Below are 72,089 nucleotides of genomic sequence, written 5' to 3'. Positions count from 1 at the left end.
AAAGATTTCATGCAAAATATATATTGAAATTGATGCTATTATTTGACTTTGTGTCTAGTATATGTAACACCTATAGATACAGATCAAGGGCATTATAGTCATTTTCTATGTTATTGATGGTGTGTGATTGAGTTGTCATTAATTAAGTGATAAATTGTGAAATTTAAGTGAGGGGCAGCCATGCATGGGATGATCATGCTCATGTGTCGATTGCCACATTAGTTGAAATAAATAAGCACCACGTCAGTTTGATTTTAAGTGAAGTACGACCATGTGTGGGTAAACACATGCCCATGTGTGACGTTACACACTAACAGTTTCAATAAGGCACGTTAGTTGAGTTTTAGAGATCTTTATCCCTATCCTAGGGTGCACACTTTTACAAAATAAGAAAAGAACGATTGAGATTGATATTTGATCATTTTTGTGGCAGTTTTAATGACTTTTTTCTAGTAAGGGAGGAAGTGACCGAGGTAGAGAGAAGTAAGGTAGCCCTAAATCTTCAAACAATTGGAAGAAAGGTAAGTAGGCCTTTATCTAATTCAATTTTTAAGCAATTTGTGGTGGACTAAGGAGCTTTACTTTGCCAAATCTTTACTGATGATAATAAGGATGATAGTTGAAAGTAAATCATGTTGAATTTTATAAGTTATTGTTATAACTGATAGGCCACTATTATATTTGTGATTCATTTTTGCTATTGGATTACTTGTTGAAAGTGTTATGGTTAGTGTTAAATAGTTTTGATCAGATGATGTTTATGATGATTTTAATGTTGGAATGCACTATCTTGATTTTAGATATAAGTCTTTGATTGTTTATATGTGTTAACATGATTTATGATTACATATGATTTTTGTAAGTTATTGAGTAATTTGATGACTTAGTCAGCATATTAGAGCTATGATTCTTGCCACTTGTTTGTTTAGTTGCGTGGAGTTATAGGTTAGTTGAATTGAAAATGTATAAAGACAACTAGGGTGCGATCCAAAACTATTCTTTTTTTTCTGGGTTTCACACATGGTTATGTAGTATAAGATACAATCCCTTTTTGCATGAAACCCACATTTCAGATTGAATTCTCTAGTGATTTGATGACTGTTAGATGCCACTGACTAATGAATGATTAACCAGGGCACAAAGTCAGCTTGTATATGTTGTAAGCACAATTATGTAAAGCGGTGAAAGGGCAAAAACAACCTCAAAAAGTGAATCAATCAAAGTGCAGTTAAGTTTGAAAAAGATTAAGTTTGGAAGTAGGCACACATATATCCCTTGAGGGACACATGCTTATGTGTGTTTAAAGATGATCATATGGAGATTTCATTGTAAATGAGGGTTGTGTATGATATTAATAAGATGAGTGCCTATGGTATAAAAGTAACATGCCTATCCCTATGGAATAAGAGTGACATGCCTTTGAGGGGATATCCATATCTCATGAATGAGGAAACACACACTTGTGTATCTTAAGAAGGATGCTCATGTATAAGGATAAGGTAAAGAAAAAAAAAATGAGAACTAGGCTAAAAGTTTATGGGTAATCTTGATGGTCAATATAGAGGTTTTTGGGTATGCAATAGTACCCAATATGCCCAAGAGATGAGATTATGTTAGGCATGAGTTATGATTAAGGTGAAAGCTTAAATGAGCTTGAGGTGATCTAAGGCTTGACAAGTATACATGCAAGATGCCATAGGTTGTTATGAGAGGGTACCATGAGTACAAACTCTCTACACCACTTGTAGTAGGATATGTCAATAGTAAGACGCTATACCTTTAATATGGTATTAGCTTGAATAGAGCCCAATTATAATGATGTTTGACAGTCTAATAGTGGCATAGGTTAATAGACTATATAATGAGTGCTTTTATAGCTAAGGTGTCAAATCTTTATATTCAATCTATTCCAATAAGCCTAGTATACAACTATAAGACAAAATTTCTAGATGATAGAGCTTTCACTTGGAGATGAGATGGTCACATGAGTCAGGAATTTGTGGAGTGATTTTTTAGTAACTAAGCGAGATATAGTTCAACCTAAAAGTTATGATATCTATAGCCTAGACATTTATGAGTTCAGTATTAGTTATAGATGTGAGATGTAGGACTTATCATCATCCTAATAAGGGTTCAAGGATAGACTCTTGATGATAAAGTACAATAAGGCAAGCGAAAGATATCATATGAATTATGTGAAAGTTAGTAGTAAAATCTCCTACTGACTAAGTGTTTTATCACTCATTTTCTTACTTTCATATGTGTACGCATAAATGATCATGATGACTGCGAGATAAACAACGGTCATCAAGCATAAAACAACTGAGGGTATTTCTTGCATTTTTAGTTTATGTATTAGAATTTTATATTGATGTATTTTGTTACACTCTATATGATGTTATGGGTAATGTTTTTATGATTTAGACATCCTTTAACATGTTTTCGCTTGATGATTATAATATAAGTGTATTTTGGTAATTTTGAAATGTTATAGGTTGTTTTAGTCATGTTTTTAAATGAATGCATGCTCAAATAATCTAAGTAGTAATTTTTCCTCTTAAGGATAGAATTTCTATAAGAGATGTTATAAGCTAGTATCAGAGCATGATTTTGGTACCCAAAACATGTCCTAGGAATGTGTGTAACTAACTTAAGTAAGAATGTAAACCTCTTATGCTATATTAACTACACTTGTAGCTGATCATTGTAAGTAAACTTTTATGTTACTTACTAAGTTTATGTTTGAGACACATGTGGGTTTTTCAAAAAATAAGGCAAACAAAAAGAACTGTTAGAAATAAAGAGGTAGAAAACCCATAAGGAATTCAAAATAAAAGGTCAGATCCCCTTGTTCTCTAAGTAGGCTTGAATACTGATGACATTAGAGAGTTGATTGAATATGTGACCCAAGTGATGCCTTGAGATTAAAGGTGTTTGTTAAGAGGATTTATGGTAAACTTATTCTTATGCCAACACTAAAGCCACAATCCGATAGTACCAATGCACAAAAAGGGCTTCCCCTAGACAAAAAGGCAAGAGGTCATTCCAATACAAAAGAAACAAGAAAGGTTAGAAGAGTAACAAGAAACGGAAGGGACCAGAGACTCTAGTTTGTCAGAGGTGTGACAAACACCATCGATGAGAATGTCTAACTGGATAGAAAGTATGTTTTAGGTGTCCCTAGCTAGGGCACATAGCCAAATTCTATCTCAAGGCTCCAACTTGAGTTAAACAACCAGTGGAGGGAACCATTGCTAGAGTATACATTATCACTCATAGACCCGTTAAGACCAGCCCATCTGCAGTGACTGATAAGATTTCTTACCTTAGTACCTCTATATATATTTTAATTGATTGTGGAACTACTTATTGTTTTGTAACTAAGAGTATAGTAAAAAGACTAGGGGTATAATCGATGAAAATGGCTCAAAAAGTCAATATAGATTTACCAACTGGTGGGCCAGTGATCAACAAGGAAATGTTTCTAGGACAGACCATTGAGGTTAAAGACAGACAATTATTGGTGGATCTGATAGTGCTTGAGGAGATATAAAGCTAAGGTTGACTATCGATATAAAAAAGTTTGGTTCAGTCTTGAAGATGGAAATCAAATTGACTTCACTTATGGGTGTATTAGAAATATGATGATCAATTCCATGAAGGCGAGAATAATGCTAAGTAAAGGGTACATAGGTTTTCTAGCTCATATGGTGAGTAAGGTGAAGTTAGGCTTGAGTATTGATGATACACTAGTAGTTTGAGAATTTCCAAATGTTTTCTTAAAAGAGTTACCAAAATTAGCTCCTAAGCAAGAGGTTAAGTTAAGTATTGAACTAGCATTAAACATAACACCTATACTAAAGGCATCTTACAAAATGGCCTTAGCGGAATTGCAAGAATTAAAGAAACAACTTTGAGAATTGCTTGTAATCAATAGGCCAAGTCATTCTCTCTAGGGAGCTCATATTGTATTTATCAAGATGAAAGATGGATCCATGAGAATCTACATTGATTACAAAGAGTTGAACAATGTGATAGTTACGAATAAATACCCATTACCTAGAATAGATGATTTATTCGATCAATTAAAAGAAGTAATGGTATTCTCAAATATTGATATAAGATTAGGTTACCATCAAGTAAAGGTGGTTGAGTAAGATATACCTAAGATGACTTTTTAGATGAGATATGGATATTATGAGTTTATGGTTATGCCATTCAGACTAACGAATGCCTCTATAATGTTTATGGATTTGATGAATAGACTGTTCTACGACTACTTAGCCAAGTTCATAATAGTGTTTATAGATAATATTTTGGTATATTCTAGAAGTTAAGAAGAGCATGAGAAACACTTGAGATTTACTTTAGAGAGGTTGAGGAAGAAAAAACTTGTATGCAAAGTTTTGGTTAGACAAAATTGCATTCTTAGCACATGTTTTATCAACAGAGGGTATATCAGTTAATCTGAGTAAGATAAAGGTAGTATTAGATTGGTAGAGATTGAAGACTGTAAAAAAGGTTTAAAGTTTTTTTGGGTTTAACTGATACTATAATGGAAGGGTTAACTAGGTTGGCAAGACTTCTCACAACTCTCATAATAGAAGTTTACTCAATTTCAATGGTTAGATGTTTGTAAGGGGAGTTTCCAAAAGTTAATGAAAAGGTTAACTTTTGGTCTAGTGTTGGCCTTATCGAAGGATGGGGTAAAGTATGATTTATATAGTGATGCCTCTTATAGTGGATTAGGAGTAATGTTAATACAACAAGACAAGGTGATAATATATGACTAAAAACAGTTAAAAGGTTTCAAGACTTAATAACTCACTCTTGATTTAGAGTGGTAGCAGTGCTGTTTACTTTCAAGATTTGGAGGCACTACCTATATGGGGTAAGATGTAATATTTACACTAATCACAAAAGTCTCAAATATTTCTTCACTTAAAAGGAGCTAAATATGAGATAAAGTAGATAGCATAAGTTAGTAAAGGACTATGATTGTAATATTAAGTATCATCTAGGCAAAACAAATGTAGTAGCAGATGCCTTCAGTAGAAAAGTGTTTATATCATTGTTGATGGTTTAAAAAGAGATTCACACATATTTGGACTAAGAGCAAATTGAGTTTGTAATTAGGGCTCTAGCTAGATTAGAGATCAATTTTACGTTGGTGAAAGAGATTAGAGTTGTTCAGTTAGTTAATGATTGGTGTATATAGAAAGATTAAAGAATTGAGGATAACCTCGAGATAGATTTTCAAATTGATGATGATGTTCTTAAGTTCAGAGGTTGGGTATGTGTTCCATCTGTAGATAAGATAAAATAAGATAGAAAATTCTTTCAGAGGCTCATAATTCTCTTTACATTGTCCATTCTAGAGGTGTAAAGACATATCATGATTTGAGGAGGAGTTTCTAGTAGCCAGGTATGAAGAAGGATGTGGGTGAGTATGTTGTCAAATGTCTCACCTGTTAACAAGTTAAGGTCGAACACCGGAAACTATTAAGATTTCTTTAACCTCTGAGTGGAAGTGGGAGTAGATTTTCATGAAATTCATTTTTAAGTTTCTGAAAGTACCAAATAGTTATAAGACCCTTTGGGTTATAGTAAACAAATTGACCAAGACAACGTATTTCTTACCTATTAAAGGTATCACCCTTATAGATCAGTTAGGAAAATTGTATGTGAAAGAGATTGTTAGATTATATGGAATGCCTAAGGCAATTGTATCAAATAGGGACATACAGTTTGTGTTAACCACCTAAAAGAGTCTACATAGATTATTGAACACAAATTCGACATTTAGTACAACATATCACCTAAAGACAAATGGTCAGACTGAGAAGACTAGTCAAGTGTTAGAGGATATGTTAAGAGCTTGTTGTTTGGATCATAAAGCTAGCTGGGTGGAAATATTACCCTTAGTTGAGTTTATTTACAATAATAGTTATTAAATGACAATTTAGATGATGCCCTATAAAGCACTTTATAGTACAAAGTGTTATTCTCCTCTATATTGGGATAAGTTGGGTGAGCAAGATACGTTAGTTTAGTCTCTTAGACTAGAATTGACTCAAATGATGATTGAAGATATTCGCTTGATAAGGCAAAAGATGAAACATGCCCAAGATCGATAGAAAAGCTATGTTGATATAGGACATAAATTTTAGAATTTAGTGTGGATGATAGAATTTTCATTAAAGTGACCCTTTACAAGCATTTAATGAGATTCGGGAGAGAAGGTAAGTTGGCTTTTAGATATATCGACCCTAGAGTAGAGTGGATCGATAAGGTAGCTTATAGGTTTGTGTTGCTAGTAAACATGAATTGTATTCATAATGTGTTACATGTTTCGTCACTGCATAAGTATATTGGTGATACTGTTGATGTGTTAAGGACTGAGAAAATTTAGTTGTTAGATGACTTGAGTTATGCAAAAAGACTAGTTTAGATTCTAGATAAAAAGATCACATAGTTTAAGAACAGACAAATTCTTATGGTTAAGGTACATTGGATGAACCATAAAGTTGAGAAAGCTATCTAGAAAATAAAGCAAGACATGAGAGAAAAGTATCTCGAGTTATTTCCAATGAATTTTAGGGACAAAATTCTAATAAAGAGGAGGAATTGTAATACCTATAGGTACGTTTCAAGGGTATTATAGTCATTTTCTATAATATTGTTGGTGTGTAATTAAGTTGTCATGAAGTAAATGATAAGTTATGAATTTTGAGTGAAGGGTAATTGTGTAAAAGATCACATAGCTTAAGAATAGACAAATTCCCATGGTTAAGGTACATTGGATGAACCATAAAGTTGAGAAAGCTATCCGAAAAATAAAGCAAGACATGAGAGAAAAGTATCTCGAGTTATTTCCAACGAATTTTAGGGATAAAATTCTAATAAAGAGAGGAATTGTAACACCTATAGGTATGTTTCAAGGGCATTATAGTCATTTTCTATAATATTGTTGGTGTGTAATTAAGTTGTCATAAAGTAAATGATAAGTTATGAATTTTGAATGAAGGCAATTGTGCATAAGTTGGTCATGCATGTATGTCAGTTGTTACACCAATAGGAATAGATTAACACCATATCAATTTGATTTTAAGTGAAACATGATCGTATGCGGGTGAACACAGGCTCGTGTGTGGTGTTATGCATTGGCAGTTTAAAAAGGCAAGTTAACTGAATTTTAGGCATCTTTATCCCTATCCTAGCATGTGCACTTTTACAAAAGAGAGAAAGAATGATTGAGATTGATACTCTACTGTTTTTGTGGTAGTTTTGACAATGTTTTTCTGAAAAGGAAGGAAGCGGCAAAAGTTAAAAAAAGTAAGGCAGCCCTAAATCTTCAAGAAATTGGAAGAAAAGTAAGTAGGCCTTTCTTTACTTTGGTTTTTGTGTGATTTATGGTGGATTAAAAAGCTTTCCTCTTCCAAATCTTAATTGATGGTAATAAGGATGACAACTGAAAGGAAATTATGTTGAATTTTATAAGTTAATGTTATAATTGATAAATGACTATTGTATTTGCGAACTGTTTATGCTACTGGATCTCTTGTTGAAAGTGTTATGTTTAGCCATGAGTAGTGTTAAATAATTTTGACCTGATGTTGTTTATGATGATTTTAGTGTTGGAAATGCACTATATTTTAGATTGAGTTCATATGGTATAGGACACATGCTCGTGTACATGAAACCTAGATTTTAGTTACATTCTTCGATGATTCAATGACTATTGAACGTCATTGGCTAATAAATACTTAACCAGGGCACAAATTTTGCGTTTATATGTTTTAATGACAATTGTGTAAGAGGGTCAAAAGGGAAGCATACACCCAAAAAGTGAACCAATTGAAGTAAAGTTAAGTTTTAAAAAGTTTTAAGTTTGGAAATAAGCACACACTTATCTTTAAAGGGACATATACCCGTGTGCATTTGAAAATAAACATTGGGAGATTTCATGGTGAACGAAGGTTGCATGTGACTTGAAGAAGATGAGCACCTATGTTCTAGAAGTAACACGACTATCCCCATTACACAAGAGTGACATGCCTTCGAGAGAATAGTTGTGTCTTATGCACGAGGAAGTACATGCTTGTATATTCTAAAAGGGATGTCTATGTATAAAGGTAGAGTAAAGAAAGAAAAAAAAGGAACTAGGCTAAAAGTTTATAGATTGTCCCAAGGGACACTATAGAGGTTACGGGTACACAGTAATACCTAATATGCCCAAAAGATGAGATTATGTTGGGGCATGAGTTATGATTATAGTGAAAGCTTAAATAAGCCCAAGATGATATGAGGCTCGATATGCATCCATGTTAGATGTCATAAGAGGGGCATCGTGAATACATACTTCTTACACCGTCTGTAGTAGGGCATGTTCACAGTAAGACACAACACTTATAGTAAGTAGGGCTAGATTTGAGTCGAACTGAGCTCGAGCTCAGTTCGACTTAATCATAATATAGCTCGAGCTCGAGCTTATTATGCTTGAGCTCGAACTCTGCTCGACTGGTTTTGAATTCGAATATTCGTTATTAAAACAACGTAGTTTTAATACATATTAATCAAAATGACGTCGTTTTGTATCAAAAATTTTAATTTACAAATTTTGACAATTAAGCTTGAGCTCAAGCTCGAACAGGCTCAGCTCGAATCCAACCTTAGTAGTAAGGTACTAGTTCATAGTAAATCCCAATTATGATAATGTTCGATTGTCTAATAGTGGTATAGGTTAATGGACTACACAATGAGTGCTCATATTGTCAAGGTGTCAAATCCCTATATTCATTACAGTCTTATCAACCTAGTATACAACTATAAGATGTAGCTTCTAAATGATAGAACTTTCACTTAGAGATTACATGGTCACATGAGTTAGGAATCTAAGGAGTGGTTATTTAATGACTATATGGGACATAGTTAGACCGAAGAGGTATGATATATGGCTTAGACATTTCTGAGTTTAGTATTAGTTACAAATATGAGATGTATGACCTATCATCATAAGTGAGGGTTTAAGGATATACTCTAGATGATAGAGTATAATGAGTTGGGTTAAGGGCATTATGAGGATTATGTAAAAGTTAGTAGTAGAATCTCCTACTTACTAAGTGTTTGATCACTTACTCTCTTACTTTCATGTGTACAGATATAAGTGATCATGATGACTACGGGACAAGTGATGATCAGCGGATATAAAGCAGTTTTGGCATTTTCAATTTATGTATCAGAATTTTATATTGATGTATTTTGCTACACTTTATATGATGTTATGGATAATGTTTTTTATGATTTGGACATCTTTTCAAGAAGTTTCTTGTAACACCCCCTTCAAATGTACTACCTTCCACAGGAAGAAATCATTAAATTGACTATCGAAACATGTATTTAATTCAAGACATATAATAAATTTCATAAAAAGTTTTAAATTAAACCTTATTTATTAAACTTTGCAAAATTTCTGAAATGCCTTTCATAACACAAATATCAAAAATGTGCAAAAGATATTCAATCTCAAAAGTGTAAATTGAAAACTATAATATGTGTAGGCAAATGGAATCATAAAATCATAATAAAATAAAACTAATAAAAAACTGAAATGATTGGAATGCCTTTATAACTCTAAGTTTGTTGACCACATTCGTGTTCTATAGTTGTCATGATCACCTACAACTATACACATGAAAATATGGGAATGAGTGATAAGAATACTCAGTAAGTAGATAACTCTATCATTAACTTTTATTGTATTTCCTTAAATACCTTTGATCTTGACCCATACTATATCATTCGTAGTTAGCATTAAACTCCATAAGGATGATAGTAGGTCATATTTGTCAACTTAGTGCTTAAACTATACTCTGAAGAATGTCTAAGGTACATATCTTAACTCTCGGATTGAACTATATTTCGTTCAGTTACTAAGGAACCACTTCTTGGATTTCTATTTGACATAACCGTACTTAACTTAACTTGGTGGAAGCTATAACTGAAACTATATACTAGGTCGATAAGGTTAGATCAAATACAAGGATTTGACAGTTTGGCCAAGTGAGTTATCTCTCTATTCCACAACAACAAAGCTATGTCTTAACTAGGATCTTTTGTGAGCTAGTACCCTATTGCAAGTATAATGTCCTATCGTAGACATGACCTACTGCGAGCAGTGTAAGGAATGTGTACTCATGGTGTGCCTTTGTAACAATCCTATGATGTCTAATATGCATACATCTCAAGCTTTGACTAAACTTGACTGATTCTTGCTTCCACCTTAAATGCATCTCATGCCTTACTATACTATCATTTCTGAGGCACATTAGGTACTAATACATACCTTGATCTATTTACTAGCTCTTAGGATGACCCATAGGCTTTTAGCCTAATTCCTTTTCTTTTTTCTTTATTTTGCCTTAAACATACAAGTGTGTGCCATTTAACACACAAGGTTGAGCCCCTTTATTGACTTACACATGACCTCTTCTTTGTGGCCTCTTTTCGTGTGGCATTTTCCTTATACATACTAGGTTGTGTCTTATGCACTCAAGCTTGTGCCCTTTCAAATCTTTATTGCACTTTCCTTTTTAACACTCTTCTCAATTGTGCCATTTTACAAAGGTATTCTAGTTATTTTACCCTCATGCATAGTTGTGCTAAAGCTATACAGCAGGAGTCCACGTGTCTTAGTTGACCACTCACTAATTAATAGCGTCTAAAGGAGGTTGGAACACCACTTGAATCCTCATACTCACACACACGAACGCGTGTCCCATACCACACGACCGTGTGTCAAGTTCAAAAAACGAAAGAACGGGTCTATAATCGGACTCTAGCTCAGTTTCTATGGATTTCTATTACCTCATCATCAATTCAACATTTTTTTAACCATTATATTTTGCATAAAACATTATCAATGATCCAATATTACTAATATCAACAACAATATAATGCAAACATATACATATTTCATTTATTTGCATTCATCATAATCAATAGATATAACCTATCCATAATTTTACTTTACTCAACAAATAAATCACCAATCATAACAAGAGATATTGATATTAACAACCTCTACATGGAACCACACATATATATACTTATGCATCTCAACCTAATCATGTAATATCTAAATACATGTATGCATAATAATCTCAATTTCAATATTAGTTATTCAATCCATAACTTAACATAACTGATAGGGGTTAGAATCGCTTATTTATTATACTTAAACTAACCATTAAAATGTAAGAGAGTGCTACTTACCTCAAATTTGTAGAAATTCGCATGCACAAGTAGACCTCTTTTGCTCTAGTTTTCTCTTCTCTATGTCACCAAAGAACAGTCACCAGAATTGTCACATGAAAGTTGGTTGATTATTTTTCAAATTCTCTTCCTCTCTAGATAGTGCTGACATTAGGTTAGGAATAAAAATCTCTAAAACATAGTCATCATGCCTTTTTAAAACCTGAAACCATATATAGCATGCATAAGCATGTATCCATGATACACAACCATGTGTCACTAAATTTGAAATTCATACAAAAATAATCTTATCTAACTAACATAGCAACAACACACAAACATGATCTCGCTATACACAACTTCATGTCATTGAGAATAGGGGAATGAGTGATAAGAACACTTAGTAAGTAGGATACTCTACTGTTAACTTTTATTGTATTTTCCAAAATGCCCTTGATTATAACTCATATTATCTCTGTTATTCGAATTTGGCATTAAACTCTATAAAGATGATGGTAGATCTTATCTTATCACTTGCACCTATCCACATGAAAATAGGAGAATGAGTGCTAAGAACACTCAATAAGTAGGATACTCTATTGTTAACTTTTACTTTATTCTCCAAAATGTCCTTGATCTCAACCCTTACTATCTTTATCATCCAGAGTTGACATTAAACTCTATAAGGATACTGGTGGGTCCTATCTATCAACTTTATGCTCAAATTGTACTTTAAAGCATCTTTAGGCTACATGTCTTTGTTATTGGGTCAAACTATGTCTTGTTCAGTTACTAAGGAACCTCTCTTTACATTCCTATCTGAGGTGACCATATTTAACTTGGTAGAAACATCTATATCTAAAAACTATAACTAAAAATGTATATTAAGCCAATCAGATCGGATTAAATATTGAGATTTGAAACCTTGACTAGGTGAGCTATCTTTCTGTTCCATTACATCAAAGTTATGTCTTAACTAGGCTATTCTATGAGGTAGTACCCTATTATAGGTATAATATCCTACTACGGATGTGCCCTACTATGGGAGGTATAGAGATTCTATATTCATGGTGCCTCCTCATAACAATCTTATAATGTTTAACATGTATGCATCTTAAGCCTTGACTAAACTCAACTTGTTCTTGCTTCCACCTTGAGTATATCTCATGCCTTACTATAATCTCATCTTTGAGGCATATTGGGTACTACTGTATACCAGAGATCTATGTACTAGCTCTCGGGATAATTCATAGGTTCTTAGCCTAATTCCCTTTCTTTTTCTTTTATTATGCCTTAAACACATAGGTGTGTGCCTCTTGACACACAAGGGTGTCTCCCTTTATTCACTTGGACTCGGTCTTTTCCTCATGGCCTCTCCCCGTGTGGCATTTTTCTCATACACACAAGGGTATGCCTTATGCATACTAGCACTTTCTTAACTATACCACTTTGCAAGGGTATTCTAGTCATTTCACCCTTATACATGGTCGTGCTAAAACTACACACAAGAAGTCCACTTGTCCTAGTTGACTACTCATTGGTTAGTGACATCCAGAGGTTGTTAAAAAAATGAAAACCCAATCTGAATCCTTGTACTCGTGTAGGCAGACGTGTATCCTATACCACATGACCATGTGTTGAGTCTAGAAAATGAAAGAACAAGTCTATAATCAAACTCTAGATAAATCTTTATAGATTTCTATTACCTTAACATCAATTCAACAGTTTTCTAACTATTATATTTTACTTAAGACATCATCAATGATCCAGTATTACCAATATCAATAATGATATAACACAAGCATATACATATTTCCTTGATTTGCATCCATCACAACTAATAGACATAACTCATCCATACTTTTACTTTACTCAACAGATAAATCACCAATCATAACCAGAAATATTGATAGTAACAACTTTTACATGGAACCATATGTATACATACTTATGTATCTTAACCTAATCATATAATATGTAAATACATGTAGGCATAATGATCTCAATTTCAATATCAATTATTCAATCCATAAATTAACACAATTGATAGGGGTTAGGATCCCTTATTTATTATGCTTAAACTAACTATTAAAATGCAAGAGAGCACTATTTACCTCAAGTTTGCATAAGTCCATACACAAAAATAAGCCCCATTCTCTCTAGTTTTCTTTTCTTCACATCACCTAAAAAGTGTCATCGGAACTATCACATGAAAGTTGGTTGATCAGATTTTAAATCCTCTCCCTTTCTTTTGATGTGTGTATGAAATACACATAAATAAGGTTTATAATAACATGTTTTTAAAGTGAATTTTAGTTTATTTTTTCAAATTCTTTAAATTTTATTTATTTTTGGTGGTTTTATCTTAATTTTCACTTTGAATTATATTTTTAGATGTTTTAGAGATATTCAAGCCCTTTTAGAACAAAAATAGAAGCTTAAAGAAGCAAATAAAAAGACTTTATATAAAGTTGGATGACAACATATAAAAAGAAAGTTACATTTTCTCCATTTCACTATCAGCAAAATACAACAGTCCAAAGGATTTTTAGAGAGAGAAAGCTTCAAAAAACAAGTAGAAGAGTTAAAATTCAAGATTAAAGAAAGAAGACCCAAGAAAATCAAAGATTTGAAGACTTTAGAGTTTTTCTTATCTCTTTTAACATCTTCTTTTACTAATTTAAAATGTCTCTCTCTTCAACTTTATCTTGTAGTTTGAATTTTATTATCTTATAATGAATCTATAAATTTTCAAATATTATGTAATGAGTTTTGATTATTAATCAATGATAATAAATGTTTGATTTAGTAATTGTGTTTTTAGCTTCTTGCTTGGTGTTGGAGCCCAATACCATGTTTGTTTGTAGATTGAAGTGTGATATTGAGAAATACATATTCAATTAGTTCATGCATTTTCTAAACCTAGGGTTTTATTTAGAGATAAATATAAATCCTTTTGTGGATAAATTGATTGTCATAGAAGTTAATGGGTTTTGATTAGTATAATATCAGGAAAGTAGATAAGTTTTTAATCTTAATACATCTAAGTAACATTGAGAGAGGAATTAGGTAAAATAGGATAATCAACCGTTAACAATTCATTTTACTATTGATTTTAATTAGAGTCATTACAGATTTTTGAGTAATTGATAGTGAAATCATAAACCCTAAGGTTCTTTATATTGGTATTTCATTTTTAATTTGTTAGATGTTTATTTCTTTTATTAATTTTAACTTGTTAGTTTACATTTCAATTAATTTTAAGTTAACTTCATTTATTTATCATTTTATTTCTTTAGCTAATTTAAATTACAAAACAAACTAGTACTCGACAACCATTCCTTGTAGGACCGACATCTTTTTATATTACTTTATTGACTTGTATACTTGTAAGCCATAGGCAACATCTCTAGATAGAGCGTGCGTTAGGTTAGGGACTAAAAATCCCTAAAACATAGCCATCATACCTTTTTTAAACCTAAAACTACATACAATACACATGAGCTTATATCTAAAATACATTGTCGTGTGTCACTGAATTTGAAATTCACGTGGAAACCATCTTATCTAACTGATATGGCAACGACACATGAGCATAGCCTCGTTATACATAATCTTGTGTCACAAAAAACTCATACTTTGACTTCAAAATCACATTAAATCATCCATATATCAATTAAACTCATGCATAAAGACTATTTTACCTTCAAGATGTACCTTTGCGTGTTACATTTCCGCTTAATGATTATAATATGAGAGTATTTGGTAATCTTAAAAAGTTGTATATTGGTTTAATCATGTTTTTAAATGAATGCATGATCAAGTAATCTAAGTAGTGATATCTTCCTCTGAAGGGTAGTACTTTTAGAGGGGGTGTTATAGTACATTTTTTATAAAGGATGTACATGTCTTTACAATCAAACTTTCTTAAGCACTACAAAGAAAAGATTAAGATATTGTCAATGCTATGAATTTGGTTGAAGTGCGTAAGCAAACTTTACAAGTGATGAGAAGTAGTGGATGGAAGTAGGTATGGATTCAAGCACAAGCTCAAGCGAGTCTGAATTGAGCTCAAATATGAAAGTTCAATACTTTTTAGCTTAAGTTTTAGAGGTGTTTGGTTTATTAAACTCGCGACCTAAAAAATTTGATATAAAACTATGTCGTTTTGATCAATATGTATTAAAACAATGTCATTTTACTAACGAGTCAAGCTCAAAACTTGATTCAAGCTTAGCTCTTTTGAAATGAGCCAAGCTCAAGCTTAATTCGATTTGAATCCAACTCTAGATAGAAGACTTTATTAAAGAAAGTTTGCTCTTTTTTTGTGTCAATTATGACATTGATATTTCAAATATAGATGATAAATATTTTATTCTAGGGTAATCATAACACAAAACTCAACGTATCACAAACATGCATCATTATCACATTAAAGTTTTTCATAGTGTCTTATATGTACAACTTCAAGAGTTGAATAATCATTTTAATAAGGTAAATATGAAGTTGCTTATTTATATGACATGTTTTTGTCGAAATCAAAATTTTGTTGTTTTTTGATAAATAAAAATTGATGCGCCTTGTTAAACCTTATACAAAAGATTTTTCTAACTTAAAACTCATTACACTTGATTCTTAATTTGATGTTTAAATTTTAAGTATATGTTCTATTGTCAAATTTAAGGGATTGGAGATCTTGCAAAATGATGGTTGAAACTAAAAAGGATAAAGTGTTTCCATTAGTTCATTGGTTGATTTTCAATAATGACTTTTGTGAAGAATTTTTTGCGAAATAGAATGAGTGATTTATGGTTGAACAACAACTTAGTTGTATATACAAAGAATGATGTATTTAATAGTATTGATAATGAAGTCATTATATAATACTTTCAAAAGATGAAATCCCCGTCGAAGACAGTTGTAAATGTGTTAGTTAATAAATGTTTTATTAATACATTAATATATGTTTGTTTTAATTTAAAAGTTATTCATGTTATTCTAACCTTGACCTCCCTTAAGTTTCATTTATGGGTTTGCCACTAAGCTTACTATCATTGAATTTAATAATCACTTAAATACAACAAACAAAGTTTCTCCACCACTAACACCTTAAGCAAAGGATATGGTAAGACCCAAACCAAGCTAACTCGGTTTTGAAAGCCTACTTCACTCAATTGCACTTGGCTCAAATTATTTTAGTTCGAACTTAATCTATGTTAAAGTTGGAAGGGTTAACTTGTTTTTTAAATCGATCTAAACTCAAGCTAGAAAGAGTACAACTGTAACACCCAATTCCATATATGTATCCCTACCTGAAATATACATTCTAAGAGACGTGTTAACTTAAGACATCATTAAAACACATGCATCAATCATTATAAATGCATGGTATTAAATATACTCCTACATATACCCTAAAGGTGGAATAATTCAATATTATCAATATCATGTAATGAAAACCCAATGTGTCTAAAATTTTCCATACATAAAAGCTAGTGCATAAATTATCCTAACACAAATACATAACAACAGAAGTCTAAAAAATGGAATGATTGAAATGCCCCTATCTTATGCAACATCCCAAGCGACCCGCTAGCTTTGTCACCGCTCTATTGCTCAATGATCCTACCTGCAAAATCGCAAGGAAACATAGTGAATGCATAGTGAATAAAAGACACTTAGTGAGTTAATTACCTCTTAGCTTTATGCATATAACAATTCAATGATAATGTAAGGTAGATCATTTTGTGTTCTATCTAATTGTGGTATTATAGATGTTTACACCAGCATTTCGAATACCTATCTAGTTATCTCGACACCTTGTGCCCTAAACTCAAATGTATCAAATGATGTATATCGATGTCTTAGAAGCTTCGTGAAAGTATGTGACATCCTCGATGTCACCTATATGGTGTACTCTATACATATGTTACTTAGGCTTCAAGTCAAACTGACACAAAGGGTTACGTCAATTAGGCCCAACCTTTTCACAACCACTAGTGCATTTCCATCAAGACAATGCAACAACACACAAACTCAATTATGAAAATTTCTATTTATTTGGCACAACAACAATTTGTCTCTCAATTTTAACCAATCAAATGACCTCCAAGTCTTACAAATTATATGTCATTGGAAAACGTATTCAAAGAGCTTTCTAAAAGTATATAATGTCGACCACAACTCAATCAATAAGGTATTCAAAACTAGCTTCAAATTTTGCTGACAAAAACTGAAAATTGCAAATAACACACACTGTGAACAGTAATCTGAGGTATACAACACACATTCAAGTCTTCATACTTTGGATTTCAAGGGAAACATAAAATGTAACCAAGGCATAAAGGAAAGTTCCACCAACCTCGGGGTCTTCCACCACCAATCTTCTACCAAGAATGATTAGATAAAGGAAATGAGATAAAAGCCAACAAAGCTTTCTTCAAATTTTCATTCAAAATATTAACCAACCATTTTACAAAGTATGACCACCTTTTATATAGGGAAGAAGTGGTGGCAAAATGAACTTTCCAATACAAAATCTATTAATTTTTTTATTCAAAAATCCTTTGAATTAAGCTAAGCCATGCATTCTAAACCAAGCTCATACGTAGTAATTAACTAAAGATAAAAGTGATTTGCTTCTTCCTTAACTTTAGAAATTATGTTTCCTATCTAAAACAACTAAATTTTAACTTAGTTCCAATGTAACTAAAACCTAATTTTTGGTTTCTCAAAATGATGCTTGGATGTTTAGGTCATTGATGGACTTCCAAAGTCACTTTTGGATCAATTGGAGCAAGCTATTCATTTGGACCCTGGGTGCATGCAATGAGACTATACCCAAAAGTGGTTTTGGGCCAAAATTGAATGTGCAATGCTTCTTTTGGCTTGGGATTTGCTAGAACTTTATTCTTCTTGGCTTTAAAGGTTGCATTGGAGACTTGAGGATGGCTTGGAACCCAAAAATGACAATGAAGTCATGTATACATCAGCCACACAAAAGGTCACATAAACTAGCCCTGATGTTTTCGCAACCATGTTGCATATAACTTGTGAGATGATCACGTTGCACATAACTTGTGGCATGATCACACTGCACATAGCTTATGGCATGATCACATTGCACATAACTTGGTGTTAAATCACGCCACACAGAGCTTAGTGATAAGTCACACTACACATAGCTAGGTGACAAGTCACACTGCACATAGCTTAGTGATTAGTCCACACTACACTAAGCTTGGTAGAGTAACCACACTGCACACTGCTTAGTGGTGAAAGTAAGATAACACATCGTTTTGATTTTCGACTTAGAATCGCTTTGATATGGGTTTATGTCATCGTCCACATAGTTAGACACATTTATGTCAATTCTCATTTCATACAACCTTTGTTAGTGCCTTATTCTTTATCCATCCTTTTATTCATCCTTCACAGGGCTATAATAGTCAATACCATTGTTGAATCCAACACTTACTAATGTTTCAAACATTCTTTTTCCATTTTCCTCCAATTATATTGTAACACCCATCTTCAAATACATATCTCTATTTTGAATATGATTTTAAAATACGTGTACAACTTAACTTCTTAATTTAAAAACTGTAAAAAATAGCATGACACCAAATATTTAACTTTAAAATCATGCAAAAAGGTGAAACTTGGAAAATAACCTTAAAAAACTCATAATCTAAAAATGCCTGAAAACTCAATCTAAATAGTTATTATGCATGATCACTCATAAAATTGCAACTAAAATGGAAAAATACATAAATATAAAGAAATCTACAAAAAGGTGATTTTGCCCCTTACCCTTATGCAGCTGCTTAACTTCCTCATATGTTCGGCTACTCACCTTTACTTATAAAACAATATAAAAGAACACAAAGTAAAGATACTCAGTAAACTGGTAATCTCTCAACACTAAAAGTAGTACATAAAGTTGGTAATATGATGTTCTATTAGTGAATCTTTGAGTGGTCACAACTTGATACCTTTGTGCCCTGACATAGGCCATCCGCATAGGTCACTAAGGCTAAAACTGATCTTGGCATATATAATGCCCTAGTGAAAGCGTATGACACCTTGTGTGTCTACTTTTTGTGGTACCTTGCGCACATGTTATATGACTTATTGGGTTAACTAACTGTGATATCATGGTCACATGGAAAAAATTGGTCATAATTCCTCCCTTACTATATATGCTAGCTATGGAATTGCTATCTAAAATCATTCTAAGATGACCCCTACCCCAAGTATGTAGATGATGCATTCTAGTGACCATGTGAGGAATTATCTAGAAAGCTATAATCTCTTACCATGACTAAACTAAACTGAGTGGCTAATGCATATTGGTGTCAAGTGCATGATGCATCTTATGGGTATCAAGCCTTATCACTTTCACATATATTGCCACTTTTGCACATAGTTGGTGGTTATCTAGATGTGTACCACTTTTCTTAACTTTCTTCACCTGAATTTGACTCAAATGGGGTATGTCTTGTCTTCCATATTGTCAAGCACTTCTTCTACCTCTAACTACCTTGTACTAAGATCTCTTATTCTTTCTTTCCTTTTTCTTTCTTTTTCTTGCACCTAGCCTAAGGGTAAAACGGTCTTTTAACTAACTATAGAGGTATATGCCTAAAGTGTACCTTTATGTTAATTTATTTAAGCATGATATCCATTTTTGGAAAGTCACACATAGGTGTGTGTCTCATACCACACGGTTGCGTATACTCTTCTTTAAAACCAGCACGCTAAAGATGGAATTTCCTATTTTGCTTAAAAGACACATAAACGTGTATAATGCCATATATGGTCGTGTGTCACGATTTAGGATTTAACTTACCATTTTCTACACTTTTGTGGCTATCTTTTGGTAATCCAACATACATGCAAGTGTACAAATATGCCTTTGAGAACCTTATATCAACTTTTCACATTCATAAATGCATAAACACAATCAACACATCAATCCCTAATCGTCGATATCATTCATCCTTTATATTAAATCTAAATTTCCATACTACAGAGTTAACACATGGCTTAATCATGTTTAAAGGTAGTCGTAGGCATTTTCTTTCAACCACAAACTCATCTAGGCATGCATAATCTCGAATCACATGATTACCACCATTAGAAAACAACTTTATCGTACTTGAATTGTTTACAAGATTCATGACTTCAAGATAATAAAGTTCATGCACAGTTAACACACAAACATTTATCATAATTCTTTTAAAATCATCAAGAGTCTACCAATCAACATCACAATTCATATGCCACTTTGAACCAATTTCTTAAATAACTAGGGGAGAACCAACTTACTTGTCTTCTAGTGTACAAATAGTTCTTCACGTGGCTTCAGTGATTTTAACTCCTCTTTAATGGTCAAGAATCTTCCTTTCTCTTCTCTCTCCTTATGTGGGGCTGGGGTTTATGAAAAAGTGATTAAAAATTAGGTTAAACACTCTTTTTATTTTGCCTTTTGAACGTGACACACAAACATGTGTTGTGTCACCCATCTATGAAAATCATCCAATTTTGCCATGATTTTGATCTTATCTCAAAATTTAAAATTTGTTAACGATGCATGGTCATGTATACCTATACACACGAGCATGCATCTCTCTAGAAAACATTAATAACTCAATTTAAAAGCAAGAGAAAAGACTAAAATGTTATTGGGCTTACTTGACGACATTACATATACATAGGGTTGCATCTTCCATACACGAGGATGTATGAATCTTACCTACATGGTTGCACAATTAGCTAATGCGAGCATGCAATCTAGGGTGACATACACGACTGTGTGTACTATACCAAATGAGCATGTATCCATTCCTAAGTCAACATACTTGTGGCTAATCCTAGCACGTGAATTATTTTTCTAATTATATATTGTTGTCTATCTACTTATACATGAGCGTGTAACATCTTTATCTATAGAGTATGAATTCATCCAAACAGTAGTTTCTAGCCACCAACACAGTTTCTACTTCTTTAAAACCACTCCAAATCATCAAGTATTTATATCCACATATCCTTAAATCATTATTCTCATCAAATATACTATACTCTATCCAAGACTTAACATTAACATGCAATCTATCAAAGTACCTTACCATACAATGTTGACTTATCACCAAATTCTACATTATTTGTATACATAAGCTAAATTGATATATAACTTTGCACAAATTTAACCTTTAAACTACATTAAAGCATCAAGATTTTAATGATGAATTAATCATGGCAGTAACAACTTTGTGATGTCATCAAAATGACTAATCGCCTTTCTCAACACACACATGATCAAGAACATGTTTCACCTAAATACAAAATACTTATTAAACACTCATTCCATATTAGAAATAACAAGAATTATCAACACATGACATCAATTTCTTCTCAATTCAACCAAATAATTCAATCAATTTAAAAAGACACCGCATTTACTTTTCTTCCATTGTCTTAGGAATTTTCACGTGGCAAGAATCTTTTCCCATGAACTTCTAATGGCTTTCTTAACTCTCTTGACTTTCTCAGTATTCTGGAAATAAGGTAAGAATAATGAGCCAAAACGCATCTAGATTTATTTTATTTTTATTTGTAACACGCGATACATGGGCGTGTAGACCATATATATAGGTGTGTATGTTGTTACCCAATAATAACAGTTTTTGAAATCACCGCAAAACGAATCCTTATTTAATATTCAGACACGTTGACCATACATGGACATGTACACTAATGTACATAGGTGTGTATGTCAAACATACTTAGCCAATTTCATGAGCATCACACGTGAAAAGATTATTTTGCCCTCACTATCACATACACGGTTGTGTGACCTATCCACATCATCGTGCAACCTAAAAAATAACACATATGCAAAATGCACACATTCATAAGACAAAAAGACGTAAATACCTTAGACATACATGTGGGTACTACAACAACTCAGTCTAGCTTATGAGCTGAACAATGCTTTGATTTAATTAAACTTGGCTCATAGCTTGTAATACCTTACCCCAAAAGTCTTATCGCTTGAGATAAAGTGCTACTAAATCTATATCAATATACATTAAGTATTCCAAAGCCAACATGCTCAAATCTTGATATAATGAATAACATATAAGTCTTATTATTGATCAAAATAATAAAGTATCCAAAATAAATATCAAATACCCAAGCATTATAATAAGATCCAAATAACACGATCATCAATTTGTACTATGTGAAATCCATAACATCTATTAAATTAAATCATAATCATGAAATGGAAATCTAACGAGTCTATTGGTTGCATGTCATTCCATCACTAACTAGTCGCTTTGCTATCACCACCTTTATGCCTCTCACCTGCAAAGTCAAAGGAAATAAGTGAGTAAAAAACACTCAGTTAGTATAAATGATCTAACCTACAATCCATCAATCAAATCTATCCCTTTCATTTCCCAACCCTAGTTTATCTATATTCAATTCTAAAGTTGATCGAATCTCAATCAAATAAATGGAATTTCTATACCCACTCTAGTGACCAATCCTTAAGGTTTTCCACAAACTCGCAATCTTAATATATCAGTTTATGGACCCTAATCATCATATTATCTATGTTTTAATAAGTCCTAAGCTAATCAATAGATACACGATCCTGACAATTCTTTCTCTAACTAAGGGCATCAATCAACAAACTATACCTTATTTATGAGTGTGCCTAGGTTATAGGAGTGTGTATAAAATGGTTCAAACAATAAAACCAAACCAAACCGCTTAAAAATTATGATTTAATTTGGTTTGGGTTTGAATTTTCTAAACTATTTTTTTCAATTTGGGTTTTGCAGTTTAGATGATATGTTTGACAATTTTTCAATAAGCAATTAGGTTTACAACTTGTTTTTTCATATTTATTTTGCCATTTTCTTTATATATATATATATTTAATATTTATTTTACACGTGTATATTATGTTTTAGAAAACTATAATTTAGTTGATTTTATTAAATAACATATATATATATATATATATATATATATATATATATATATATATATATATATTTAGAAATGAATGATTTTAAAAGATTTAAACTATGGTAGTCGAATCGTGTGTTATATTGTATATTAAAATCCTAATTTACTATATCGTATATCATATTATATGATACGCTTTTTAAAAATTAAAATAATAAAATATTATAATTAACACGTAATTAATATTTTAAAAATTTTCATATACACCTCAATGCACTATCATTTTCTCTAAAAAAGTCTATCAATTCATATCAATAATATGTATCGTATTGTAAGATATTTATTGTATCATATAATACGCTTACTATATCATATTAATTCGATACACTTTATGATATGTATCATTTTTTATCTATATTATATCGTATTGTGAGATATGATACGTATCATGTATTTTAAGATATTGATAACTATAGTTCAAATTGTAATCCAAACTGGACTAAGCTGTATTTTTTTAGTTTGGTTTGGTTTGCAAATTTTTCTAACTATTTTTTTAGTTTGGTTTGAAAAATCTATCAAATCACACCAAACCGAACCGTGCACACCCTTACTAGGTCATAAGTACTCTGTCAGGTCAGTACATAATTTCATACTCTATATCTCATAGGTATCGACTTATCTCATATCATTTATGATAATCAAATTCCTATTAATACCTAATCACTCAAAACTCACTCAGACATCAGTCCAGTCTATTCTATTTCTACATGGGTTTATCAATCATCTCTAAGTGCCTAACTTATATCTCTATCTCTAAGGCATATCTCAACACCTCAACAGACCTTAATTCCATTCAAAATCATCCCAATCAATGACATGCACAATTGTAATTGTTTCAGTCATGGTCATACCTAATTCTTTTGTGTATGGTCGTGCACTTGATCATGTACAAGTGCACAACATGCATTATGTATAGGATCATTCCCATTTAGTCATAGGCATACATTTTTTATCTCGGCATGTATAGTCACACCCAACTCTTCAATGGTACACATGCATGAAGAGTGATGCACAAGTGTACATTCTTCAAGTGCACAGACATATATCTCTCTAGTTACTATTCATCATCTTTTTTAGCCATATATGGTCATACAAGCTCTCGTATGAATGTACGTGATGTCAAAAATCAAATTAAGCCATAGACAATCATGTATACTTGCTGCACATTCGTCCACTAACAAATTCATGTTTTTGGGAATGGGCGTGTGAGCATACACACATACTTGTACAAGCACACACCCTTATAAAGTTTTATGATTCTAACCCATGTACGTTTGTGACCATATATGATATCCTAGAATTAAATTCTTACCGTTTTTGGCCAAGTTTTCTCCTAGCTTTTTTACCATAACAGTGTCACAATATCAATTCATCAATTAGTGGCATCAAACAAGATCAAAGTTATTATGAGTATTCTATCCGTGACCAACTCCTATTGTTTCTTGCAATCACAATACATGAAATCCTTAATCTAAGTTTCATATGCATGACCAAGGCATAAGAAATAGAAAATCAGTCAAGAATCAATCTGAAAAGGTAGAAAAAACACTCTCACTTACCTGGACACCAAGCAAGTAGAGTTTGTCACCAATTTTCCTTAATTCTTCGTTGTTAGATGCTTTCACTTCAACTAAAAGCCTTCCCCTTGCTTAAATTGGTTGTTGATGCTTCCTCCAATTGTCTCGTCTCACTTCAAGATTATCAAGTGGTTAGGGTTTCCTGAATAGAAACAAGATCATCCTTATATAAGCTCTCCAAAACAAGATCGCTATACTTTAGGCTAAAATGAAATTTTTTTATGCCAATTTTAGCCCTACTCTTTATAGATTTAGAAACTAAATCTAGAAAAATAATAAAAATGCTCCTAGAACATACCTAAGGTTGTTACACGACTCGATTTAAGTTATGTTAAATAATCAATACGACATTATTTTGTCTAATAATTATATGAATAAAACGTTATCGTTTTGTTAATGTCATGAACTTGAGATATGAATTCGAGTCATAAATTAAAGGCATGAACTTAGGCCAAACTATTTTCATTCAAGTTAAACTTGAACTACCTTTAATTCTGACTTGACAAATTCAAGCTCAAGTTTTTTTCATTCAACTCAAACTCTAGTTAAGAGGCATTTAAACTTGGCTTGGTGAGTATTCACCCTTAGCAAAAACCTTCTTCATTTCAAACCTCGAAAACAAAATAACACATTCAAAAGTCATAAATCTCAACAAAATTTATCACATCAGATCAAACAAACAAATTCCAAAAATATATCACAATTTAAACACTAACATCACTCTTTACCTGTCACTGTCGAAACACCACCATTAACCTATACCATTGTCGAAAACACCACCACAATCTCCCACCACTGTTGTTTATTTCAATTGAACATTTAATCAAGCAAAAAAATCTATTAAAACTCAATCAAACAAAGAGTTTAAATGTTATGAAGATGAAGATTGAGCCATAATTTAAAAAAAAAAGTTTTTAAACTTTTCTAAAATTATAATTAATATTTAAAATTAAATAAATAAAATTTCTTAATAGACAATTTTAAAGATGTGAGTTTATCTCCTGTTTAAACAATTGTAACGGAACTGTTCATCCATTAGTGCAGTGCCATAGTCTTCATTACAGGCACTAAAAGGAAAACACTCCTCGTTACAGGCAGCCAAACGCACCCTCAATTCACAATGAATGGATCATAACCGACTTAAAAGAAAAATGAAAAAAATATATACGTCGCTGGTGATAGAGACGCAACTTGTTTCTGCCCCGGTAACCAACACACGTGGCAAAGTGTGGTCTTAAGCGTCGCCATGAAGCCCGCAGTTCCTGTTACATGAGCATGACACGTAAGGTTTCACAAACACGTGTCCACTCTGACTTTCTCCTCCTCTGATAACTGTCACTCCCACTCTCACACTTGAAATGAAACTCAAATCAAAACTCTTGTTTGTTTCAACACCACTTCCTGTTTTGCTCGATGAGTTACTTGGAGACTGGCTCTTTGCTTGATGAGTTTCGTAGCTTTGACAAGGGTGGCTTCTTCGACCTTGGCCACCCTCTCCTCAATCGTATCGCTGACAGCTTCCTCAAAGCCGCTGGTGTAAGTAACCTCTCGTATTACATCTACTTAATTTCTATTTCAAACTCCTAATTATTTCTTAGTCTAATCAGTTTGGATGCGCAGATAGGAGCAATTCAGGCTGTGTCAAGGGACGCATATTTCACCGCTATTGAGGGTATATATCTATATAAGATGAGTTATTATTGCGCATTTCTGCTTTGTCTTTTAATATTATCAACTGTTTTTGTTTTTATTTTTTCGCTGATTTTGAGGCTCGGGACTTGATTCAAATAATATGTCAGAGTTAGATGGCTCAAGGAAATATAACTTTCCTAATATCAAAGGTGTGTGTTGAATAAATATTAATGATGTCTCTATATATGTATATTCCACGAATGGCATGCTTCTAATGCTTAGTTACTTTTTTTTCAGGAGAAACCAACCGAAAATCTCTTGAAGCAATGGTGAGTATTGTAGTTTCTACTATGAAGAATGTCTACATTTCTATATTACAGGCTTGCTGGTATTTAGGTTCCATTAGATTTCTTTCGTTTCCTGAAGGGTAATGAATGGGCTTTTTTTTTCATTTATTCAATGTTTTACAGGTGAAGAACACGGGAAAGGAATCTTTACAATGGGGTAAGTACATAATTCTGAGACCTTAATGCCTTTTGCTTAAACTTTCAAGATGTTATATTACTTTTGTTCAAATGCTTTTGTGGGGCTTGTTTGTCTTGCAGGACTGGCTGCAGGAGTATATTCTGGTCTCACATATGGGCTAAAGGAGGCTCGCGGAGCTCATGATTGGGTAAATATCGATGATCATGAAACTTGTCTTTGCCTTTCAAGATGATGATAAAATCTGGTTGTGAATTTTTTAGATGCTTTTACTGTGTTTCTGGATGACAACTCCTACTAAACAACATAATTTTCTATCTCACATTTTTGGCAATATGAAGAACATAAGAATACATTTTCGTCGTCTTAAAAATCTGAACAACTGAGAATTGAATGCAATTCACAAGAGACATCTTATTATGTTTCTGGGCTGGTATCATAATTTAATAATCACTCTTTGTTTGGTCAGAAAAACAGTGCAATGGCAGGAGCAATAACCGGAGTGGCATTGGCACTTGTATCGGAGGACTCTTCCCATGAGCAGATTGTGCAATGCGCCATTACCGGAGCCGCTATTTCCACTGCTGCAAATCTTCTTACAGGAATATTTTAAGCTCAAGTTAGGAAAATAATGTGTGGCCTTGTTATCTCTTTTTTCCATAACAACAGTTTCTTTTCTGGGATTTTCATCTTTAGATGATTGTATTTAATCATCATAAGAAACATGAAGGCTTTGGCTTGGGCACACAATTTATATTTATTCTTCAAATACTGCTTTCCTTTATTCTCTGCGTCAAATGAAAAAAATGGAATTTCTCTGAACAGATTAATTTGGGAGACATCACAGAGTTGTGCATGAAAAAGGATTTATTAATATTATATTATATTTAGATAAGAGTAATTAATTTAACAATTTATTTAAAAATATAAGATACTTGTTTAATGCAATCAAACTATTAAGTTCATTTTTAATTTAAAATATGTATCTAATTATGTATTATATGTCTAATTATATTTTAAAAAATGCGTGCACCCTTATGTAATAATTATTTTTTATATTGAATTATGCTAAAATTTATTTATCATAAACTATAACTTGTCAATCTAACATTTAATTATATATGTTAGAGTAATATTATGCATATATATTTTTTGTATACAATTTAGATATCATCATGTGATTAGATAATTTTGAATTAAAAATAAAATAATATTCAATCATATAATAATATATTATTTATGTATTTAAATTATATATAAAATATATATATACATATAATTTTATTGTATAATTTAATGATTGAAGTAGGTTAAAAAATGATAATAGACTCAGTAATTTCAATTATTTTTCCTAAATAAAAAAACAATGATTAAAAATTTTTTAAAATTAGAAAACATTAATATTGCAAGATTTGAGTATTTTTTGCCTCTTATTGAAGATTTGAGCCAAATGATTGTTTCCCACAGAAAGTAAGATAAAAAAGAGGATGATTTCTCATTTTAAGTTTGAAAAAGTTATTTTCTAATCCATTACTCAAAATCAATTTATTAGTTTTAACAATTAAAAAGTATTTATGTTATTTTATTTGATAATAAAATTATATATATAAATAATAAGTATAAATTTGTATACAAACAATAACATATTATAATATAATTCAGTGATTTTAAATTAGAGAAAACTAATACTCAATTACATGGTAACATGTTATTATTTGTGTATAAGTTTTTTTTTATTGTTTATACATATAGTGTCACTGTTTATTTAAATATTCTAATAGGAGTATAATTAATTGCAATATTATCTCTAAAATTTAAAATATTACAATAACACTCGCATAATTGATTTACATTTTTTTAAATTTAAAAAAAAAAAATTTGTTTTCACTAAGGTTTACTATAAAATTAAGCATAAAAAAGTTGTTCATTAAAAATTTAGGGACAAAGTATTATTTAGTTTGGGAAAATTATTTTATTTTTAACCTTTTTTTAATTTAACAGATAAATAAGAAAATATTTTTTTCAAATTTTAAGTATCTGTCATTTTATATATCCCTGGGTGGGAATAGAGACAGCGGTGGGTTGGGGTAGCTTCGACATGGCCCACCAAGCTTATGGGTCATGTTAGGCCTAAGGCTCGCACATTCATTGATCTTCATGTTAAGCCAACCTGCGGAAATGAGAAGGCCCACTACACGATCCTATATATATAGGGTCGTGTTATGTTGAGCCTTAAACATGTCTGTCATTTTTATATTAATAAAAAATAAATTAAAAAATAAATATTTAAATTTACTAATATAAATTTTTTTCTCAATTAATACAATTGAGGTCATAAATTATAAGTTGATTATCTAAATCACATTTTGTTTATATCTTCAAATGATGTAAAATTATTTTTTATTACTAATTGTCGTATCTAATTAAAAGAACCTTTTTATTTTATCGATTGCATTACAATGGACTTTTTTTTTTCTAATTACGTTTTCTTGACTTACCTAACACTTAAGCCAAGACAATTATTTTTCATATGCTCAACCCTCAAGAAGAACTGAATAACTCGAGTGGGTGGTTGTTTGACAGTGTTTCTTGCATTTTTTCTATGCTTGCAACTGTCACAATTTCGTCAATGTTTATTAACAACTTAATTTCTATTTGGTTTTTACAATTTTGTTAATTATTATTTTTCTTTAAAATAGTTTGATAACAAAAACATTTGATATGTTTTAAACGAAAAACGTGTTCAAACGATTGAGACAACTTCACTTTTACAGAATCAGTTGATCAAGAATAGATGCATTGTAAACATTGGAACAAAGATCGTGTTAGGTTTATATTACAGTGTTTATGTTGCACCAATTCTTGATTAATTGAGTATACAAAACTGGAGTTGTCTCAATTGGTTGCACACTTTTTCCATTTAGAAAAGATTAAGTTTTTTTATTATGAAAATATTTTAAAGAAAAATAATAATTGACAAAATTGAAAAATAAAAAAGAAATTATATTGTTAATAGACATTAAGGGAATAGTATTGGTAATAGGTATAATAAAAATTACAGGTGATACTATTTGAAGGCCATGCACAAGTTACTTGACTCTTCTTGTTGGTAGAATATATGAAATATAATTATCTCGGTTCAAGTATAAGGTAAGCCATGAAGACATAGTTAGAGAAAATAAATCTATTACAGTGACATCGATAAAATAAAAAGTTTCCTCTAATTAAATACGATAATTAGTAATATAAAATGATATTACATTATTTATAAATATAAACAAAATATGATTTGAAGGATCGATTTGTAATTTATAATTCTCGGTAGTATTAATTTGGAAGGAAATTTATATTAGTAAATTTAAATAATTATTTTTAATTTATTTTTATTAAAAAACCAAACACAAAAAAATTAATACAAAAATTGAATAAATAGAATGTAAAAGGAAATTGAGATTGAAATTGAAATATTAAAATAAAATAAAGAAAATGTAGAATGTGAAATAAATTGAAAGAAGATAATGTAGAGATAGAATAAGAGTTTAAGAAATTAGATTAGATCTGTGTGGTTTATAATGTGGGGGAGGGTGGGTTTATATAGGAAAAAAACTTTAAAAAAAAAATTATAGCTCCAATGATTACTTAGTTGAGCTACTACACACTACAACTTGTAGAAGAGAAAATTTAAAATTTTTTATTTTTTTAAATTTGATAAACAGTAATAGATCGGGTCGAGTTGGACCAACTCGTGGCATGACCCATAAGCCCCACAACCCTGGCACACCCGCTACAATAGTAGACCGTGCCCTTTCAGACAATACTTTTCTAACCTGCTTTGGGTTAGGCAGGCCCATTTGACATCTCTAGGTGGGAAATAGTAATTTGGCTAAGATTCAATACAAAACTTGAGGTATTGCACCAAAACATAATCAAAATTAGACTTGACAATTCATGTTATTGAATCGTGTTTGTATTGGATTGAAGATCTTAAATCCTAATATGACCCAAAATAGAATCATGCCAAAATTTCTCTATCTTAAACCAAACTAAAATATTTTCAAGTTAACCTGATCTGATATAAATTAACCCAAACTATATAATAAGTAAACTTATATAAAAATAAAACATGTAACGACATGGTTTGTTATGAAACAACATAATTTGTCAAATGTTAATAAATAATATGATTTGTTATAAAATAACACATAAAAATACATTTTAACACGAAACGACATTTTATTAAAACAAAATTGCACTTTTTTAAGTTAATACTAATAGTTTTTTTATCGTCTTTTTATATGATCAATTGTAGAGAGTTAAAAAATATAATATCATAATTAAAAAACTCAATAAGTCTATAATTTTAACTTTAAAATAATATAATTAATAATCAAAGATATTAATAATCACTTATCAAATATTTAAAAAATAATTATCATAAATATTAAAACTTTCAATAAATATATGAATATGACACACTAAACATAAAAAGTTCAAATTAATAGTGCATATAACACACACACACAAAATAAAAGGGCCAAAGGACTTGTTCCCACCTAAAGTTTATTGTCATCTCAAATTCCCAGCCATTAATTTTAAAAATTTCAAATACTCACCTATTTGTTAATTTTTGTTATTACTATCAGGATAAAATCGTTATTTTAAAATTTTTATTTAAAAAAGAATAATTTATCTCCATTTCTCATCTTAGTTTTAAAAATTCACAATTTTCCCCTTAACTCAATTTTAAAAAGTTACTTTTTCACCCCCACCATTCAAGATTCTTAGAGTTTTTATATTTTAGAGATAAAAGCTACCCCCCTCAAATTTTAAAACATTGCATTTACACCCCCAAATTTTATTTTCTCTTTCCGATGATTCCCTCCAATCATTGTCCCTACCACTGGTAAGCTCTCTCCCTCCTTGATGGTTTTCCAATGTGGAAGCCACTAAAATCAAACAAAAATCGTCAAATGTTGCAAAAATATGTGCAAATCACACAAATCTATGTGTCAACCGACACATAAATGCATAGGTAGGCATTGCACAGACCTGGTTCACATCTGGCTATATCGACCAACACACAAATTCGTCACATGAATCTATGTGATTCACATAGATCCATGCAACATCCGACGATTTTTTCCAGATTTTGGTGGTTTCCACTTTGAAAAACTGCCAAGGAGGGAGAGGGTTTATCGGTGGTAAGGTTGACAATAGGCCGAAGGAAATCGTCAGAAAGAATAGTCTCCAAAAAGAGAAAATAAAATTCTAGAGGTGTAAGTGCAATGTTTTAAAATTTGAAAGGGTGGTTGTTATCTTTGAAATATAAAAACCTTAGGAACCTTAAATGGTGGGGGTGAAAAAGTAACTTTTGTAAATTTAATTAACCTTTTAAAATTGAGCTGGGGGAATTATGAGTTTTTAAAACTGAGGTGAGAAATTGAGATAAATTATTCTTTTTAAATAAAAATTTTAAAATAACAATTTTACCTCTGTATGTAATAACAAAAATTAACAGATGAGTAAGTGTTTGAAGTTTTAAAGTTAATAGGTAAAAATTTGAGAAAACAATAAACTTTGAGTGAGAATAAGTCTTTTGGCAAAAAAAAAAAAAAACTACAAATAGTTTTTATAAGTTTACAAAAAAGAATTATTAAATTTTAATAAATATCTTTAGTAGAAGATGATAAAATTCTACAAAAAGGTCTAAGGCTAGCCCCCTTAAGTTCGCCTATACGATGTATCAAGAAGCAGTGGGTGATTCAAATTTTTTGTTTGATAATGCAATACCAATTTTTTTGTTCATTTGGATTAGATAATCAAATAATGAACTTAATCGGGCAAATAATGAAAATAAATAATACTAGAGATTTGTTTTTTTTGATATTATGTTAGGCATTATTTTGTTCCAAATTTTTAGGTTAGTTCAGGTCAATTCAGATTGATCTCTTATCAATCTGAATCCGATTTTATTTTTTGAGGGTAAATCCAAATTCGATCTGAATTACTTTTCGTATCAAAACTCATAATCATAACCTATTTTTTTCATGTTATATCAGATTAATGAATCATGTTAATTTTGCAGGGGCTCAAAGTTAGATTGGTTGTAATTCTAGGGTAATTATGTATTTGCAAACTCTTTCCCTAACCTTTCAAATTGACCAAAGGACTATTTCCTACCTAAGTCTAAGTGCGTTCCTAAAGTCACAACCGTGGGGTTTAAAAAGTCAAAAGTTCTACTCATCCGTTTAAAATTTCAGTTAGACTTAAAGATAAAATCATCATTCAATAAAAAATTTAAAAAACTAAAGTTTTATTACCTTTATCCCCCTCAGTTTGAAAACTCACAATTCTCCTCCACCAAAAGTTTGAAAAATCAATATTTCCCCCCAAGGGTTTGCAAATCATTGCTAAAGAGGACGAAGTTTGCCTTCTTTGGCCACATTGGCTTTCTCTTTCCATTTATCTCTTCTTGTCAATCAAATCCCAAGCATCGAAGAACCTAATTTCCTCTAGCGAAGACAAAATCGTCTTCGTCGGAGTGTCTTTGTCTCAAACAAAGATAATTTCGTCTTCATTCAAGACAAAGATGACCATTGAAGGTCTCAAATAGTCACGACATCTTTGTCTGAGATCTTCAACGATCGTCTTCGTCTTAGGAAAAAGCACTCTGACGAAAACAAATTTATCTTTATCGAAGAAAATCGGGTTCTCCAATACTTGGGATTTGATTGGTAGGGATAGAAAAGCTAGAAAGGAAAGCCAACACAACCGGAGATGAGTGTCTCTAACAATGGTTTGCAAACTTTAAGGGGAAATGTTAATTTTTCAAACTTTGGGTAGAGGGGAATTGTGAAATTTTCAAATTGAGGGAGACAAACAAATAAAACTTTGGTTTTTTAATTTTTTTATTAAATGATAGTTTTACCCTAATTCTAACTAAGATTTTAAATAGATGAATGAGACTTTAGCTTTTTAATATTTATGGGTGTGAGTTTGCAAGCACAGTTAAACTTGGGTGGAAAATAGTCCTTTGGCCTTTCAAATTTATTGTCACGTTCACTAATAATGTAATAAATCAAAACACCAGACTTCTGACGGCATAATTTGGGTTTTATTTTACCGAAGGTAGGCCTTGCCCTTTTTTAATTCTCAATTCTTTGGTTGATGCTTGCTTTCTCTAGTGTTGTTTGATTCGTTTTATTTCTGTAATATTTGATATTTTGATTATATTCGTAACCTTAGATTCTATTTCCTAGAGAGAAGATCTTGTTGTCTGTGAACACAATTTGAAATTTGAGTAAATCTTTAGTTTATTCTTAACCCTAGATTATATATTCCTTGACTTGAATGATTAATTATGACAATTCTTCAATGTAGAGTGGGGAGAGCTTGTGATTGTTGCTGATTGAGAGCTTGTGATTGTTAGGGTTTCGGAAAATGTCAAGTAAGAAGGAAGAGAAAGCTCAGGCTGCGGCTGACAGAATTAAGGCTGCAGCCCTGAGTGCAGCCAAAGGTTTAAGTCGTGCTCAGGCAGAACGTGCTGCGGCTGCAGCTGCACGAAATGTTAATGCATATGGGCAGAAGGAAGAAGGGCCCAGCCGATGGCAAGAGAAGAGGGAAGCTAAGAGGCAGATGTATTTGATGAGTACTGAAAAGGCAGTGAGATTGGGGGAGAGAAAAGATCTTAAGACTACAATGTCTGGCATTGGTGGTACAGCTTCACAGTGCCAGAAATGTTTTCAAACTGGACATTGGACATATGAGTGCAAGAGTGAGCGCGTATATATGTCACGACCCTCGCGGACCCAGCAACTTAAGAATCCAAAATTAAAGATGAAGTTGTCCATCTATTATGATTTAGATAATCCACATGTTAAGGATGACAAAGCTGAAAATAGTTTCAAGAAAAGTAAAAGGAAGCATCAGTCGGACTCAGATTCTGGTAGTGACAGTGAGGCTTCGGTGTTTGAGACTGATGGCGGTTCATCATCTGTGACTGGTTCAGATTATTCTTCAGGGGAGAGTAGTTCTGACTACAGCTCATCATCTGATTCAGAGGAAGAGAGGAGACGCCACAGGAATTCAAGGAAGAAGAAGAAGCCGAAGAAGGGGAGGCGTAGGAGGTACAGCTCATCTTCTGAGTCATCTGAATCAGATTCTGGATCAGAATCTGATTCTGATGACAGGCGCAGCCGAAGGAAGAGAAGGCATGGCAGGAAGCGCTAAATGTGGCAATCTAGTGGGAGTACCTAGCTACTATTGATTTTGTTTTATGTTGCATTTGTGCTTTTATAACTGGGAATTTCTACCACCTCCAGATACCATATGTGCAGTATGTTGGTTGATTAGTGGTAACTTTGGAGATTATAAGGTGGAGAAACAATTGATTCTACATATTGAGGGCTCTAAAGTAAGTTTTATTAGATGTTTTCTTCTTTTACATTTCTATTCCTTTTTGCATTGACTGTTGCACTATGAAGTAATGATATGAAATTTCTGTTGCTTTTGGACATTAAGCTTGTTTTGAATGCATTTTTGAAGCTGATCTTGTTTACTAAATTACGGTTGCCATAGTAAATTAATGTTAGTCATCCACCCATTTCTATTCTCAAACATTTTATTGTTTGTATGTTGGATTTACCTTTTGAGGATTAGCATTTGTTTTCCAATATTTAGTAAGAATTGTGCTGAGTGATGTTTATCATAGAAAATTGTTCAGGATCGAAGTTGAATTTAAAATGATGGTGTTTTTTGACTAACCCGAATCATCTTCCTCAGTGATTTACATGGTCATATGCTGTGTGCTGCTGCAGAATCATTTTGCAACGTAGAGTTTGGGATATTATTATAGGCCAAAAGTATGATTCCACCCAAGGTTTAGTCCAATAGACAAACTCTCATCCTCTGAGTTTTAAAAATTCAAGTATTTATTTGTTAGTTGTTAATATTAACAAACTCAGTTAGTTTTAAAGGTAACAACGTCATTTAATTAGCAATGTTAAAAAATAAAATAAAATTTTATCTCATTTCTCTATTTTAATTTTAAAAACTCACAATTTTCTTAATCCAAAGTTTCGAAAAGTTACATTTTCCCTTTAAGGTTTGTTTTTTATTTCCACATTTTTTGGCCACCTTCCCAGTGCTCTTTCTCTTGCTCCAACGATCTCTCTCCCTCCAGATTGACACAAATGCGGCAAATTGAATGCACAGATCTATCTTCTGCCTTCCATCGCGTTTGTCGATTGATCAATTGCACAAATTGGACATAGATACGTCTTCCATCACATGCCGATATGGCAAAAGGCAAAGACAAATATGTCTTCCATTGTGTGTCACCATCTTCATGGTTGTCATCTTTGATTCATCTTTGTCCAAGAGGCAAAAGAGAGCCCTAATAGAGAAGAAGGTATTGGAGGTTGGTTAGAGGACGCACATCAAAGAAGGAAAGGAAAAGAATAAAACCTTAGGAAGGAAATGTAAGTTTTCAAAACTTAGGTTGGAAGGAAATCGTTACTTCTTAAAACTAAGATGAGAAAATAAGATAAAATATATATTTTTTTTAATATTACAGGTAAAATAACGTTTTTATCCTTAAAACTAACAGATTTTATTAATTGTAATAGTTGATGACTAAGTATTTGAATTTTTGAAATTTAGTAGGTAAAAATTTAACAATTGACAAAACCATAGGTGGGAATAAGTCTTTTAGGTAGACCTGACCATAGTTGATGAATCAGTGGTTTTGATTCGAAATCGCTAAGAATCCTGAACTAGAACTAGAACCAGAACCATTACAAGACAGTTTGTAATCGGTTCGGAACTGACAATTCTGGTTCATGGCCCCCATTCAAAACCAAAATTAAACCATCGGTTCTAATTCATGACCCTGACTTATTTTTTTAATTAATAATTATAATAATTAAAAATTAAAAAATTAAAATGTCATGCACATGCACTTGAAATCCATATTGTCTCTCAAAAATAAATACAATTCGCCCTTTCTGACTAAGAGTTGATTCTTCCTCTCTTTACACCTCTTGCTCACTATTTTCAGTAATTTTTTTTCTTACTAATCTCCTTCCTAATCTACTCCACCTGCTCCAAAAAATCACTTTCTTTCTCAACATCCTTTAGTGGCACTCTCTTTGTTATCTTCATATCATACTTCCCCAAAGATGTAGTACTTCCCATCTTCTTCTCATTGTAAGATTCATTTTGTAAAAACATAATAAAATAGATCATCTAACTACAATCTCAAGGTCTAAGCATAGATTATAAAATATTAAATCGAACTTTAAGTTTTTAGATATACTTGGATCTCCATGTAATTTAAAACTAAAAAACCTATTGAAATCCTCTGAAATTATCTACCGAGATCACCTCTCAAAGTGACTTAGTCTTCTACTCCAGAAACCTCCCTGAATGATATTTTGAATGGGTAAGCTATACTGCAATCATATTGCATTAGGTTTTGGAACAGGGAACTAATTAATTTATAGTAGGTTAATTGACCCGCCATCAAGGTTCAATAAACCTTAAGGCCCACACTTGTGCTATCCACCCAAATCATAACTTTTACGTGTATTGGACTTATCTTTATTGATCACTAAGCTCATTTGTAAACTATCATTAGACTATTCAATTACCTGGTTTTATTAAACAAAACTATAATTAATGTTAGGCCACATCAGAAAATTTATAACAATTACCCACTTGGGCAATATTAATTATTTTAGTTTATTGACTCTCGGGTAATTAACATTTTTAACTTTAAGTGGTCACTATTTTAGAAAGCAAAAATAGTCCAAAAATAAATTGCACTTTAATAAACAATTCAGTTAATATGATCATCCATAACGAACCAAGATATTACTTATGTCATCTATCAACACAAGATTATCCTTGATCACAATTACTAATAACCACATCAACAAAGATCAAATCCAGGAGTGTGATAGAAATAGCACCCAACAAAGTGATTGTAAACATGTGCTATATATCTGTCAATCCTCTTTATGATTTCTCTTTAACCTTATGTTTAAAAAAAAAAAAAAAAATCTTTTTGCTTCCAACGAAGCCTGTATGTTTAAACTTTATTCGAGACTCTTGAAACATACACATACAGTTGTCATACTCAAGAGAAACCTTATCTTGAGGCACATGTTATACCTTTACCATATATATATGCGTACATTCATAAATAAAAAGAAATATATCAATATGATTATGATCAATAAATAAATAATAAGTAACAAAACATATTAATAAAACAATAATAATAAAACTCCCACTAACCGTATATGTCAAAAGACCTTAAACACTCTTACATTTTCAATATGACTTTATGGGTTATAAGTCTTATTCCTTTGGTCAAGAGCTTAACCTTTATCAACTTTACATTATATTTTAGTCTAATGTCTCGTTTCTTTGTGAGGTTCCTGATTGTAATATCTTTTATTTTGTATATCTCAATTTACTAGTGGTCTTTTACCTAATTGCACTGTTATAGAGTTGACACTAAGTAGTTTATTCAAGTAATCTTTCAACCACACACTTAAGAAGCTACTCTATAGTAAGCTACAAATTGAATGTTTCTGGTTGAGGTTGCTGCACACAACTACTGATTTTCATATTCCAATGTTAGTCTAATTTATTCTTTATGAGGTCGTGAGAAGTGTATTTTATTAAAACACTACTGTCAAGAAGTCTATTTCTACCATAGATAGACTTTTCAAGATCGCATACTAAAAGTTTTATCCTTTATGCTTTTGATAAACCTGATTGTATCATACAATCTCTTTTACTAAGGTTTTCATTTAGAAAAACAACTTTAACATTCACCTTTTATAATTCTAATCCACATGAGTTTTCAATGTTATAGGGTCTCATTTGTTGAGATACATATAATAATTCTTAATAATAGCAAATCGTCATTTTATAATAAACAATCCTATCAGAATTTTCATATCTTCATCAATTGTAGTTGACTTATCTATTATAAGATTAGTTATCAATTATTTAGGAAAACGTCTTTTAAAGTGATCTCATATTTCGTAGGTCTTTGTAAACTTCATTGACTCCAACTATTATTTTAACCAAAACGCCTTCATACCTTATGGGCATTTTAATAATTGAATCATTTCCATATTAGAGTCAATCTCTTTAGTGCCTTGGTTTGGGTGATAAATATCCTATCTTTTGAAATATCCCAGGTGAATGATCGCGTAGTAACAAACTAATATTAGTTTTGATCGCTTCTCAATAAGATCATAAAGGCTTACGTTAAGCAAGCCATCCCTAACCTAGCCAACACTTCAGACTAGGTTTTCTTTAAGTCTAAAGTATCCAAAGAAAATTTTTGACATAAATTTAGCAGAAAACTGGTTTAGAACATACTATGTGTTATTGTCCACTTTACCTCAAGGATACTCAATCACGATTGTTTCTCATCATGGCTTTAAAACTACAATTAAGTTTTACAGCTACGTCATTTTGGAGTCCAAAAATCTTAGAAATTTGGTAAAATTTTCTTTATGCACATGTTACTAACCTTAATGTCCACACAATTTTCAATGTAAATATGGTTTCCACTTACTTGGCCTTTATCTATTGACCAACTTTGCATTCAAGAGCGTAACCTTATTTGGGCAATCGAAACTAGTACTTTTATTATTATTATTCTTCCTTTATAATTGGGTCTTAATTGAACAACCAAGCATACCATTAAAATTTTTTCACTTTATACTTTTCTTATTCAAGAATATTTATAAATTAGATTAATAATACTTCATATCTAATTTTATACCATAATAGTCTTGATTTGATTGAAGTCAAAAGTGAGTCTTATGGTGCCTTTCGAAAACTAACATATACTCATCAATCTTTGACTCTTTTGGAATCATCATATCTTATCAGAGTCTTACTAATTAAATGAGTATCTCTAATATTGTGAAATATTTTAGTAATCTTCAGGATAAACCTCTAATAAGGTAATCAACAATTGGTTCTTTGTGGCAAACAACTTAATCTAATGGATTTCTCCCACTGAATATAGAAATTCTTTTGTTCAATTGAGTTGTTATCTTAGGTTTGGATGGTTCACTAACTTACTGGGCGAAACTATATTCTTAATTAGCAATGCACATTCACCCTTTATCTCTAACTATTTAAAGTTAGAGTTAATTAGGACCTCAATTGTGGCTTTATTATTATTATTCACAATAATGAAGTCTATCAGAGATGGGGTGCAATAAATAAACAATATCGTTAGCAACAAATAGCTTGAAAACCTTATAAGTTATTATCCATGAAGGTTCCAAGTGCATCATCATATAATCACCTTTAGACAGAAAAATACGACATGCAATTAGGACCCTCGAGTATAAGGTTACAAATAAAAAATATAAATAACTTTTGAAAAGTTTATCACATTTGGGCAAATAAACCCTCTAGGTTACTGCTTCCTTTCACACCAATAGAAAAAACATATGTCAATTGAAAAATCACAACTACCTTTGGGTGAATTGAATTTTTCACGAGTAATGCAGTTCTACAAACACCTTATGCAATCATCAATTTTAACACACAAAAACCACCTTTGGACAAGAAATTGTATGTGTCAATTGAAGAATGTCTCTTTCACCGAATATATAAATTTTACAAGCTTCAATGAATGCATCATTTTGCCGATTAAACATTCCGATAACTTACAATAATTTCTACTGAGACTAATATTGTCTTTGACAATCTTAATTAAGTATTGCAACAAATTCACATTGGGCAATAATTAAAGTAGCTTTAAAATTGTATAAGCCACGCCTCATAGGGATTCCTAGTGTATCATTATTAAATCACCTTTGGGCAAAAAAATGACATGCTATTAGGATCCCGAATACAAGGTTAAAGTCATATGAGGACTTTCAGAACATGTGGTTTTCGAAAGAAATATTACCTTTGGATAGATAAAACTTTCTAGACGATTGTTCCTCTTCTATTTAATAAGAAAACACATGTCAATTGAATAAGCCAATCACTTTAGTTCTTCATGATCAGTGCATTTCTAAAATTAATCTTATGCTTTAAAAAACCAAAAAATGTATCATTACCGAAGGGAAAATTTTGTACGTCTCAATAGTGTACCACTTTAGTAATTACTATTATGAAAACTCACAAAATACTCCAATGATACTAAATATTATTGTCTTAGGTAAGATTTCATGAGACATAATACTTTATTGTCTCTGACAATTTTTCTTAAATTATTGCCTCTCCTATTGAATAATAATTTTTACTTTAAGGGAGTACTTTATGCTATAATAGTGAACTTAAAATCCAATTCATCTCAAAAGGAGACTTATAAGGTGTCTAAGCCACCACAATCTATTCACATGCTGATACTTGTCTTTAATGCTAGTTAAGGGTTGTTATTTGCCTTTCATATGATGTAATGTGCACCCTTAGACCTTTAAATCACTTACGATCACATGTTCTTATTGGGTTTCACACGTTACCTTAAGCTTTTACCTACACTAATGTGTTTAACTAACTTTCATACACTCATATGCATCTTGTAAAACCTTTCATGCGCTTTTGCATACCCTAGGAAAACTTTAAGACCATATCACATGCTCTCATAAAACATTCACACACACACACACACATATGTTACCCGATTACTGTTCAAATTTTTTTTTAAATTAAAACTTTTTCCAGATCGTATTTCAACCTTAAAATACTAGATTAGGGATTCTAATTTTAGGTTTGATTTTAAACCCAAATTCAAAATTGAGGAATTTCGATTTTAAATTTCAAAAATTCACTAAAATTTCATAGTTACTACAAAATTCAATTTTTCAGAATTAATTTCAATTCGTGATTTGTCCAATTTCATATTACCAACATTAATTCTAGGGTTTGATTTCTGAATTAGAAAACCCTAAATTTAAAATTACCCAAAACTTTAGAACCCTAAGTTGAAAATATAATCCTATATCATAGATTCCTAATTCTTTTTTTTTTTTTTAAGGATTTGATTCATCAATTAAGAAAACTCTAAACTGAATTGAATCCTAGTACTGATACGTACCACATGTAAGATTTATTTTGTAAAAACATAATAAAATAGATCATCTAACTACAATCCCAAAGTCTACATATAGATTATAAAATACTGAATTAAACTTTAGGGTTTTAGATTTACATGGATCTCTATGTCATTTAAAACTGAAAAACCTATTGAAATCCCCTGAAATTATCTGTCAAAATCCCTTTTCGATGTGACTTGGTCTTCTATTCTAGAAACCTCTTTGAATGACAACTTTGAGTGGATAAACTATACTGCACTCATACTGTATTAGGTTTTGGAGTGGGAACCTAACCAATTTATAGTAGGTTAATTGACCTCCCATCAAGGTCTAATAAACTTCAAGAACCATACTTATGTTGTCCCCTCATATCATAATTTTTAAATATATTGGATTTATCTTTATTGATCATTTCAATATATCTGTAAACTGTCATTGAACTATTCAATTACCCAATTTTATTAAACAAAACTATAATTAATGTTACTTCACATCAGAAATTTTCTAACACTCATCACTCCAACCTTCCACTTTCTTGTCAATATCCTCCAAATCCAAATCTGAATCATAGACACTTGAAGAACTTTCGTTTCTCGTAAACCTCCTTCAACCCAGTAATCCCTTTTTCTTTCTAAACTCACTCAAATTCCTTGAATCACCATTTTCGTGGGTATTTCCCAAATTGTGAGCAAAAGCCCTCACTTTTTTTCCGTTTCGGAAACCAAATTCATCTTCACCAGAAGAACTCTGGCTTCTACTATGCTTCTGCTTTTCTGACCCTGAAAAATTCCTTTTTTTTTTTCACGAAATCACTGCCATTTCTCAAATTATTCCCAGTTTTAGCAACATTACCCATTATATTATGAGTAGTATTAACCGCTGGTTTATGAGCGATTCAACAGTTAAAAAAAGCAAAATCAAAATTGAACCGTTAGAATCTGATTCTGATTCCGATTCCGATTCATGCTGGCTTAGATTCAAACAGTTCTGATTTTGCACTGACCGATTTCGGTCCGATTCAGTGGCCAAATTGGCCCACGGCCAGGACTACTTTTAGGCCTATTATTATACTGAACCTTTTGGGTCCTTTGGGAAAAAACTGGACCTACCTGGACTCCTCTGACACGACGTGACATTTCCAATTGAACTTGTATTGTGAGAATTGCTATGCAAGTTTCACTTTTCAAATCAATGACGCAGCAAACTGCATAACTATTATCCATTAGTTGTGAACGGCCTTACCAATGCAGGAACTGGATTCTGTAGCTTTCTTTAGAACATGGTGAAGGACCCACCAGTTTCATTTACTTCATAAATTAGTGCTCTCTGGATATCTCCATTTTTTTACTTTATTTTTATTATAAATAAGAATGAACAAACAAAGATTTATAAAGCAGTATGTACCGTGTCCAAGTCCATAGTACATCTGTACGTGTATATTTAGACCCCGGCAAAGAGCTTCTTCTTTCTTTCGTTCTATTTGAAAGAGCTTCCATTCCTATAGGAGCCTTCTTTAAGCCAAAATACCATTTTCCCACTATTCTAAAGAATCAAGAGTAACTTATATTTTTCCCATCCAAAGTTTGGTCGAAAAACACTTTTCTAACTCTAGATGACATAAATAAAACTCTCACCTCAAATCATATTTTATTAATTATAAAATATTCACAAATTGTTAAAAAGTGAAATTATCATTTTATTGTTACTATTTTATTTTTCAAAATTATCTTATAATCTCAAATTAACAAAAATTAAATCAAACCCTTTAAATATTGAAATTACATAAGATTTCATTTATTTTTATTTTCTTTCATTTTCATCCCCCTTTTATAAAACAAAAATTTACATTTTAAATATCCAAATTAGATAAGATTTTACTTATTTCTATTTTCTTTCAGTCTCATCTCTTTCTTCCTTTGTTCTTAGTTTTAGGCGTTGTTAATTTCATCCTTTTTATCTTTTTGTTCCTAAGTTTCTTGTTTTCCCTTTGATCAATTCACCAATTTCAGTTTAATCGATGAATCAATTACCAATCAATTTACTTGACACATCAATCAACAATCATTTTAGTCTACAAATAGATTGATTCATTGATCGATTTAGTAACAAATTGATCGATTTGATGATCAATTCAACAACGAATCAATTAGTTTAGTGATCAATTCACCAACAAATTGATTGATTCAATGACTAAAAGTTGTCGTTACTTTCAATTCATAGATTAATTGATGACAATGACAACTTTAAATCCATGGAAGAAGCAATAACCTAAAATTAGGGGAGGACAACAATGAGATTATGGTTGTAGTAAAGAAGAGGTTTCCAACAAATTTCAAAAACCGGTGTGCACGTTTTCAAACATTTTTAAGGGTGACATAGTCATGTTATGTAAAAAAATTATTGACTATTTTTTTTTTTCAAAATTTGAGTAATAAAATTACTATTTTGCCATCACTTCATTATTTTTTTGTTTTAAATGAATTTTATTTTGAATGAAAAGAGTCCGTGATATGTGGAAAGGTGTTTTTAATCCAAACCTTCTGTGGGAAAATGTATTTTACTAAATAATAAATTATTTCTTCATAATTGTGAATATGTCCTCACTTTTTAGATAAATTCAATTATTAAAACTTAAATTAGCAAGAATTATTAATATACGTATACATAGCAATGGTAAATCAGTATAAGAAATTGAGTTTTTGGTAGGGAGGGGTTTCTAAAAAAGATAAAGACAAAAATAACTAAAATCCTTATGATTTGGGATGGAGGTACAGAAAGAGATAAATATTTCCTTTACCTGTCCCTTTATTGACTCATTTCTTTCTCAATTTGTCTCTTCTCTTATCAATTAAATTATTTTTTAAAATTTTAAATTATTATAAATATGTCTTGATATATAATAAATATTTCACTATTTTTTTAACGAGGATAAGAAAATGAAAGTATGAGAAAATTTTTCCTATTGAGAGAGAAAGGGAAGAAAAATTTTCCTACAAGAGAGATTAGAATCCTCCATTATCCTTGTATCAAAAACATAGCAAGGAAAGGAAAAAGTTTTTTTTTAGGGAAACAGAGATGAGGATAGCAATAAAGACAAGGGTACCCATAATTGCCCCATTACCATCCCTACCTACACTAGCCAATGAAAAAAAAAAAAAGGGAAATTAATTAAATTGTCCCAAAGATAAAGGGGCAAAACAAAATTGCCCATGAATTTAAATATTAAACGAAAATGCCCAAAAATTGTGCAGAGATGAAAATGCTCCTCATATCAAAATCGACAAAAACCACTTGTATCTCCATCAGATACACGAAAACAGAAAATTCAAATACATGTTTTCACGCACTCGACAACTTCAATTTTCTCCGACGATTTTTGCGATGTTTCCGACCACAAAAATGGACAAAAAGGTTCGTAAAACAACCTTTGTCACCTCTTTATGCATTTCAGTTCACGATTTGAGCGATTTCATGTGAAATTTGGGTGTTTAGCATTAGGGTTCTGATTTGAAATTTTCGATGAAAATGCTTGATTTGTTTGTGATTTTGATAAATCTTCTTAGGGCTTTTGTGTTAAATTAGGTGTAGAGTTTATTGTTGTTGAAATGGAGATTGAAAAACGAAGTTTGGAAGGTGAAATGTAACCACATGAATTCGACAGTGACCATGCGAATGGCGCACTAATCACACGAATTCGTGTGGTGAGATTTGTTGAAGACGGGGTTGTTTTGTGTATTTTTCAAACTTCACGAACTACACGATATCGTGTGGTTAGGGGTGAAAGTGAGTTTTAATCATGTGGTGGAGCAGAATATAAATTGGAAAAGTTCGTTGACACGCGAATTTATGTCAACCCCACGAATTCATGCGGTTGACACACGAATTCGCGTGGTGGGGGCAAAATGTACTTTTCCAAAATTATCCACCATGCGAATTCGCATGGTTGGAATTAGGGGGGCAGAAGAGATTATATAAAATTTTAGAGCTTTTTTGATATTTTTCATATGAGGAGCAAATTGAAATGTATCCATCTTAAGGTTTTTTGACATGTAGAATTCAAATTTGATATCTGTTTTTTTGAATAAGGTCTCTATGTATAGAATTGAATAATTTATAATATAAAATTGATATAAATTTAATATAATCGTAATTTAATTTTGATACAGAGAGCTGGACAAAAGAGGAAAAGGGATGAAATGTGATTTCCTTCTGAAAAACACTTCAAGGCTCAAGTTATTACACGTAGATATAGAGATGTAGAAGTCGTGATCAAAAAAATATTAATAGAGCGGCAATTACAAATTTTTCGATGTACTTATTTCAGACATTTCATGGACTTGAAGGATAGTCGATTTAGTAGGGTTCTAATACATTCCTTGTTCCTTCGAGTAGTAAATAAAGTGACCTCAAGAGAAGAGTTATAGTTTCAAGTTAATGATATGGATGTAAGATTCAATCCATATGAGTTTGCCATTATGATAGGCCTTCGATTCAGTCATATGATAGATATTAATATTTATATTCCATCAAAGGCCACAAATTGGATCTTCCAAACATATTTTCACGGGTGTAAGTTAGTTACATATGCTGATCTGAGCCGTGTTTTCCACTAGAGGCCGTGGGGGGAGGACGACACTGATGCAGTAAAGTTAGCTCTGTTGTTTTATCTTCACATAGGGTTATTAGGGAGTGATTTGAGAAAAACAATTCCCCAGAAGATATTACAATTAGCTTATCATCTTGATGGATTCAATGCATACCCATGGAGAGTACGAGTGTGGCAAATGACATATCGCTCTATATGTGATAATATCTCCTGAATTTCTATAGATTTCAACCAGAAAAAGAAGAAGGAAAACCAGCTTAAACAGTATGACATAATAGGATTTTCATTAGTGTTTCAGGTAGTTATGGTATTTATTAATTTAAACAAGAAATTTGTGTTTAAAATAAAATTAATTTAATAAGATTGCAAATATATACAATAACCGATTTATGTTGATATTGCAGTTTTGGATATATGAGACACTAGACTCGCTATATCGATGGGTGGATATGTCACCGGTTGTAGGAGCCGCTAGGATATTGAGATGGCACACGAAAGACATTCCGGGATGAGATTCTATCTCAACTATCTTAACTGAAGATACAGTAAGTACTAATTTGTTAAACATTAACATATGTATAATGTATAACAATAAAATGCACTAAAAAAAAATATTTTGTAGAATGATGTTAATTTTCCACTAGTTTTATCTCTAGTTGAGAAAGATATAGACCGGTATGAGGATATCGTCCATTACATAGGGATGTCGAATAGTCAATCTTCTTTGTCGACATCACCCTTGGCGTCTTTAGAAGATGCATCATCGAGTCCTTCTGATGTTAGTTCTTCAATCGTTACTTCTCCTCCTATTGAGGCTTCTATTCAGCCTCCTCCCACTGAGCCTTGTTCAATCAGTGACTTTGTTACAACCCCTATCGAGGAGCACATATCACCGGAGCTCGTGCCTATTCCCCTTACCATTGAGCACATGTTAGATGATTCTCTTATCAGTGGACCAGATTTCTCCATTCATTACTTTGATGCTATATTGGCTTGATAGGGAAATCTTATCTTAGATCGATTCACTAGTTTGGAGGCTAAAATGGAGGATAGGTTTAGTCGGATTAAAGATAGGATGACTCTTATGAAGGATAGACTGAGTCATATAGTGGATATAATGACTGGTACGGATGAGAGACGATCTCATCACCACACAGATACTGTCCGATAGGTAAAAAAAGTTAATAATTTACTAGATATTTCATCTATTTATATATACAATCATATAAACCTTATAATAGTTGTATATGTTTTATAGTCTTCTCGTAACGATGGTGACAGACTATCGATAGGGGGTCTGACATTCCTGTCTCCACCTGTTGTCTATGTGAGTGCTAACTACTTCGAGTATATTAGGAATGATACTTTGAAAATACTTTTTATCTTCTATTAACTCGTGAATGTTGAAATTATTATAGTGTCAGTTGTTTGATGAGAGACCATCCCGAGATGATCCGATATTGACTTTTGATATGGGCGATGACATATCATCGCATGAGGTCTTTCCAATGACACCTTCTATGATGGTTTAGGTAATTATAATGTTCTTTATAAATGTTATATTTGAATTCATCAATCGTTGATTAAGTTCCTGTTAACGAGTTTTCATCGACATTGTCACAGAGGCCTGACGATTCCACAGAGTTTTATTGCTGACCCGGAGCTATTTAGGCGACAGATGTTGGGATATACGTCGATCATACCACATTTGCTAACTGCAACATCATTGTGGTCTCACACGGGTCGGAGTCCATTTGACGATCCATTTGCATTGCATAGAGTGATGGATATATCATAGCAGATGCCCCTATCAGGTGACTATAGTGTGTTCATGTTACGATACATTAAGTATTTGGCACTTCGTCAATCATTATCTTTTGAAGGGGAGGACTCGGTACGCTTACGCACACGTTTAGGCACATAGCTATTTTTTCAAGATATTGATTGACGATTATATTATATTTCATTTGTATATTTATATATAGTTATGTATTCATATATATATGTATATTCATATATTGATTCATTTATACGCGTTTCTCTTTTATATAATTACCATAAGCGATAAATATAATGAACAAAAAACGAATGAAAAGGATAACATATTACAATCAGCAACTGTCTATTTTACAATCACAAACATTATAGTTCTGGGGGAAAGTACAATGACAACCTGCATGTTAAAATTAACAAGTACAATTATAAGTGTATTTATCCTCCATATTTCTTTTTTCTTCCTGAACTTGATAGTACCGAACTAGGAATTGGAATAGGACTCTTGCAATTTTGTCTCGTATGTCCAGGTTTGTGACATCGACTACAAATAAGTTATTTAACAATCTCTCTTTGCGAAGGAAGTCTGTTTTTATTTACTGGATGATGATGCACAAACGGGGGGTGGATAACACTTGCCTCCTCTAGATATATCCACTTTGATTGATTTCCTAATGGATTGACCGTCTCCACGTAGATTATACGATAAAAAACAGTGTTGTAGTATGGATGCACCCATTGAATGTAGGTGGTGAGTTTCATATATCTGGCTACAATAATAACATGCATGTAGGGAATCCGTGATAGTTGAAATTTTCTACAAGTACATGTTCGTTCCGTCAGGTCGACTAACGCATCATATTAGCTACTACCAAGAACCTGATATCATTCAAATGTTATAAGATGCACCTCCAAGTTTGAAGATTTTCGCACCGTTTGACAATATTTTCTTCAACCCAAGGTGTTACTAGGCTAGTACAAGTATCTATAAATGGAATTAATACAAATAGAAAAGGTGAGTAATCAAGTATAAGTTTACTTACACACATTTATAACATGTTATAATATTGAATATGAACTTACTTGCATGATTTTTTCTTTCATAAAACCATCGCTGCAATGTACCTCTAATGAACTCGATTAGCATTGTAATAGGTAAGCCTCAAGCATGTCTCACAAGGGCATTAAACAACTCAGCAATATTGGTAGTCATTACATTGTACTTATGTCATGGAAAATATACCCGTGCCCATCGATCAAAACCTACCTCACACAAGTATGCAGTTGCATCAAGGTGCAAATGGGCCAATGACTTCATTACCTCTCTGAATTCATACTCTATGTATGCCTTAGCTGTTTTCCAATACATCCATATGACTTTTGCATTCTTCTTGTACTTGGATCGCATATTACAATAGAGGTGATGACAACAATAACCGTGGTGCACACTAGGGAATACTTCAGCCATTGTAGAAAATATACTGACATGTCAATCTAAAATGATGGCTAAATGAGATACCTCACCAAAACAATCTCTCAGCTTTGTTAAAAACCAACACCCTGTGTCATGGTCTTCCCTAGGACCAATGCCAAAAGCAATGGATATATTTGATTATTCTCATCCAATGCAACAACGATAAATAGTTAACCCAAATATCTACCCTTTAAGAAGACAACATCAATACAAATAACTGGTCAAATATGTTGTTGAAATGCACGGATACTACAACTGAATGTCATGTAAAAGTATTTAAATTGATCTTGCTCATCCGTTAGTGTATATGTCACAGTTCCTAGATTACAACGTACTAAATTGTAGTAATACTCTGGTAGTAACATAAATAATTCTTCTAGTGTCCTCCTCAATGATTGAAACGCCCAATTTCTTGCCCGTTATGCTTGTACTTATGATATATCAATTTTATATCGGTCAGCGATATCCGCAATGATCTCCTTTGGTCGATAAACACGATCAATTAATATAAATTTGGTCTTCAAAATTTGTCCTAAAGCTCGGGCACCTGCTTTCCTATGATGAGGTAATATCTGGTCTTTGGAACATGTGTGACGGCTATCCAAACGACATAATTCAAAACTATCACTTTCTCCCACCCTAACTGCCCATGCATGCCACTTACATTCTTCATTACAACATTTAACCACCCATCTATACGTGTCTTATTTATTCACTGAAAACTGATATCCCCTCTGAAGCGTATCTTGATATATTGCATCAATGACATGTTGTTTACTTGAAAATAATGTACCAACTTTTAGAGAATCACTATCGATCGAAACTTTTGAGCTTTTGGATATAGATGGTTGATCAGTAAAAGGTGATAACCAATGAAATGCATCAGTATGAACATTCCCACCATCAGGATTTGTTTCCGAAAACTATTTGTATTTCCGATATCTTTATTAACGTAGGTCTTCTCTTCAACCTCCAATTCCTTGATTTTTCTTCATAACCATTAAGAAATTTTTCCGCACAATACAATGCATCAACATTAACATCATTTATATAAGCAAAATCTTCCTCTAAAAGTTCTTGTTTCGGATTTATCCTGATATTTTGAATCTCTTCTATACCGATAGTTTGATTTTTTGGATAACTATTTGGCTTACCACCTTGTAAATCTTCATTTGCTTGTTAAGTTTGATAACTATCATCATTAACTATAGTTATAACAAAAACTAGAACACATTCTTTGAAGAGGTTAGATAGACCGTTAAAAACCTTAACATCTTCATCATTCGAAATTTCTACAGGAATGTCGTCATCAAGATGCTTTGGTTTCATGCTTAATTGAATGTTAAATATCCTTCGATCTATATTACACTTGTCGCTCACTATTTGGTTAATTCTTCGAATGATGTGTGTTTTAGAATTTTAATCAATTTCCTATTACCTCCAACATATTTTATAACATTGTCACCCTCTTCTATCTATTTCCCCTCATATCTAATTGAAGCACATCCAGCCATTTAGATTAATCCTACAATAAAATATATAATCAACATAAATAATATGATTGAGAATACTATTTACAGATTTCTATTATACAATTATACTTATTCCATTAATTCAATTATATATTGTGATAATTTAAATATTTTGATTAATGTTATACTAATGTGTGGAAATATCCTTTTACCTTTGTATTGTATAATATCATGTTTTTTTAAATATTATCTAACATATCTCTAACACCATTCATTGTAAAATATCATTTTACCCTCTAATATTGTCTATTCAAAACTATCCTCTAACACCCTTTATTATCAAATATCATTTTATCGTATATATTATAATATTTACAATATAACCCATGTAATTTTTATTATTTTCTTATTACACACAACTATAATTTATTATATAAAAACATCACATATAATTGTATTATTAATAAAATAATAATGATTGAAGTAATAGTAGAGATAGATATCTCGAAATGATGTACTTTTCTCTTCTCGCCTGAAATCCCGAACACAAATTTATTTTCTTTTTTCAAAAATCTCTTTCAAATATGTTAAAAATAAAAGAAGATATGTGATTTATATAAAAATAAAGGAAGGGTAATTTTGGCATTATTTTAGAGTATTTTTGTTTAAATACCTTAAATTAAGGGTATTTTTTTTAAACCCAAAATTTGAGGTAAATTTTTTATTGCCCCAAAAAAAAAGGGTAATTATTTTAATTTCCCAAAAAAAAATCATAACTAATATTTGGTTTCCATGTTTATCCATTGAAGTTTATAAAATTACTATAGTGTCCCACAGTGTTACTAGAAAGGTCTGTGACTGCGAGAGAGCATAAAAAGAGCGAGCAAGCGCCCGCCCTCGTCAAAGAATCCCCAGAACCCAAAACCCATATTTCTCTGTGTCTCTCTTTAAAGTTTGGCAAGATGAGTACCATGAAATTTTGCCGCGAATGGTGTGTTACATTTTATTCAAATCTTTCTTTTTCTTTTCTCATTCATTTTTTCAAGTTCTTAAAAATTATATGGAATTGAAACGATTGATAATTGCAAATATTGGTGAATTTCAGCAACAACATTCTTTACCCGAAAGAAGATAGGGAGCGGAAGATCCTCCTCTATGCTTGTCGTAACTGCGATCACCAGGCAACTTTATTTTAGTCTTTAAATGTTTTTATATGATTATTTAGAGTTAGACCTAATTCCAAATGCTGAATCTTTGTGTTTCTCTCTCTGTGGTTGAATGTCGGTTCTCTCTAGACTTGAACGAGCTTGTGGTGTAAGGGAATTTACTTAGAATATGCTTACACTAGTTAAATTAAGGTTAAAAGCTTTAGAATTTTAATGTTGAAGATTGCCAAGACATTATTTTTGTTTGTGAGTTTGTAAAGCTTTTTTTCTTTTTTGGTTTATTTTTTCCCTTTTTGAACCCATAATTTTAAAGTGATGGATGGTGCTCAGTATGTCTTTATGCTGTCTTATGATTGTCACTAGATTGAATATACAGTACCCTGCACATATGGTGGTGAGTTGTTTCCTCTGGAGGGAACATCTGCTGATTTAGAGATTAGTTACTTCATATTGTAAAAATAATAAAATCTATGTCCTTCTTGGTTTTGATTCAAAATTTCCTTGATAGAAAAGGATGGGAGCTATTTTCTTACTGAGCATATATATTTAATTTCTTTTAACCTTGTCCAGGAGATTGCTGATAACAACTGTGTCTATAGAAATGAGGTACACCACTCTGTGGCAGAGACGACACAAGTTCTGAATGATGTGGCAGCAGATCCAACTCTTCCTCGAACAAAAGATGTTCGTTGTGCAAAATGTAACCATGGAGAAGCTGTGTTTTTCCAGGTCAAGTCTTTTTTTTAATTATTTTCATTTTATTATTCATAGTTGATGTTGGAGCAGCTTAGGGTAGCATTATTGATCAAAAGTAGTTTTTCTCTTTTTTTCTACTTTTTTTGCTGGGTTGAGGTTTTGGGAAGTTAAAATAGATATTTATGTGGTATAACAGAGGTAAAATTACTAATTTGAATCAAAAGAATGTTTTGTCTAAATTTGGTTATACTGTAGAAGTGAAGGAAAATACATTGAGTGAAATATCCTAAATATCAAAGTAGCTTGGGTTGACAAAAAGGGCAGTGAGGCATGAACAATTTTAACTAGTGATTATGAAATTGGAACTTTGGTGCAGTCATGTATATACATGTGGTTGTTGAAAAATGGCTGAAATCTGATTTTAGTATGATTCTGCATAATGTTAAGATGAGTAATGATCTTCTGGTATATAATGTTGAAATGAGTAATGATCTTCTGGTATGCTGTATGCATTATCAGGCAACTGCTAGAGGGGAGGAAGGTATGACGCTGTTTTTCGTCTGCTGCAACCCAAATTGTGGCACACGATGGAGAGAATGAGATTTGATTGCTCACCATATAATTGGCTATGATGGATATATGCTTTATTTGTCTGAATTAATGCCTACTAGTTTCTTGTTTGATTCTGGTTTTGGCTAAAGAAAGGTGATTGGATTTTTTATTTGACCTTGGTTTGAGTAGATTCTCTTTGATAATTTCCGAGATGCCCACCTCAAATGTTATCCCTTGTAAATCTAATTTGAGTATACAAGAACAACCATGAATCCATTGGCAATAGTTATTTTAAATTCAAAAGACTGGAAAACCAGAAGCCAGGGGTGGATTTAAACCAAACTATTTGAGTTCGGATCAAGTTTAAACAAAACAGGTAGCCTTAACTAACATTCATTTTCTATGTCTGACAAGCCAGTTCTAGATTTGAATCACACTCAAGCAGACACTGTTGGAGTCACTAGAACAAAGTATACATCATTCATTTATATTTATTATTTATTAAGAGCTAATGAGATTAACCTCTCCTACCACGTATTGGAGTACTGTTTATTTTTCCAACTCAAATATTGAGTGTAGCTCCAGAGGACTAACCATTTGCGCTTTTGTTTGAAATTATACTTTGATGCGTACACACGACCATATATTAACATTTCTCCATGTCATCAATAATGATATGATGATTCTGATGTAATGTCTTATCACCTTATCTCTTCTGTACACAAGAATGAATTTTCCCGCTGGAAAAAATTTTCCTACCGAGATCTATCTGGCCTTCTAAAATGAATCCACCACCTCTCTACCCAATTCCCAAAATTGAAAAAACAAATAAATATCTTAAAAGTAAAACAAAGACTAGAATAAAAATTATCTACAAAAAAGAAATGGGTATAAGCCTATATGGCCAGCTTCTTCAATCTCATCACTGCCGCCAACTTTCTGGAAACACTGAGGGCGAGGGCGATGGCGAGGACCCCTTCACTGATAATAACACCTGATCAAACCACTCTGAAAGACGTCTTATTTTCATTGAAAGATCTGAATTCTTCCCAAAGTAAGATTCTGCATTGGAAAGCATAACTGCAATATCATGCCTCACAGCCTCCTCACTTCTGTAGTAGTTGTTCTCTAACCTACACTGGATTACTTCAATTGATAATGGAACGGGAAACCTGAAATATTTGTCCATCCAAACAACAATTCAACAACTTGTGCCACAACTTTCACTAGGACAAGAATTAGAGAAACTCACCCATGTGTATCAGGGTTGACAACATAAAAAAATTAATTTAAGCAGTCTACCATCATTTACCTGTTTGTAAAGTTGGACTTCTGTGAAACTTGCTTCAATTTTTGAACCCCATATTGATCCTGAAATGTCAATCAAAATTAACATGCTTATTCACAATTCAAAGTAAGCATAGGATACCAATTGATACATAGTTGGGACATAGTGTCCTGTTTTAAAGTAAAAATAATGACATACAATCAAAAATTCCTCTTTTGTACACATTAGTGACAATATTTTAAAACCAATATATATAATTGTATCTATGTATGTACATGTATTGCCTGATACCTGAACTTTGTTGGCAGACTGCCCCAATTTGGCAAAGGCCGACAGCAGCTTATTTCTGCTGTCATCATCAATATGAGGCTGCTCCCACCGAGTATCAGCATCAAAAAGCTCCCAAGGGCTGTGGAGATGTGTTTCAGTGGGCTCAGTCTTGTACTGTACAGTATACCTCTCCCATGGACTGTCCGGAAATTCCAAAGATTTGGGCTTCACAGACAGGATACGGCCATCCCACCAACTACCATCTTCTTCACCCTCATTTTTCCACCACACTTTGCACTTATCTCTGCATGTCCAATTTCTATGAATAGCAGCATCAAACCGAGTTCTTTCAACAAGAAAGTCCGGGAAACCAGTCACTTCAGGCAGAGTCAGCTTGAACACTTTATTAAAGACACTGGAAGCAGGGTCTATAAATTTAAGTGTCATTTTACAACAACTATCACCGGACCCTGAAGTGGTGGCATATTCAAGACCTTCAACTTTACAAAATTCAACAGCTCTTATGTTTCCCTTCACTGTTGCCCAAGGACCCACTTCTTTTGAGTTACTATAATTTATATACTCTTGATGCCCCTGAAAATAGTTCAGATCCCCAAAGAATCATTAAAACCATCAATCTAAATGCGAAAAGTGAAAACAAAATAGAACAAATAATTAAGAATCTAACCAACCTGTCTAAGGTATACAATTTGATCCCCGAGCTGGGGAATATAACGGGAGCCCTCCTCATGTGTTGACAACATTAACCATGAGCCTTTTCTTGATGATTGATATGTCTTCCGCCTATCTACAGGACTTGAGTCACAGAAATGATAACTGCTTCTCCTATTCCTTGTAGACCTTAATCCAACTGTCATCCTTGAACTTGATCCCTGTTCTTCACATGGAAGTTGATATCTATTCACAGACTTACTATGTGCATCTGTACAGATATCCCGCGAATCATATTGTCCCAACCTGAGATTATTGCTCATGTTTGGATCATGTGTTGAGGTCTTCAGTCCCATGGACCTGGTCCTACAAGTCCTATCACTTGTGCCCTCATGGAGATTAGTGTTGTTCGCATTTGAAGTACTTTCTCCCAGGCCACCACTATCACCTCCTGAGTTAGTCCTATCCCTACACGTTTTCGACCTTTTATAGACAACATCAAACATCTTTTTTGAATGTGAATGAAATCCTGGAGGATCATGGAATTTAGATACAGAATTAATCTGTGTATCCAATTGCTGCGATACATCAGCTCCCTGATTCGAACTAATTCTATTTGCTCCATCACACTCCAAGACTTCTGAAACTGAATTACATTTCATGTCCAAAGGGCTATCATGGAATGCATCGGATCCACATTCAATGGAAGGGTGAGGACCTGCAGCATCCCCTGAAATCTTTTTCGACTTTATTCTCAACTTAGTTGAGGTAGGTAAATGGCTCTCTTCTAGTTCAGGATACTTATTAGTGTCGTTCTGATGGGCAACAAGCTTGGCAGCTGCATCCCCATTAGTCATGTTGACCCAATTTGATGATTCATCATAATTTCTAAACTCACCACATCCTGAGTGCTCCCTGCCATTGGCTTCACCACTCAAAATCTCAGAGTTATTATATCCATGACTTTTCACATTCATTAATGCTATTTCATCCATCTTATCCCCATAATATGTAGTTTCTATATGGGAGGATGTATTAATGCCTTGTTCTTCAGGTTTTACAATTCCAATTGCTTCGTTTTCTTTTGATTTATTAACATCAAGATTTACACTGGAGCCAGTATTTGCATCCAATGCCATCAATTCTCCTGCTCTCTGACGTTTGGAAGTGCGAGCCCTGACCCCTCCCCATTTGATTTCCCCATTTTTGTATCCATCGGAGAGGCTCAAACAAAGTTCAACCTTTTCTGATTGCTCTCTCCCTCTTTCCATCAAGCTGCAGCTTGCTTCGCCTGAACAGACACCTTGATCAAGATGGCTTTTGTGATCTCCATTTTCAAGAGCTGCTTCTTCAGGAGCCACAGATGATGTAGCTGCCACATCGTCATGTCTGTAACAGTTATGACATGTGCTCTCAGGCTTGGGCTTATTAGAATCACGAACAGGTAATTTTAGGACCAATTTCCTCCTGGTTCCAGCATTCGCATGGGATTCAGGGAATTCAAGTTTAGCCACTTCCTCAGATTCATCTAAGGAAATTTCTTTCCCCTTCGAATGCTTCATTTGCTCATTTACCAAAGCTCTACTAGATTCCTCACTCTCCACATTTGAGTCTTGCAGTGTGCTTTCACTCTCTGATATTTCACCTTCCGAGTCATCCTCATCTTCTCCATCTGTAGATGCCCCTGTAATTTTGGAAAATAATGTACGAGCATTGCGTGCTGCAGCTCTCTGAGGTCTCAATAACTTTGATTTAGAAGACTTCCTCCTTGAAGTTTTATGGCTATTTCCTGACTTCCTAGTTCGGATATGTCTCAATGAATTACCATCACACACTTCCAAATTTCTCTTTTTAACCCGTCTCCCAGAAGATGTCATGATCTCAACCTTAAAAAGAGGATTAAATATCCAAGTCTAGCATGTACAAATAAGAAAAATGGAATATAATGTGGAAAAAACTTACTTCAGCCTTTTGTTTTTTCCTCTTTGATCTTCGAAGGCCATCATTCTGATTGTCCTCATTCTCACTGTCTTCAGCACTGCACACTGGATCATCTGAGGAAGTAGAACTTAGACTTCCTCGCTCCCCTCCAGTAGAATACTCTTCAGGAACATTGTATTCTGAATCATTATCATCACTTTGCACTTCATTTTCTGGTTCCCAATCCATTACATCAACAAATTCTGGCAGTGGGTCAATGATTACATCCAAGTCTGCCAATGGCTGTAATTGGTAATCCTGATCTAGACTGAAGTCTGGCCCAACAGTAAGTCTTAGAGAAGAAGGATGCCACTCAATACCCAGAGCTCCCAATCGTCTTTGCTGGAACATAGTTTGATAGGGTTCTGGGTATGGAATCATGCCTGAATTTCCCACACACAGCCAGCACTCAAAATAGATTCACTAAAGAAAAAAAAAAAAGCCCCTGAAATATCTCAATTATTTGGTCCATGAAAGAATAGGGAGAAACCTGAATCACAAAGAGGATCCTGCATATTCCGCCGGTAAGGCACGAGTTGAGTTTCCTACATCAAAACACCCCCCAAGTTTGAATCAATAAGAGGTCACAAAGACAACATTAATACAACAATTTAACAATTTAAGTTTAATCTTCAGATGTTAATCCTGCAGGAGAGAGAGCAGTTTGCTGCTCTACAATCATATGATTCTAAAACTAGAACAGTCAGAACATTAGTACATATGAATGCACCATTCTAAATGTTTTAGCACAGCTACTCCCATGTTTACATATAAAACATAATATTAAAAAATAGTGCAAATATAGGGAAAGCTAATTAATATAAAAAGTTTAGTGAAGATGGTCAACTAACCTGGTCCAGTACATTTCCATAGGTATCTTGAATAAGGGGGCGATAGTCTCCAAGGAAAAACTGTATAAACAGCAGCAGAGCATAAGTATAGAAAAGAGTTGCAGGCAGCTCACTTGTGATAAAACTAGACAAAAGTATAACTAAGTTATTCATGCAATTTAACTACCTGATCATATTTGGCATCCTGTAGGCACTCCCCTTGCCCCGTGTTTAATATATATAATTGACCGACATCATCTGAGAGTATAATAGAGGTTCCATCCCTATAACAGTAACAATGATGAATCAAAACTTTATTGTTTTAAGAGAAAAACAGGAATTTCATCTGCACAATTCCACAGAGAACTTATGTATATGTTTTGCTATCAGAATATATATATATATATATATATATATATATATATAGAGAGAGAGAGAGAGAGAGAGAGAATAATTCTCTGGTCAAGATGTCTTGACATTAATTTGTTTGAACCATGCATATATACCACTGGGTATGAGTTGTAAAATATCATATCAGTCCAATGTCAAAAATTCAATGGTGATTAAGCACAGTCTTGATGCAATTAATATTTAGGGAGTCCTAACTAGATGACTCTATGCAAACACACACACACTCTCTCTCTTTTTTGGCTCATTATCTCAGAATTCCTAAGTATTTAAAATTGGATTCAGATCCTACCATGTTAAACATCAAACATGATTAATTCACAATATTGTAAATGATACCTCAGCTCAGCTTAACATTAAATGGAGATTTACAATATAACCACCACAATTTTGATCTCTATGCACACAAAGCATGGAAGATAATCGAAGGGAAAACAAAGTTAACCAGTGCAGAATCAGAGACCAAGTGAACTATAAAATCTCAGTACTAAAAGGAATACATAGAACCCGAGTAAATTTAAAAGTGTTCTGAGAATCAAACTATAATTAAGACGAGAAATGCCTTGCAGAGTTGTATTGAAACTAAATAAAAAGTGAAGTGTCAACGCAATCAACATAACAAAAGAATAATAGTCACTTACGGGGAAAACTTCCCATCAACCAACTTGAAACGAGAAATTTCATAGATCCTGATAGGGGTGCCTTCCCAAATCTAAATAACGCAAAATGTTAATGCAATAAGTAAATTAAAAAATTAGCAGTATTTTTAAAGAGCTCAAGAGAACTGGATACTCACATCCCACACTATAGTTTTGCCATCATAACCAGCACTCATAGCTATCCGCGGGTTGAAAGGATGAACATCCAAAACATATGTCTACCAAAATGACAAATAAATGTGATAAGAAACACATAATCAAACAAGGACAACCCAGCTTCAGACATCCTCAAACAGACTAGCAGTACTGAGCAACCAGAAGTTGGTAAGTCATAAAAGAAGAAACCACCCAGTCCTCATACACACAATTGGAACACAATTTATTTCATGAGAATCCTTATATCAGATGGCATGATAAAGGTTGTATGTTAGATCTCAAAACATTGCTAAAAAAAAGTTCATCTGCAAAAAAAAAAAAAAAAAAAAACCCTTCCATTCAGCAGTTAATCAACAACAGAACTGTATCAATTATATAAGGTTCTATATTATTAAAATAAAGAATTTAAAAGAACTTCGTCAACATAGACAAGTTGGAAAGCATGGAAAAGGTATGCTCACCATATACTGATTTAAATTAAAATAATGAATACAAAATCTAAGGCATTTACAAGCCCAACCAAAAAATTATTTGAGCCAAGGGATTAAAGGAAAATCTGAGGATGTATGGGCAAGACAATGGTCATGGCAGCAAAAAAAATAAAGAGGTAAGATATCCATCTAATGCAAGAAGATTGAAGCACTACAAACAGAATATACATCATTTTCATCCCACAATATATTATATCATATGAATAAATGCTGACAAGAGAGTAGTACTGATTGCAATGGAAAGATAAGCCTAATTGGAAGAAATAAACTACTTATAGATTCAGTATGACCCGTCAGAGAATATACCAAGCTGCATCATGTTCATCCACAATATATCATATCAGATAACTAAGTGATGACACGAGAGTAATACTAATCGCAATATAAAGATAATTGTAATCAGGAAAAATACACTACTTACAGATTCTGTATGACCAGTCAAAGAATGTACTAAGCTACCATCAGCAGCATTCCAAACACATATTCTACAATCTGCATTCCAGTAAAAATATCGCTATCATCTAGTCAAATTAACACAACTTATGCCCCAACAGCAATGCAACCATATAATAGTCAAATTTTACAAACATGTGAATACGCATTTAAAATGTAATCAACATTAAAAACATTGCCTGAAAACTGCAAAACAAGAAGTCAAATATTATAGAGGATAATAGACTTGACATGCATGACAGATCTTTAAAATGGTCTGGGCACAATAGCATGCCCTATAACCCAACAAATAAAGACTATTTTGACCTAGAATATGCACAACAAAATACATTATGAACTTCAATATAAATTCTTTTATGCTTCAACTGTAAATATAGACATCCATAAGCCACAAGATCATCTTTCACTAATGAGATTTCATATGTAGATTATGATCGAATAAGATAATTCTTGAATGAGGTATTCAACTATAGGTGTAGATAACAAACCTTTTCACCTCAAAATAAAGATAACAAATTTCTTTATAGGAAGGATGAAGGGAAAACAAATGGCATACCCATGATTGCAGCAAGAACAAAGCGATTGTCTAGGCTCCAAATAATCATATTAACACCACGAGGAGTTGGAAGAATTCTTTGACGTGGGCCCCCTCGTGGAGGTTGAGGAGGCATAGGAGGAGGTGGAACTTTGAGATGATAAGCTTGTGTCCAACGGGAAGCTTTTGGCTGAAACAAAGAGATAAAAGTATAAAATTCTAATTTCAAAGCAAGTAAAGAAAAACATTGTTATACTCTTAAGTTCAACAGATCCAATTGATATTCATAGGAATAAACTGAGTTTACTGCCTGATGAGAAAAGCTCATTTTGAAGGTGAGCAAGGATGGAGAACTTATCACCCATGAGAACTTACATGAGATCTGCGTGATCTAGGGATCCAAATAATAGCACTGCCATCCCGGGAACAGGTAACTATATTGTCATGGGAAAACCTGAAAATAGATAATGACAAGTATATGCCTTAAGCAGATAGTGTTGAAGTGCATGAAAAGCTGAATTAATTTTCTTACTAAATGTGGGATAAAACATTAATTTTCTCACTAAATGTGGGATAAAACAAGCAGCTCCCCAAACTTTTTATCTTTCAGGATAGATACTCCCAGATAATGTATGCTATATAAGAAGCCACCATCCAAAACAGACAAAGGAGAAAAGGAGAATATACTTGCCAGGAATTTTTAAATTTTGGTGTATTCTCTTCCTTTGAATTGTCAGCTAAAGAAAATCTTGATGCCACAGCACAACCACTGCAAAATTAGGTAGAATTCACAATATAAATGAGCCTATCAAGTGTAGTTCACAGTTATTGGCAACATACAACAAAAGACCAACCTGAACTGGACATAATTGACATCATTCTCGTGACCAGATAACACATCTATCTCATGATTTGGTTGGTCTGAATCATCCAAGTTAGGTTTACAAGCATTCCAGACCTGCAAATAACTGACTACTCTAACTAAAGAAATTCCCAATTGAATGCAGCATAGTAACATTTAAAATTGTGCACAGAAACTTTACAATTACTAAAACAAAGGTACAGCAGGATAAAGATCAGGCAGAAATGTGCATGTGCTAAAGTAAACTCAAAGCAAGCATCATTAAATGTACCCTAGCAAGAGTGTCTGAGCTACCAGTAACAAAGACAGTCCCATTAGCATTAAATGCACAACAAAAAATTTGATGGCTCCGTGGACCAGCACTTGTGGATGGTCCAGTGTTCCTTCCTGCAGCCATCCAGGGATATGATACATTACTAGCTATTCTCAAAAGATTTCACTCAATTAAAATTGTGTTAAATCTTACAAACCAGCCATAGAATCCGATGGTCTTGGTACATATATTCGTGGACTGAATTGGGAATATCTAGCATCCCATATCCTACATGTTCCATCATCAGATGACCTGCAGAAGATAAAGAAGAAGCACTAAAATTTAAGGTATAAAGCAAAAGGTGTGAAGTCTAAAGATTATCACTTAACTTTGTCTCAAAAGCAAACAAAATCTTTGCCAATACGTAAGGCAAAAAAAAAAAGCATGAAATATGCAAATTTTTAATAAAAATTAGAAAACAGATAGTAGCAAGGCAAGGAAAAAAATCACTATAAATTATATCACATAATCAACCAGAACACAGGAATCAAGAACCACATAGTGAAGGAAATACAGATAAATTATAAACAAAACTTTTGAAAACAGTATATGCCTTACAGTGTCGAATAATTTAAAAATAAAACAACAACTGAAGTAGAGGACCACGACTGGAGGCAAAACATTGATTTGTTCAATGAAGAAAAACTGGAAAGGAGTTTACTAAAAGGAGACAACAAAAGAAATATAGAAGCAGATCATAGAGAACAAAAAGCATGAACATAACTTTCAAAAATAGGTATTTATAGACAACAAACAATAGATTGCCTTCATAACTCTAAGAAAAACAAATCAAAGGAACCAGAAATTAGTCTTACGATAACAGCTGGTATACAGAGCCTGGCCTAGGACTAAATGCAATGGCAGTAACAGGCCCAGTATGTCCTCTCAATACTGAAATTGGAAGCCCATCTGGCAAACGCCACTATCCAAAACCAGAAAGAATGGTCAAAAGATTGAATTTGGAAACACAGAGAGGAGGGAGGGGGTGACGGGGAGAATCTAATGTCAAGAATAAACATGAACTTACAACACGAACAATACAATCGTTCGAAGAGGATGCCACCAAGGCATTGTTGGAACTCACAGCCAAGTCTGTGATATCACCCTATTGTGCAGATAAAGAGACATAACATATGATTAAACAAAAACTAAAAATAGTGCAAATAGATGTTTGATTTATAGAACATTAAAACTCACTTCATGTCCACGACAGCTAGCCAGGCAATATGCAGTCTCCATGGACCAGATTTTTACAAGGCGATCATCAGAACCAGTAATCACATATCTCCCTGAACGATCAAATATTGCTGCACAAGATCAAACAAGGTAAGAACTAAGATATGCATTCATGATAACCACTAAACAAGTTAGGAAACACAAGATCAAATGCAACTTATTAAATTCAAGACATGGATTAAAACACATGCGTTCTCTATATCATGTTAAGTTACTACTTGACTTAAATGCTTCAGTTGATAGATAAAGATCCAACAATACCATTTACGATCTTAGTTAATCTAATGGCAAACAAGAATAGGATAGATAACCATAGGCATGAAAAAATGACCTTCCCTCAAATAATTTAATTATCCTTGTTGGCACAACCCAAGTGCACTGAGTTCCAGATCAGCGATATATTTTTGCCTTTCCTATGTGTTAATGAAGTTCTGAATTGGAAGTTACTTCCAGATATTGCAACCTTAATAATTAAGAACTACTTGGAAATAGTATCCCAATGAGGTGACCCTAAAATTTGACCATAGTTAAAAGACTTTTACCACTAACCTAAATTACAGGGTAGCATGCAATTATAAATATAGTTAAAAATTCTGTGGTGGAGACATTTGCAGCATATAAAAGTTCAGACCTAAAATGAGCTAGGCCATGTTGCTAAAGCACAGCAACATTTCCAACCTCAGTTCATATAACTATCCATTAATTTAGGTCTGGCTCTGAGTTCTCACGTTTGACGCAAGATTTTTTAAAATCTGGATTTTCTAAATAAAAAAATTAAGATCACTTAAAATCTTTACCTAGTGAGATGATGGGAGCTCAAAAAAAAACATTTAGTAATTATATATAGAGTTATGGGCCAAATTTCAAAAGGAAAACAAACATTTCCGTAAGAGAGGACTGTTGTGTGTGTGTGTGTGTATGTGAGAATTTGATATACATGTATCTATTTCAAATTTGAACATCTTGATTAGTAAAACCCATACCACAATAGACAGCATTCCTGTGCCCTCGTACCCTCTTTATATTTTGCATCTTCTGAACCATGGTTAATGGTTTCGCAATGGCATAACATGCAGCACGAATAGATGGAGCACGATGATGTCGTGTGAAACCACCCCCAATGTCTCTCAAACTTAGCCCACGAACCTGATCAACATGCATATGAGGCCAACGCATGTGAGCAGATGGGTGTTTAACTTCAGATTGTCCTTTATCCCTATCATCTTTATAATGGGGGAAAAAAATCAGGAATAATAAAAACAGAGAAAATTGCCTTTGTCAAAAGGAAAATTAATCAAGCTGACGCAAACTGAATTTACAAGCCCTGATAAAGGAGATGAAGAAAGAAAGGTCAATGAAGAGTGTTAAACAATTCCCAAAAGCTTAAGTAACAGTCACCTACCGCTCAAAAGTGAAAATGTTCCTGTTCCCAATAGAGTAGGAACATCAGCGGCATTTGGTGCCTTTCCACCCATCATATTTCGAGACAGAGAGGATGTACTTAATATTAACTGCTTCAAAAGCTTTACCAAGTGATCCTTTTCAATGTGAGAATACCTGAAGAACACAAAAGATGCACCTTTAAGCCAAAATTTTTGCACGAAGATAATGCAACATGAGATTGAACAAGTTTTTATTCATTTCTATATGTGTATTAGCCAAAAAAGAATGTATAAGGAAGCTATCCACGATAAATACAAGAAAGCATAACATGTACCTCTCCACCAACTTATTGTAACTTAATGGGAATGACTGGCCATCATCATTTTCATCCCCACTGTGTACCCCATTCCTTGAATACCAAGCATGATACCTTCTAGGAAGAAGTTGATGTTCAAGAAGTTCATTCCAAAACTGTCCATAAGTTCTCTGGCATGGCCCAGCTGAAAGGAAATGCATAATCAAAAAATAAACTTCTCTAAGGTCAACATCCACATCGGGCTCCAAAGCATGACTTGTTTCAGGATCTGCAAGATGAGCCTTCCCATGCACCTTCCTTGAAAGATTCAGAGGTTTCATAGAAACAGAAGGTGCATCCCCAGCTGGAATGTACTTCCGAAGGGCCATATTTTTCGGTATTCTAGAAGCAAAAAGAGGAGATGTAAAAATTGTATTGTAAAAGTTGAATATAAAAAACATTTACATGACCCAAGACAATTTCTCCATCGATATAAAAAATTAGTTACAGATATATTAGCGCATAGATAGATAGTTGAAAGGTTTCTTTTCCTAAGGAAGCTATGGAACAAAGTCACATGGGCTAGTCTTATGCAGCAATATTGGTGCCTTAAGTCTGCAGGTCAATGCTGGTCGAGAAAATAGATCAATACTTGGCCCATTATGCTGAAATTGGAGGTAAAGGAGCACATATAATGCAGTGCAAATTACCAGGAGCAGGAATTATGAAGTGAAGCCTGGTTAATGGTGATTAATTCAGGAAGGAAATCTGATAGACCTAAGCACCTCAAAGGTGGCATTCTTTTTCCATATAGAATTCAGTAAAGCATTGCATACATAGATAAGTCAATTAAAAGGGGATATTCATTCCAGAATGGAATTATGTGTACAAGCACACTAAGAAACCAGTGGACTGTTTTTCCTAGTGTTTTTACTTAGTTTCATTTTTGGACGTAAGAAGGTTGTACTTAATTCAGCCTCAAGACTCTTGAAGTGTTGGTAAGTGACACCATTATGCCTACTTTGGTTAGAGTTTAGGCTCCTAAGCTTGTCACCAGATTTAAGGGAGCTTTTCTTATCTAGACAATTCTCTGAATACTTTTCCACTACCTTATCAACTCTTAAAAACAACCTGTCTTGTTTCTTCTTCTAATTTGCCTCTAAGATTAAAAACTTCATAAAATCATATGCATTCAACCCTTTGAAAACAAATCTCCACATTCATCAAATACAAACTAATCTTGATTACATCAACGACGACAACAACTCCCAAGACATGTAACAGAAAGAACCAGTGTGAAGCAATGCACCAGTAAATCTACAATCAATCCCCAATTAGCTACACAAAAACTCAAAACAATTCATACACCTTAGTCCCTACTCAAATATACAATCAATAGTACAACAAAAATAAGATTAAGAACCTTTTAAATAAATCAAATAAAAAATGGAATTAATTCGCCTCTAAGTCAAGAAAATTTATGAAATCATATTTGCAAACAAATCTCCATATTCATCAAATACAAAAATTCTTGATTACATCAACAAGTAAATCCCAAGACATGTAACAGAAAGAACCAGTGTGAAGCAATGCACCAGTGAAACTACACAACAATCCCCAATTAACTACAAAAAAACTCAAAACAATCTATAAGCCTTAGTCCCTACTCAAATATACAATCGACTGGTAGAACAAAAATAAAATTAAGAACCTTTCAATAAATCAAATAAATAAACCAGATGGACGGCCCAGACAAACTTGAAATCCTCTTCTACACTTTCGAAGAAACCAAGAACTGCCAAATTCCATAAATGCGCTCCTCTCTGCCACGAGAACAAAAGAAAAACCCTAAATTCAATCTATTCTCACTTCACACTCTCATAAATTAATCCAATGTGATAACATGAAACCAAACTAACAGAATTTAGGATTTAATTCAATATATACACAAGCCCTATTCAGTTCCTCCAATAAAATAATATCATAAATTCAAATTAGTTTAAAGGAAAACCTACGTTATAAATTTACCTGCAATGGACTTGATTTCAAAACAAAACGATAAGTTTGTAGAGTGTCTTCAGTCTTTCACTCTCAAGCTTTGTGAACTGGAAGGCAAACGTAATTTGAGATCAAGCTGTGGAATCAGAGTGAACAGTGAAGAACACGCGCCAGAGAAGGAACTTTAGATTCTCTGGAGGGAGCTCTGTGTCTGTATGGAGGTTTTTGTTGTTTGTTAGTGTAGAGAAAAGACCCAGAGAGATACACAACACAGTGAGCAGGAGAGAAGGAGCCGATTGACGTTGAACGAAGCGTTTTATATCTTTATGCCCACTCTTCTTTGAACGATGCCTTGAGAGGAAAAAGAAAATAAAACAAAAATCGAATTAAATGAAATTGGATTATCTAGATATGGCGCATCCACGCGCAAGGGTATCGCGTGAATACTAGTGTTAAATCAAACGTCGTTTGTCTTTTTTAAAAGTGTAATACTATGTGTACTCATTTTAGGTACACAAATATATACATATTCATATATGTTATCATATAATTAGTTATTATTTTATTCTTAATTTAAAATCATCCAATCATATGATGACATATATAAATATGTATATATTTATGTATCTAAAATAGATACACATAGTTTTATTATTTTTAAAAACTTTGTGAGAGTCATTGAGCTAATATAGAATTCCTCTCGATTACCAAAAACCAATAGATCGTTACGGTACTTTCATCTCGTTTGGGAATGGGAAAATGGGCCCACAGATGGCCCGGCCCAGTTTTACTTATTATTTCTTTCCTTTTTCACGATTATAATTTATTTATTAAGCAGTGATTTGTCCATAGGGTTATAAAATTTTCTCCCCAAGATTTAAAACAAGTCAGTGTAACCCATGGATTTGAGATAATGATAAATACATCCCAAAAAACCTATTACTTATCCTTTTAAGACTTGAATACCCACTCACAAAACCAAAAAAAAAAAAAAAGACTTGAATAGCCTAATTACAATTTTTTTTTTGGATATTAAATTTTTATCCTAATTTAAGCCTATGTAAATATTTATATCACATTTTTCACATCATAAATATTTTTACCATTTTATGTATTAAAATACCTAAATTGCTTTCTTTTTATACATTAGAGAGAGAGAACATACGTAGATATTTGGTATCAATATTTGAAATAAGATTTATATATATATTAGATAAAATCAAATGAATTTAAAAGTTTTTGAATTTAAATTTTTTAGATTTATATATGTGTTAGAGGCATGCAATGGATTGGCGTTAGCGTTAAACAGTTGTGTTTAAATAGCTTTTTATATGTGGGCCCAAAGGGGTTGACGAAAAGTCAGATGTTGGCGTTAACGCCAACCCCTGGCTTTCTGTTGTTTTTTGTCTGATTTTTATACAGACGTAGATTTTCATATTTTTTAACTATCAATACAACATTAAATAACACAACAACATGAAATTATAATATTAAACAATTTAACAACATAAAATCATAACAAAATTATATTTCATATAAAGTCATAAACATGAATTTATCTTGTATTTTTTTATTTTCAATTGTTAAACAAGAAAACAATAACATAAGGGCTTGAATCAACACTGATCTGAATGTGGATGATTTTGTTATAAAATCTTTGTAACAAATGTGAATTCTCTAAAGAGATTTAACAATTTTCGTCTCTCCCTCCCTTGTATCCAAATTGAATCTTTTATGATGACTAGCGATTTCTTTTTTTGAATTTCTCTAACGGGTTTTATTGTTCAATTATACGTGTCTTTTTTATTGAAATTTTTTTTTCATATTGCAGAAATTCTTTCCTTTGCTAGAAAGCCGAGGAAAAAAAGAGAGATCACTTTTATGGTATTCTTTTTTTCCACATGAATTGCAACAATGAAGGTATTTTGGAAAAAAAAGATTACTGTTGTGATATTTTTGTTTAAGATTTAAGATGAGTGACATATATATATATACAGTTTAAAAAAAGCATAAAAATTCATTTAAATATACAAAAATTGAAAAAAAAAATTAAAAAATATGAAATATTGTCTAAAAAACAGTTTAGTATTCTTTATCTTATTATACGTCTCTCCCAATTTATTTTATTGAAATTGTAATATAGAAATTAATTAAATTTAGGGTTTATAATTAAATAAAGGTTATTATGATAAGATAATCAATTTTTAGATGAATTTGTCATATCTGAAATTCTTGGGTGTACTGTACTTTCCTTGATCCAGAGGTAGAAAATAACGTCTTTTCAGGTTTAATAATTTAATTAGATTTTGATTTTTGCATTTTAAGTTTTCATTGAGTAATTTTTGTATTTTAAATTTAAAAAAAAAACACAAAATTTTCACCCATTAGTTTTAACATTCAGGAGGTGTTTATATTATTTTATTCAGGTATTATGATAAAGAGTGTAAATAAGAGTATAAGTGTTATTTTTAAAATTTAATAGAGGTAAATAAATATTTCTCCAATCATGTTTTATAAATTATTATATTTAATTTATATATTTTAAAATTTATATTTATAGTCATAATAATTTTAGTATGACATTTACATGTCTAATTCATTACATTATATCCATCTTTTAGGGGTGTAATTATAATTTTTAAACTATCCAAAGATATATTAAAATTTTAAAATTTTAAAGATGCTCCCAAACTTTTTCAGAATTTTTAAATCCCTCTAAATATTTTCATTATCACCCGAAAAATTTTTAAAATATAATTTATTTCAAATATTTGATTATATGTTATTGACATCATTTATTTACTTGTTTTGGTAATTTTTTTTATTTTTGATAAAAAATTAATATAACTTAGGCCTATAAAAATTATTTAATTAAATTTTTAAGGGCACAAATGTTCTTTGATTAGAGGGCTTTTTTATCTTTTTAATTTTTTAATAAAAAATTAACAAATTTTGTTAATAAATTTAATATATATATATATATATATATATATATATGCGAGAAATTAACCTTTTTAAACTTAAAGGATGGGGACGTGACATTTCATCAAACCTTGGTTGGGAAATGGTAATTTGGCCAATAAAGGAAAGAGTCCTTTTTGCTTCCCTAAGTTGCATCCGATAATATAATATTTATATAGTTTCATAATTGTAGCTCAATTTAATGTGTTGAATAACAAGTGAAAAGATTATTGATATGAAAAATATTGAATCCGTGCAATCAAAATAGCATAAAGTGGAGGATATGAAAGCGTTGAAGAAAACATAACATAGCGTAGTTATATAGACTGGATAACATAAAATCATACGGAGGATAGGATAGATTACATATAATCATTATCATGAAAAAGATGGTAAGTTTTGAGTTAAGGGGTGACATACAAATACCCTAAAGTAATATTATCTATTTTTATGCAAACAATTTTACACTAGACATATTTTCTTAAGAGATTTGTTGCTTGTTTTTTATCGATATAATTGTCTCTAGAAATATCCCTAAATAAATATCACTCTGCAATTTACATGTATATCTTCTGCCCAGCTACAATTGTTGCTTAATTGCTGAGGTGGTTACACTATTGCAGTTGATTACGTCTTTGTTTGTATGTCAACTTAAAACAATAAAATAAGATTGGCAAGTTAAGTGAAATGAGACCTAAAAATGGTTTGAACTCGTGGATGTTAGGATTCGAGACCAGGTCTCCAGAGTCAAATCCTGAAATTCTTACCACAAAACAACAATTGTTTTATTACGGTAATTTCTCTAAATTTAAATGTTGATGACTGTAACTTGCAATTTTGAAATATGACAATTACAATTCATATGCTTTTGAGTTTCTAAAAAAAATAATAAATAGAAATGATATATATATGTAATTATCCTAAGCCTTGTATCTAGTGTGGATTGGTATAAGTGGGGTTGGATTCAAATCGAGTCCGTTCGAACTAGAACTTGATTCGAACGAGCCCGAAACGAGTCAGTCCTAGCCGAGCTTAAACTATTCGTCAGATTTTTCAATTAAAAATTTTGATACAAAACAACGTCATTTTGACCAATATATATTAAAACGATGTCATTTTGATCAATATATATTAAAACGACGTCATTTTAATAATAAAAAATGATTTGAGGCGAATTCGAACTGAGTTTGAGCTTGACTTTCACGAACTCGAGCTTAATTATATGTGAACCAAGCTCAGTTCGCTGCGAATCTAGCCCTAGGTATAAGAGATACACTCCTAGTTAGTAAATATAGGAACAAAAAAAAAGGTACGCAAATTATACGAGTATAATATGGTGAATAATGAAAAATATATTTGTAAAAAAGACGCTCCTAAAATTTTCATACGAAAAAAATACTGAATGTGTATATACGGGTTTAATATAATACATCATCAATAATATGTTTCTAAAAATATGGTAATATCATAATAATTTTAGTACTTTT

At 32.3% G+C, this 72,089-nt stretch overlaps 4 protein-coding genes across 7 annotated transcripts; 3 read left to right on the top strand and 1 right to left on the bottom strand.

Annotated features, from left to right (window-relative positions):
• The first annotated feature begins 26,250 nt into the window (after nucleotides 1-26,250).
• On the top strand, nucleotides 26,251-27,757 carry LOC123212533 (outer envelope pore protein 16-2, chloroplastic). 2 transcript variants are annotated; one of them, XM_044631704.1, is made up of 7 exons: nucleotides 26,251-26,408; nucleotides 26,493-26,544; nucleotides 26,672-26,713; nucleotides 26,802-26,833; nucleotides 26,975-27,008; nucleotides 27,110-27,177; nucleotides 27,457-27,757. In XM_044631704.1, the coding sequence occupies exons 1-7, from the start codon at nucleotides 26,286-26,288 to the stop codon at nucleotides 27,598-27,600; spliced, it is 495 nt and encodes a 164-aa protein (XP_044487639.1). In that variant the 5' UTR covers nucleotides 26,251-26,285; the 3' UTR covers nucleotides 27,601-27,757. The 2 variants fall into 2 exon arrangements, with proteins under 2 accessions (XP_044487639.1, XP_044487638.1); XM_044631703.1 differs by having other exon boundaries at nucleotides 26,642-26,713.
• Nucleotides 27,758-34,008: 6,251 nt separating this feature from the next.
• On the top strand, nucleotides 34,009-35,502 carry LOC123210307 (zinc finger CCHC domain-containing protein 10-like). 2 transcript variants are annotated; one of them, XM_044628579.1, is made up of 2 exons: nucleotides 34,009-34,115; nucleotides 34,368-35,502. In XM_044628579.1, exon 2 carries the CDS (start codon nucleotides 34,428-34,430, stop codon nucleotides 35,214-35,216), a length of 789 nt encoding a protein of 262 aa, XP_044484514.1. In that variant the 5' UTR covers nucleotides 34,009-34,115; nucleotides 34,368-34,427; the 3' UTR covers nucleotides 35,217-35,502. The 2 variants fall into 2 exon arrangements, with proteins under 2 accessions (XP_044484514.1, XP_044484516.1); XM_044628581.1 differs by having other exon boundaries at nucleotides 34,018-34,115; nucleotides 34,417-35,502.
• A 16,736-nt stretch (nucleotides 35,503-52,238) lies between these two features.
• Nucleotides 52,239-53,986, top strand: LOC123210536 (DNA-directed RNA polymerases II, IV and V subunit 9B). Its single transcript, XM_044628951.1, has 4 exons — nucleotides 52,239-52,389; nucleotides 52,504-52,579; nucleotides 53,135-53,293; nucleotides 53,780-53,986. The coding sequence occupies exons 1-4, from the start codon at nucleotides 52,361-52,363 to the stop codon at nucleotides 53,858-53,860; spliced, it is 345 nt and encodes a 114-aa protein (XP_044484886.1). The 5' UTR covers nucleotides 52,239-52,360; the 3' UTR covers nucleotides 53,861-53,986.
• A 468-nt stretch (nucleotides 53,987-54,454) lies between these two features.
• LOC123210535 (PH-interacting protein-like) lies at nucleotides 54,455-67,999 on the bottom strand. 2 transcript variants are annotated; one of them, XM_044628949.1, is made up of 25 exons: nucleotides 67,672-67,999; nucleotides 67,355-67,466; nucleotides 65,683-66,045; nucleotides 65,368-65,522; nucleotides 64,949-65,188; nucleotides 63,927-64,036; nucleotides 63,757-63,834; nucleotides 63,545-63,651; nucleotides 62,887-62,981; nucleotides 62,688-62,803; nucleotides 62,409-62,512; nucleotides 62,246-62,323; nucleotides 61,930-62,008; nucleotides 61,576-61,744; nucleotides 60,988-61,058; nucleotides 60,057-60,137; nucleotides 59,902-59,972; nucleotides 59,040-59,136; nucleotides 58,874-58,933; nucleotides 58,513-58,567; nucleotides 58,005-58,405; nucleotides 56,063-57,928; nucleotides 55,392-55,964; nucleotides 55,125-55,183; nucleotides 54,455-54,984 (listed from the first exon to the last, which is right to left on the bottom strand). In XM_044628949.1, the coding sequence occupies exons 3-25, from the start codon at nucleotides 66,030-66,032 to the stop codon at nucleotides 54,735-54,737; spliced, it is 5,265 nt and encodes a 1,754-aa protein (XP_044484884.1). In that variant the 5' UTR covers nucleotides 66,033-66,045; nucleotides 67,355-67,466; nucleotides 67,672-67,999; the 3' UTR covers nucleotides 54,455-54,734. The 2 variants fall into 2 exon arrangements, with proteins under 2 accessions (XP_044484884.1, XP_044484885.1); XM_044628950.1 differs by lacking the exon at nucleotides 67,355-67,466.
• Between the last annotated feature and the right edge of the window lie 4,090 nt (nucleotides 68,000-72,089).

This window comes from Mangifera indica, chromosome 3 (assembly GCF_011075055.1).
Source record: "Mangifera indica cultivar Alphonso chromosome 3, CATAS_Mindica_2.1, whole genome shotgun sequence".
Lineage (NCBI taxonomy): Eukaryota > Viridiplantae > Streptophyta > Magnoliopsida > Sapindales > Anacardiaceae > Mangifera > Mangifera indica.
This window is presented reverse-complemented; position numbering and strand designations above follow the sequence as displayed.

Excerpts from the sequence above, each read along its gene's own strand:
- LOC123212533 (XM_044631703.1), top strand. The coding sequence starts at position 26,286 with ATGAGTTACTTGGAGACTGGCTCTTTGCTTGATGAGTTTCGTAGCTTT. Across the intron at positions 27,009-27,109 it reads AAAGGAATCTTTACAATGGG|GACTGGCTGCAGGAGTATAT; the intron begins GTAAGTACATAA and ends TTTGTCTTGCAG. Across the intron at positions 27,178-27,456 it reads CTCGCGGAGCTCATGATTGG|AAAAACAGTGCAATGGCAGG; the intron begins GTAAATATCGAT and ends TTGTTTGGTCAG.
- LOC123210307 (XM_044628579.1), top strand. The coding sequence starts at position 34,428 with ATGTCAAGTAAGAAGGAAGAGAAAGCTCAGGCTGCGGCTGACAGAATT.
- LOC123210536 (XM_044628951.1), top strand. The coding sequence starts at position 52,361 with ATGAGTACCATGAAATTTTGCCGCGAATG. Across the intron at positions 52,390-52,503 it reads ATGAAATTTTGCCGCGAATG|CAACAACATTCTTTACCCGA; the intron begins GTGTGTTACATT and ends GGTGAATTTCAG. Across the intron at positions 52,580-53,134 it reads GTCGTAACTGCGATCACCAG|GAGATTGCTGATAACAACTG; the intron begins GCAACTTTATTT and ends AACCTTGTCCAG.
- LOC123210535 (XM_044628949.1), bottom strand. The coding sequence starts at position 66,032 with ATGGCCCTTCGGAAGTACATTCCAGCTGGGGATGCACCTTCTGTTTCT. Across the intron at positions 59,973-60,056 it reads GCAAAACTATAGTGTGGGAT|ATTTGGGAAGGCACCCCTAT; the intron begins GTGAGTATCCAG and ends TGCGTTATTTAG. Across the intron at positions 55,965-56,062 it reads AAATTGTATACCTTAGACAG|GGGCATCAAGAGTATATAAA; the intron begins GTTGGTTAGATT and ends AACTATTTTCAG.